This window comes from Oncorhynchus gorbuscha, linkage group LG08 (genome assembly GCF_021184085.1).
Source record: "Oncorhynchus gorbuscha isolate QuinsamMale2020 ecotype Even-year linkage group LG08, OgorEven_v1.0, whole genome shotgun sequence".
In the NCBI taxonomy this organism is placed as follows: domain Eukaryota; kingdom Metazoa; phylum Chordata; class Actinopteri; order Salmoniformes; family Salmonidae; genus Oncorhynchus; species Oncorhynchus gorbuscha.
Window position 1 is genome coordinate 38,017,688 of NC_060180.1, and position 71,892 is coordinate 38,089,579.

The window sequence follows — 71,892 nt, forward strand, 5'->3', positions numbered from 1 at the left end:
GACGGCAGTGTAAACAGCGTCTGAAGTCGCTGGGTCCATTCCTTGGTCGGTTCCTTCTGTCATGCAGGTGAAGGAGGACCCAAACGCGACTTAACAGAAACAGAGTTTATTAATGCTCAAAACCGAATAACTGAAATCCTCTAGATAGTAGAGGGGAAAACAACTGGAGAAGCGGCCACAGACTGCAGGTCGCTTCGGGTAGGCGCAGGCCGTAGTCAACTGAGACACCTGCTCACACGCAGCGTCTGAAGAAGGCACAAAACACGACAGGACAGGGTGATACACAATCACGGCAAAAAAACACGACAGGACAGGGCGAAACGCAATCACAGCATGGTGAATACAATGCAAGGAACCGACGGCACAGGAACGGATCACAAAGGAATAAATAGGGACTCTAATCAGGGGAAAGGATCGGGAACAGGTGTGGGAAGACTAAATGATGATTAGGGGAATAGGAACAGCTGGGAGCAGGAACGGAACGATAGAGAGAAGAGAGAGCGAGAGAGTGAGAGAGGGAGGGGGAGAGAGAGGGATAGGAGGGAAAGAACCAAATAAGACCAGCAGAGGGAAACGAATAGCATGGGGAGCACAGGGACAAGACATGATAATAAATGACAAACATGACAGTCTCCCTTTCTACCCCCTTCTTTCTCTGAATTCGCCACCGTGTTATAACCACTGTCCTGTTTTGTTAGTCTTCTAGAGACTGTTTACTGTATGTTGTTAGTGTGTATTCTGTAATTGTTTAATTAGTTAGTAAATACGTAATTGACCTAATTTGTGTATCGCTGATTCATCCATAAAGTAGGGTTCGTGCAGACTACAAGAAAGTACGACGTTCAGAATGTCCGATGAAGTAACAATACATTAATAAGTGACTGTCGATAAGATATGAAAATATCTGAAGAGAGTTCAATTCGGGAAATAGTAACTCTAAACATAATTTTTACGTGGTGCCCCGACTTCATAGTTAATTCATGTTTACATGATTAGTTTAATCATGTAATAATTACACAGAGAATTTATTTGATAATATAATGATAGTCAAGACACGACAATAACCACACCAAAGCACAAGCTAATAAAATAAAGTCCATTTTACATGATAGCCTGCTGAATTTGCAAGATAACTTTTCTTTCATTTCGATTTTGGCACAAATGAAAATGTGCTACCGACTTGCCCATGGATTGATGTTTCAGCTATAGAAATAAGAATAAATAGAAAGGACATCTCCACTCAAGTCAATGATGGCGTAATGGGTGGACTGGCTGCCATTTTGAGTGTACCCATGCCAGGAAGTTAAAGCAGGAAGTGTACCCTTCAATCTGTGCTGTGCTATCAGAGCATGCACAGACCAGCTGGATGGTGTGTTTACAGACATATTCAATCTCTCCCACCATTGTTCCTGTACCCAAGAAGGCAAAGGTAACTGAACTAAATGACTATCGCCCCGTAGCACTCACTTCTGTCATCATGAAGTGCTTTGAGAGGCTAGTTAAGGATCATATCACATCCACCTTACCTGCCACCCAAGACCCACTTCAGTTTGCGTACCGCTCCAATAGGTCCACAGGCAACACAATCGCCATCACACTGCCCTATCCCATCTGGACAAGATGAATACCCATGTAAGAATGCTGTTCATTGACTACAAGCTCATAATTAAGCTTGAGGCCCTGGGTCTCAACCCTGCCCTGTGCAATTGGGTCCTGGACTTCAGGACGGGTAGCCCCCCCAGGTGGTGAAGGACCCACAAGGGTCCGTGCTCAGCCCCCTCCTGTACTCCCTGTGTAACCGGTGTGAAATGGCTAGCTAGTAAGCGGGGTGCGCGCTAATAGCGTTTCAATCGGTGATGTCACTTGCTCTGAGACCTTGAAGTAGTTGTTTCCCTTGCTCTGCAAGGGCCACAGCTTTTGTGGAGCGATAGGTAACGATGCTTTGAGGGTGTCAGTTGTTGATGAGTGTAGAGGGCCCCTGATTCGAGCACAGGTAGGGGCGAGGAGAGGGACGGAAGCAAAACTGTTACCTGTTCACCCATGATTGCGTGCCATGCACGCCTCCAACTCAATCATCAAGTTTGCAGACGACACAACAGTAGTAGGCTTGATTACCAACAACAACGAAACACCCTGTAGGGAGGAGGTGAGGGCACTCTGAGTGTGGTGTCAGGAAAACAACCTCTCACTCAACGTCAAAAAAACAAAGGAGATAATCGTGGACTCGCAACAGCGCCTCTTCAACCCCAGGAAGCTGAAGAAATTGGCCTTGTCACCTAAAACCCTCAAACTTTTACAGATGCACAATTGAGAGTATCCTGTCGGGCTGCATCACCGCCTGGTACGGCAACTCCACACCCATAACCGCAACTACCTACCGTACCCTACAGCACCCGATGTCACAGGAAGGCCAAAAAGATCAACGACAACCACCCGAGCCACTGTCTGTTCACCCTACTACAATACAGAAGGTGAGGTCAGTACAAATGCATCAAAGCTGGAACCGAGAGACTGAAAAACAGCTTCTATCTCAAGGCCATCAGACTGTTAAACAGCCATCACTAACACAGTGAGGCTGCTGCCTACATACAGACTTGAAATCACTGGCCACTTTAATAAATGGATTACTAGTCACTTTAATAATGCCACTTTATTAATGTTTGCATATATTGCATTACTCATATGCATCTATTGCATCTTGCCTATGCTGGTCGGTCATTGTTCATCGATATATTTATATGCATATATTCTTATTTAATTCCTTTATGTAGGAATGAAATACTACTATTAGGTAGTTGCTGTGGAATTGTCAGATTACTTGTTAGACATTGCTGCATTGTTGGAACTAGAAACACGAGCATTTTGCTACACTCACAATAACATCTGCTAACCATGTGTATGTGACCAATAAAATTTGATTTGATTTGAGTCAACTCAACTGACATTACAAAAATACATTCCATTGCATGAGCCACATCAGTTCGCATCATTTGAATTAACATTCTACATTACCATGGCAATCCAGCATCAGTTGCTAAAACTGATGCTGGATCGCTACCAGCACCTGCCCTCACTACTCTGGACGGTTCGGACTTAGAATATGTGGACATCTACAAATACCTAGGTGTCTGGTTAGACTGGAAATTCTCCTTTCAGACTCATATTAAACATCTACAATCCAAAATTAAATCTAGAATTGGCTTCCTATTTCGCAACAAAGCATCCTTCACTCATGCTGCCAAACATACCCTCGTAAAACTGACTAACCTACCGATCCTTGACTTCGGCGATGTCATTTACAAAATAGCCTTCAACACTCTACTCAGCAAATTGGATACAGTCTATCACAGTGCCATCCGTTTTGTCACCAAAGCCCCATTATTACTACCCACCACTGCGGCTGATATGCTCTCGCTGGCTGGCCCTTGCTTCATATTCGTTGCCAAACCCACTGGCTCCACATCATCTATAAGTCTTTGCTAGGTAACGCCCCACCTTATCTCAGGTCACTGGTCACCATAGCAGCACTCACACGTAGCACACACTCCAGCAGGTATATTTCACTGGTCACCCCCGAAGCCAATTCCTCATTTGGCCGCCTTTCCTTCCAGTTCTCTGCTGCCAATAACTGGAACGAATTGCAAAAATAACTGAAGATAGATGGATAGATATGAGTCATATCTCCCTCACTAACTTTAAGCACCAGTTGTCAGAGCAGCTCACAGATCACTGCACCTGTACATAGCCCATCTTGTAAATAGCCCACCCCAATACTGTTATTATTTTTTTGTGCTTCTTTGCGACCCAGTATCTCAACTTGTACATTCATCTTCCGCACATCTATCACTCCAGTGTTTAATTGCTGAATTGTAATTATTTTGCACTATGGCTTATTTATTGCCTTACCTCCCTTAACTTACCTAATTTGCACACACTGTATATAGACTTTTTTCCCATTGTGTTATTGAGTATATGTTTGTTTATTCCATGTGTAACTCTGTGTTGTTGTTGTTTGTGTAGCACTGCTTTGCTTTATCTTGGCCAGGTTGCAGTTGTAAATGAGAACTTGTTCTCAACTAGCCTACCTGGTTAAATAATAAAAATATAAAAATAATTTCAAAATACCATGGACATTATTGTATCACAATTCCAGGCAGCCATTGCAAGTGTACCCATGAGTTTACCAGTCAATTGCCAGATTAGTTTAATCATGTAATAATTACACAGATAATTTATTTGATAATATAATGATAGTCAAGACACGACAATAACCACACCAGTCAATAGAAGCCCATTCTATTCATTCTTATTTATATGGTTTCAGCATAGAGCCCCACAGTGGCGGTGTAGTACTACCCATAAAACCTAGCGGTTAAACAGGGAAATGGTTCCAATAGTTTTTACACCATTCATTTTCCCCATAGGGGATTTTTTGAAACTTAAAATAAGGACTGTGTTATGTGTAGGCTAACCCTGGCGTAACGTTTTGATAACCATGTAAATATTTTTCGAACAAGACTACTTTTATCAGTATATTCGACTCTATTTACTCTTGGATTCAGAAATGCTAAATAGCATCTAAGTAGACATCATGCAAGATGACAAATTCATGCATGCACCTGCACGTCATCTCTAGATGACACATACTAACAGGTAGTGTCACTTAACTTGCCCAAGACAGTTTACAGAATTGTCAATTTAAAGAAATGTAGACAATTGATTAATTGCTACATTTACGCTAACATTAGATAGTTAATCCAGAGATTCATACATTTGCCTCGATTCAGCAGTCTCGTCCAGATCATCATGGCGCTTATACTTCACGATAGCCACATTAGCAGCTAATTAGCATTTCATTTGTGTGGGGGTTAATAGACTAATATATTTATAAGTCAACCTTGTAAATGTCTCTCGGACAAGTTATCAAAACGCCTCTCCTGAGTAAGCCTTCACGAAACACAGCCCTTTAAGTGTTTCTAAAATCCCCTATGGAAAAAACGATTGGAACCATTTCCCGTTTGACCGCTAGGTTTTCTGAGCATTATGTCCCATACTGTGTGACACTATTGTCTCAATGAAGAGTCGGACATTTCCGAGTTCCCAGTTGTTTTGAACGCGGTATACGGACGAGCAATATCCACGGTCAGAGCATGGTAGAAGGGGACTTTCTAAAAACACGCCACTTCGATACATCTACAACCAAAGTGACTTTATAGCAGGTTAGGAGAGCATTTTCGCCAACCCTTTTCCTAACCTACCGGTATGTGATATTCATCATTAGGGTGGATAATTGTTATTTCACATTCAGGCATAGACTGCTTTTTACATTTCTTGAAGGTCATTTTCCATTATCTCATGCCTCTTAGTGCTGAGCGATTCGTGCTTTTGAGGTCGGCTCGATTATTTAAAAAAATAATGTTTTTTGATTTCGGTTTTGATTATTTGCATTGAATTCTGTATTCAACACAGAATAAATCCATTAATAAAAGTCCCATGATGGTAGTGACTGCCCATTTACTGCTTATCACTTATTAACCATCATGTATTCACATTACTTTAATAAAATATTTCAGTTGTGTATATTAGGCTACATTTGTTTTATTTGATGACAATGATTTAATTCCAAGTAATCACCTCAGCTCTATAGAGCTGCCGCCTTTTGCTGTCTGACAAATTCACTATTTTGTAGTTCTTCAAAGTAAATAACGCATACTTTAATGATTTCTGAACTATGAATCACTTAGATCATGTATTTTTAAATCTCTCCGTACGTAGCAGGTATAAAAGAAAAACAGCGGATAACTAGATGTGCAATGGATTATGGTCATTGTATGCCATAGCAGGTGCTCCGAATGTTTTGTGTATAATTTGTCATCTCTGTCACCTCAAATAACATGACGTCTGAAAAGGTCCAGATGACACCAAAGAATGGACATATTCACTGATTTGGAAAATAACTGATATTCATTTAGGATTTACAGATTAACCTTAAATGGTATGAGCTCACTCTTAATACTAAACATTTACATTTGAATAAGATTAAACAGCTAAAATGATGGGATGTATACATAGGCTATTGGTAAACTTGTTTGCTGTTTTAAATGTATTGAACAATTCTACAAAGCTGCTATTGACATTCAATTTTTGACTATCTATGATTTGACATTCATCATTTTGGAACGAATGCGTTCACTTATTCGTCCCTCCCACTGCAAACCTAGCTGTGCCGCGTTCAGAACAAATAGGAACTGTGAACTCTGACAAAACAGTTTATACTCACGTCATTTTACTGCGTCTACGGCACAGTTGTTTGGATAGAGAAGATGGCTTCAGGGTCAGCCGGACAAGACACAGAACTGGATGAGTTATTGGACAGTATGATTTTACATTACTCCCTGAGTGAAGTGTGATTGTTATCAATCCTGCCAAAAGATACATTCATTCAAGTAATGTGTAAAACGTGGATCAACGCGCCTTGTTAGCTAGCTAACTTTAGCTAGCTTAGATGGTGGAATTTGGTTGGACCTGCATGCCAAGTCCAAAACGAAAGCAAGGCATTATCTCACAAAATCTCATGCCTTTTGCTGTTTACAACGGGGTCATCATTAGCATTACAACGCCACCGCAGTATATATGATATCATAATTTGTCGTTCGCTTTGACCCCGATTTGACATAAATAGAACGGCATCAAATATGGTTGCAAGTTAAACTCAAGCTGCCCTTGAATTATTATTATTTTATTTTTTATGGTTTACAGCTAGTGCGATCTGGATTGTCAGACAGCTCTGTCATTGTTTATGTCAACTGGATAACCTATTTGAATTCATAATATATTGCATACTAGTAACCAATACCACTTTGTATAGCCGGCTGCTAGACTAGAGACTACTGTTATCTTAATAGCAGGAATGCAATTACCATATCATAATCTCACGTTTTTAATAATTCCAGTAGGTTGGTGAAGTTGTACTCCTCTAACATCAGAGATGGTAATAGTGGTAATGTATAAAACAATTGGGTATCTGAAGTAGAAGTAGTGACCTCATCATACTGAGTTTGATAATCAACTAATACATGACTGTATTGCACATTGACCCCGACGTTGAAGAGTTGACCTTTATCCTCTAGCTACCTGCTCAATCTCTTCACCTTGCCTTGACCTGCTCCTGCAAAATGCTGATAACTGTGCCACAACATCTCCACTTCTACTGTCTTTCCTCTATTAAAGGTGCGCTCAATGACTTTGAAAAGACAAACTCGGCCACCTTGGGCACAGCCCCTGCTGCTGCCATGGCTCCCCCACCAGCCAAGGGCAGCGAGGAGAAAGTAAGTTCATATTTTCCCTGGTTTCTAGAATGCCCCCTAGCTTCACCAATTGCCTGGTGCTTGCTTATAAGAAACTCTGGTTGTTGGTGTTCTGATTGTGGTACAGAAGGTATCTTTCAGTGTCTCCTCAATGTCTGTCAACCCTTCCCTATACATTTCTATCTGTGAATGGGGGAAGATCAATTGACCAAGAGTTTGTTTACCTGTTGATGCAAATCTCTCTAGCTCCCTCTACTGGAGGACAGTCAGTTCTTCGAGGCACTGTTTGAAGGTGAGATGGCCTCTCAGGCAAAGGAAGAGTGGGAGAAAGCCATGACTGAACTCGCACAGGAAGAACCTGAGCTGCTGCAACACTTTCACAAATTGTCAGAGGCAGCAGGGAAAGTTGGTAAGCATATCCACATATTTTCAGTTCTGTTTTTACGTGCCCGTCTGTTTTTATCCATGTCAGTTTTCCCCCTGTGTTTTCAAATCAAATCTTATTTGTCACATACACATGGTTAGCAGATGTTAATGCGAGTGTAGCAAAATGCTTGTGCTTCTAGTTCCGACAATGCAGTAATAACCAACAAGTAATCGAACTAACAATTCCAAAACTGCTGTCTTATACACAGTGTAAGGGGATAAAGAATATGTACATAAAGATATATGAATGAGTGATGGTACAGAGCAGCATAGGCAAGATACAGTAGATGGTATCGAGTACAGTATATACATATGAGATGAGTATGTATGGCATAGTAAAAGTGGCTAGTGATACATGTATTACATAAGGATGCAGTAGATGATATAGAGTACAGTATATACGTATGCATATGAGAAGAATAATGTAGGGTATGTAAACATTATATTAGGTAGCATTGTTTAAAGTGGCTAGTGATATATTTTAAATTTCCCATCAATTTCCATTATTAAAGTGGCTGGAGTTGAGTCAGTGTCAGTGTCAGTGTGTTGGCAGCAGCCACTCAATGTTAGTGGTGTCTGTTTAACAGTCTGATGGCCTTGAGATAGAAGCTGTTTTTCAGTCTCTCGGTCCCAGCTTTGATGCACCTGTACTGACCTCGCCTTCTGGATGATAGCGGGGTGAACAGGCAGTGGCTCGGGTGGTTGTTGTCCTTAATGATCTTTATGGCCTTCCTGTAACATCGGGTGATGTAGGTGTCCTGGAGGGCAGGTAGTTTGCCCCCGGTGATGCGTTGTGCAAACCTCACTACCCTCTGGAGAGCCTTACGGTTGTGGGCGGAGCTGTTGCCGTACCAGGCGGTGATACAGCCCGCCAGGATGCTCTCGATTGTGCATCTGTAGAAGTTTCTGAGTGCTTTTGGTGACAAGCCGAATTTCTTCAGCCTCCTGAGGTTGAAGAGTCTGTCTGTGTGAGTGGACCAATTCAGTTTGTCTGTGATGTGTATGCCGAGGAGCTTAAAACTTACTACCCTCTCCACTACTGTTCCATCGATGTGGATAGGGGGGTGTTCTCTCTGCTGTTTCCTGAAGTCCACAATCATCTCCTTAGTTTTGTTGACGGTTGAGTGTGAGGTTATTTTCCTGACACCACACTCCGAGGGCCCTCACCTCCTCCCTGTAGGCAGTCTCGTCATTGTTGGTAATCAAGCCTACCACTGTTGTGTCGTCCGCAAACTTGATGATTGAGTTGGAGGCGTGCGTGGCCACGCAGTCGTGGGTGAACAGGGAGTACAGGGGAGGGCTCAGAACGCACCCTTGTGGGGCCACAGTGTTGAGGATCAGCGGGGTGGAGATGTTGTTGCCTACCCTCACCACCTGGGGGCGGCCCGTCAGGAAGTCCAGTACCCAGTTGCACCGGGCGGGGTCGAGACCCAGGGTCTCGAGCTTGATGACGAGCTTGGAGGGTACTATGGTGTTGAATGCCGAGCTGTAGTCGATGAACAGCATTCTCATATAGGTATTCCTCTTGTCCAGATGGGTTAGGGCAGTGTGCAGTGTGGTTGAGATTGCATCGTCTGTGGACCTATTTGGGCGGTAAGCAAATTGGAGTGGGTCTAGGGTGTCAGGTAGGGTGGAGGTGATATGGTCCTTGACTCGTCTCTCAAAGCACTTCATGATGACGGAAGTGAGTGCTATGGGGCGGTAGTCGTTTAGCTCAGTTACCTTAGCTTTCTTGGGAACAGGAACAATGGTGGCCCTCTTGAAGCATGTGGGAACAGCAGACTGGTATAGGGATTGATTGAATATGTCCGTAAACACACCGGCCAGCTGGTCTGCGCATGCTGAGGGCGCGGCTGGGGATGCCGTCTGGGCCTGCAGCCTTGCGAGGGTTAACACGTTTAAATGTTTTACTCACCTCGCCTGCAGTGAAGGAGAGTCCGCATGTTTTCGTTGCAGGCCGTGTCAGTGGCACTGTATTGTCCTCAAAGCGTGGCAAAAAGGTTGTTTAGTCTGCCTCGGAGCAAGACATCCTGGTCCGTGACTGGGCTGGTTTTTTTCTTGTAGTCCGTGATTGACTGTAGACCCTGCCACATACCTCTTTTGTCTGAGCCGTTGAATTGAGATTCTACTTTGTCTCTATACTGACGCTTAGCTTGTTTGATAGCCTTGCGGAGGGAATAGCTGCACTGTTTGTATTCGGTCATATTACCAGTCACCTTGCCCTGATTAAAAGCAGTGGTTTGCGCTTTCAGTTTAATATATATATATATATATATATATACTGCTCAAAAAACTAAAGGGAACACTTAAACAACACAATGTTACTCCAAGTCAATCACACTTCTGTGAAATCAAACTGTCCACTTAGGAAGCAACACTGATTGACTGATTTAAACTGATTTAAATTTCACATGCTGTTGTGCAAATGGAAGAGACAACAGGTGGAAATTATAGGCAATTAGCAAGACACCCCCAATAAAGGAGTGGTTCTGCAGGTGGTGACCACAGACCACTTCTCAGTTCCTATGCTTCCTGGCTGATGTTTTGGTCACTTTTGAATGCTGGCAGTGCTTTCACTCTAGTGGTAGCATGAGACGGACTCTACAACCCACACAAGTGGCTCAGGTAGTGCAGCTCATCCAGGATGGCACATCAATGCGAGCTGTGGCTAGAAGGTTTGCTGTGTCTGTCAGCGTAGTGTCCAGAGCATGGAGGCGCTACCAGGAGACAGGCCAGTACATCAGGAGACATGGAGGAGGCCGTAGGAGGGCATCAACCCAGCAGCAGGACCGCTACCTCCGCCTTTGTGCAAGGAGGAGCACTGCCAGAGACCTGCAAAATGACCTCCAGCAGGCCACAAATGTGCATGTGTCTGCACAAACTGTCAGAAACAGACTCCATGAGGGTGGTATGAGAGCCCGACGTCCACAGGTGGGGGTTGTGCTCTTCACAGATGAAAGCAGGTTCACACTAAGCACATGTGACAGAGTCTGGAGACGCCATGGAGAATGTTCTGCTGCCTGCAACATCCTCCAGCATGACCGGTTTGGCGGTGGGTCAGTCATGGTGTGGGGTGGCATTTCTTTGGGGGGCCGCACAGCCCTCCATGTGCTCGCCAGAGGTAGCCTGACTGCCATTAGGTACTCGAGATGAGATCCTCAGACCCCTTGTGAGACCATATGCTGGTGCGGTTGGCCCTGGGTTCCTCCTAATGCAAGACAATGCTAGACCTCATGTGGCTGGAGTGTGTCAGCAGTTCCTGCAAGAGGAAGGCATTGATGCTATGGACTGGCCCGCCCATTCCCCAGACCTGAATCCAATTGAGCACATCTGGGACATCATGTCTCGCTCCATCCACCAACGCCACGTTGCACCACAGACTGTCCAGGAGTTGGTGGATGCTTTAGTCCAGGTCTGGGAGGAGATCCCTCAGGAGACCATCCGCCACCTCATCAGGAGCATGCCCGGGCGTTGTAGGGAGGTCATACAGGCACGTGGAGGCCACACACACTACTGAGCCTCATTTTGACTTGATTTAAGGACATTACATCAAAGTTGGATCAGCCTGTAGTGTGGTTTTCCACTTTAATTTTGAGTGTGACTCCAAATCTAGACCTCCATGGGTTGATAAATTTGATTTCCATTGATAATTTTTGTGTGATTTTGTTGTCAGCACATTCAACTATGTAAAGAAAAAAGTATTTAATAAGAATATTTCATTCAATTCAGATCTAGGATGTGTTATTTTAGTGTTCCCTTTACTTTTTTGAGCAGTGTATATTTTGTTTTACAGGTAGTGATGTAGCCTCCCAACAAGAATTCACTTCCTGTCTCAAAGATACCCTCAGTGGATTGGCTAAAAATGCAGACAATTTACAGGTAGTTCAGATGATTATAATTTGAAAGTTTTTTAATAAGTAATGAAAGGTTTGGTTATTAACACGCTTGGACAATGTTCTGAAAATATTGACCATTGGTGGAATTTCCCTTTCTTTGTACTTCAATGCATTTCAGACTGTTCTCGTGTTTTTATTAATCAGAGTGCAGGATTGGCTGGAGAGGATCTGGCAAAGACTCTGGAAGGGCTGGATTTGAATGAGGATGGAGAGCGGGACGGGCAAGATGGAAACATCCTGCCGATCATGCAGTCCATCATGCAGAATCTTCTCTCCAAGGAAGTGCTCTACCCATCTCTCAAAGAAATCACTGAGAAGGTTAGTGTGTGTCTTTTCTTGGCTTATGTTTGGGTTTTCCCTCAAATTATACTTATTCATATTTTTTTATATACCTTGCCCTTTATCCAACTTTCTAACTGGATAACTGATTGTCATTCACTCCTCATGCAGTATCCTGAGTGGCTGAACAGCAATCGTCAGTCCCTCCCCCCAGATCAGTTCCAGCGCTACGAACAGCAGCACAGGGTCATGGGAGAGATCTGCAGCCTGTTTGAGAAGGAGGGAGATGGGGAGAATAGCTTTGAGAGCATTCTGGAAATCATGCAGCAGGTGAGACAAATGTGCATGAACTGTTGGTTGTTATCCATACTGATGGTTTCCTGTGTATGGATATTGATTGAATTATTATCTGAATTTTCAGCTACAAGACCTGGGCCAACCACCCAAAGAGCTGGCTGGTGAATCAGTATGTTTCTCCTCTCACTTGCTCTCTCTTTCTTTGTCTACCAACCTATCTTTATTAGTGCAGCTGTGGAGTAATGTTAAATTGATCGCCTTATCTGTTTTCCCCCATCAGCCACCTGGCCTAAACTTTGACCTGGAATCCTTGAATCTCTCAGGAGCCTCTGGGACTGGAGCTGCAGATCAGTGCTCGATCATGTGATCTCAGAGCAGCCAGTTCAATTGATACACAGGAGGGCCGTGTGCTACCGGGCTGACGAGGGAGGACCATCAATCACTATAGCAGAAGCAGGAGAACAAGACTGTTTGCACTGCTCTCCTCCTAACATATGTTTCTGTGTCAAAATAGAAGAGCACTGTGAAGGGTGGCAAAACAAACCAATGTGACCACACCCTTCGGTAACTCACTGATCATTACATAACTGATTTTTAAGTCAATTGCTTTGGTTTGTCATAATAGGCTCTTCCAGGTCATTTATAGTACAGGTAGTACCATTCCCACGCACAGCTCAACTGACTAGCACTTGACTTATCTGGCAGTTTTTACACTCACCACTGTTTAGCCTAATGAGCACTGAAACTGGTTGAACTGCCCTGTTGGTTAAAACACTGCCTTGCACATTTTTCTTCAGAATTTGAGAATGTTCATTACTGTTATGAGTCTTACAGCAGGGATATTAGGTTTCTCTGTTGTAAGAGTTGCTGGGTGAAGATTGAGTTGTATCATGGGGCTGCGTGCCTAACAAAGGTTGTTGAGTCAGTGTCACGGTTCCACTCATCAATAAAGTAACACTAACACCTCGGGTTGATTCAGGTTGTTTCTGAACACTGGTTTAGATTTACAAAATATGTCATTGAATTATTTAAGGAAAAGAAAATGGATGAGTTAAACTTGCCTCCTCATTTCATAACATAATCACAAGACGGCTCGCTGATTTTAGAGACTTTACCTGGGTTCTTGGTTAGTTATATCTTCCCAATAGCTGCCATGTTGTACTGCAACTTTCAAGGAGTGGCAGACTGATCCGAACGCTTATAAGAAATCCCACTATGCCCTCAGACGAACCATCAAATAAGCAAAGCGTCAATACAGGATTAAGATTGAATCCTACTACTACACCGGCTCTGACACTCGTCGGATGTGGCAGGGCTTGAAAACTATTACGGACTACAAAGGGAAATCCAGATGCGAGCTGCCCAGTGAAGCGAGCCTACCAAATGAGCTAAATGCCTTTTAATGCTCGCTTCTAGGCAAGCAACACTGAAGCATGCACGAGAGCACCAGCTGTTCTGGATGACTGTGTGATAACTCTCTCGGTAGCTGATGTGAACAAAACCTTTTAAACAGGTCAACATTCACAAAGCCGCTGGACCAGACGGATTACCAGGATGTTTACTCAAAGCATGTGTGGACCAACTGTCAAGTGTCTTCACTGACATTTTCAACCTCTCCCTGACCCACAACTGCGTGACCAGGATTTGCTGAGGACACAATCACCGACAACGAGCAGTTGCCATACTGCTCGTTGTGACCTCAGCAAACATAATGATGGTGTTGGAGTCATGTTTGGCCACATGGATGAACAGGGAATACAGGAGGGGACTAAGTACACACCCCAGAGGAGCCCCAGTGTTAAGGATCAGCGTGGCAGACGTGTTGTGGTAGACGTGTTGTTGCCTATTCTTATCACCTGGGGGCGGCCCGTCAGGAAGTCCAGGCCCGTCAGGAAGCCCAGGACCTCCTCCTATAGGGATGAGACAGCCTATAGGCAGGAGTTCGGAGAACTGGCAGTGTGGTGCCAGGACAACAACCTCTCCCTCAATGTGAGCAAGACAAAGGAGCTGATCGTGGACTACAGGAAAAGGCGTGCCAAACAGGCCCCCATTACCATCGACGGGGCTGTAGTGGAGCGGGTCGAGTGTTTTAAAGTTCCTTGGTGTCCACATCACCAACGAACTATCATGGTCGAAACATACCAAGACAGTTGTGAAGAGGACATAACAAAACCTTTCCCCCTCAGGAGACTGAAAAGATTTGGCAGAAGGTCCTCAAAAGGTTCTACAGCTGCACCAGTGTTTATCCTGACCGGTTGCATCATCACCTGGTTATGGCAATTGCTCGGCATCTGGCCGTAAGGCGCTACAGGGGGTAGTTCAAACGGCCCAGTGCCAAGCTTCCTGCCACCCAGGACCTATATAGTAGGCGGTGTCAGAGGAAAGCACAATATTGTCAGAGACTCCAGTCACCCAAGTTATAGACTGCTTTCTCTGCTACTGCACAGCAAGCGGTACCGGAGCGCCAAGTCTAGGACCAAAAGGCTCCTCAACAGCTTCTAACCCCAAGCCATTAGACTGCTGAACAATTAATAAAAATCGCCACTAGACAATTTACATTGACCCCCCCCTCCCTTTTGTACATAGCTGCTACTCACTTCACCCCCACCTACATGTACATATAATAATAATAATAATAATAATATTACCCTCCTGCACACTTACTTGGTACCAGTGCCCCCTGTATATAGCCTCCTTATTGTTGTTCTTAGTGTTACTTTTTATTTTAGCCTACCTGGTAAATATTTTCATCTTCTTGAACTGCACTGTTGGTTAAGGGCTTGTAAGTAAGCATTTCACGGTAAATCCTTGTAATGCCACATGTTCAATGGCTCAAATTGATTAATTCACATGATTGAGGTTTTATGTGAGCTATATAAACGATAATTGTGAGGAAAGGTTGATGCCACAGAATTAATACAGTACAACTCATTGGGATACAAGCCCCACCCGTAGACTGTAGTAGTGACTCCTTCACTGCGCCGTGGCGTGGAGCTTTTTGCATCAGCTGCAAAGACCTATGTGTATGAACTTTATTGTTCCCAAGCAAAAAAACATTGCACCAACAGGTCGACGTGTCAGGAAATAGTCGGCGCAAGTAAATGGGCTAAATAAGGGTTGGGTAACAGTCTACGAGAAACAACAGTTTTAAATACTTTAAAAAATACATTTTCAGTGTGAAATAAATATAGCTAGCTAACGTTGGTTGTCACCGCTTTCTTACGATGTTGACCAAATTCGAGACGAAGTCGGCCCGTGTGAAAGGTAAGTTAATGTCGTTAAGTTAGCAACCTGTGTTAGCTATTCAACGACGTTGCCCATGTTAATGTAAAATGTTGCTATCTTTAGTCGTTGTACATTTACAATACATATTTATTGATTATATTAGCAATGCCATTGTCACGATCTCTAGATTCTTCATGACTTCGCTAGCTAGCTTCTTCCCTCTGATTGCAAGGAAACGTATGCTATCTTTGCTAATGCTAACGACACTACATGACCAAAACACATCTCGATTTGTTCAAACTTATGGGCGATTCACGATAAAACGGTACCAGTCAAATGTTTGGACACCTACTCATTCAAGGGTTTTTCTTATTTGTTTCCTAGTTTCTACATAGTTGATGTCTTCACTATTATTCAACAATGAAACAACATATGTAATCATGTAGTAACCAAAAAAAGTGTAAAATCAAAATATATTTTGAGATTCTTCAAAGTAGCCACCCTTTCCCCTGATGACAGCTTTGCACACTCTTGGCATTCTCTCAACCAGCTTCACCTGGAATGCTTTTCCAACAGTCTTGAAGGAGTTCTCACATATGCTTTTCCTTTACTCTGTGGTCCAACTCCCATCTCAACTGGGATGAGGTCAGGTGATCTGATGCAGCACTCAATCACTCTCTTTCTTGGTCAAATAGCCCATAAACAGCCTGGAGGTGTGTTGGGTCATTGTCCTGTTGAAAACAAATGATAGTCCCACTAAGCGCAAACCAGATGGGATGGCATATTGCTGCAGAATGCTGTGGTAACCATGCTGGTTAAGCGTGCCTAGAATTCTAAATAAATCGCTCACAGTGTCACCAGCAAGGCACCATCACACCAACTCCTCCATGCTTCACGGTGGGAACCAGACATGCGGAGATCAACCGTTCACCTACTCTGCAGCTCACAAAGACTTGGCAGTTGTGTCCAAATTTTAGATTTTTGGTTCCATCAGACCAAAGGACAGATTTCCACCAGTCTAATGTCCATTGCTGGTGTTTCTTGGCCCAAGCAAGTCTCTTGTTCTTATTGGAGATTTTTAGTAGTGGTTTATTTGCAGCAATTTGACTATTTAAGGACTGATTCACGCAGTCTCCTGTGAACGGTTCATTTTGAGACGTCTGTAAAGCATTTATTTGGGCTGGAATCTGAGGTGCAGTTAACTCTAATTAACTTATCCTCTGCAACAGAGGATACTCTGGGTCTTCCATTCCTGTGGCGGTCCTCATGAGAGCCAGTTTTATCATAGGGCTTGATGGTTTTTGCGACTGCACTTGAAGAAACTTTCGGTTATTCAAATTTTCAGGATTGACTTACCTTCATTTCTTAAAGTAATGATGGACTGTAATTTCTCTTTGCTTATTAGAGCTGTTCTTGCCATAATATGTACTTGTTCTTTTACCAAATAGGGCTATCTTCTATATGCCACCTTAACCTTGTCACAACACAACTGATTGATTGGCTTAAATGCATGAAGAAGGAAATAAATTCCACAACACCTATTAATTGAAATGCATTATGAAACTGGTTGGGAGAATGCCAAGAGTGCAAAGCTGCCATCAAAGCAAAGGGTGGTTACTTTGAAGAATTTCAAATATAAAATAGAAACGGGACCCTGTCTTTCAAAGATAATTTGTAAAAATCCAAATATCTTAAGATCTTCATTGTAAAGGGTTTAAACACTGTTTCCCAACAATTAATGAACATGCACCTGTGGAACGGTCATTAAGACACTAACAGCTTACAGACGGTAGGCAATTAAGGCCACAGTTATGAAAACGTAGGACACTAAAGAGGCCTTTCTACTGACTCTGAAAAACACCAAAAGAAAGATGCCCAGGGTCCCTGCTCATCTGTGTGAACGTGCCTTAGGCATGCTGCAAGGAGGCATGAGGACTGCAGATGTGGCCAGGGCAATAAATTGCAATGTCCGTACTGTGAGACGCCCAAGACAGTGCTACAGGGAGACAAGGCGGACAGCTGATCGTCCTCTCAGTGGCAGACCACGTTTAACAACACCTGTACAGGATCGGTACACCTGTGGGACAGGTACAGGCTGGCAACAATAACTGCCCAAGTTACACCAGGAACGCACAATCCCTCCATCAGTTCTCAGACTGTCTGCAATAGGCTGAGAGAGGCAGGACTGAGGGCTTGTAAGCCTGTTGTAAGGCAGGTCCTCACCAGACATTACCAGCAGCAATGGTGGGTTTGTGCCCATGGGCGACGTTGTTGCTGGTGATGTCTGGACCAGTTCTCTAAATATGCTTTGTTATATAATTTTTAAAGGTCAAATACACTGCATTTAAAACAGCCAGCAATAATCTAATACATTCAGAGCTTGTGTAATTATACCTAGGCTGAATATATGCCTTCCAAACCATAAGACCCACTAATAATTTTGATTTATTTTTGCAATCACTGATCTGGCTTTTAGTTCTGTATATAAAAATCCCCTTTTACAAATGTAACTAGAACAATCCATAATGCACATACAGTTTTAGTGACTCAGGCATTATAGAAAATCCAACTCAGAATTTAAAATCTGAAACTAGGGTATCTTTCTAGAATTCCGACGTTAAGATCACTGACATCGTTCATCGAGTTCCCAGTTTCTTGAAAGCACCAATAATCATTGATGGTGTACTTGATGACCATGTTGCCATTCATTTGTATCATAGCTAGTAGACACAGGTTGTATAACTAGCTAGTCTCCCTTGGCAAACTTGTTACCGCCTACAATGTGTCAAGGTTTGCCACGGGGCGGGTTTACAAGACTAGTAAGTCAACTTTCTAAAACCATTTCTTTTCCATAGGGCTGAGTTTCCACCCTAAGCGGCCCTGGATCCTTGCTAGTCTTCACAATGGAGTCATCCAGCTGTGGGACTATCGAATGTGCACACTGATTGACAAGTTCGATGAACATGATGGTAAAATGAGTTTTGTAACAAATTTCAACAACAAAAAAATGTAAGAATTTGATCCAGTTTGATTGGTTATTGATTATGATGTTTGTGTTTTTGTTGTAAAGGCCCTGTCAGAGGAATTGATTTCCACAAGCAGCAGCCTCTTTTTGTGTCTGGAGGTGATGACTACAAAATCAAGGTTAGACATTTATATTAGGGATGTGAAAAATGTACAATTTTGCTAAAAAAAAATAGTTTTTCCGTTAAAATTATAAGGGAAAAAAATCATACAATTCCATATCAATTCACAATGCAGAATAATGGTCCTATTACATATGTGTATATACCCTTGAAAGCGCTACGACATGTTTGTTTGTCTGTAAGAGCATACAATGGCTTTTTAACATTAGAACCGCCTGACCTTTCAGCCTATTAGTACCCGCTAGAGAACATTGCTAACGTTGCCGGGCGTCCCCATTAGCATACGCATCAGATGCATATCAACCCGCAAAGTTGCGAGGATATTCTTGGAGAAAGTGATATTTGGAAAAAGAGCTGCACCTCTTGAATTGAGTTATTTGACAGAAGTTAGTGTCACAAAGTGCAGAACATGTTATTTTTGATACTATATATAAATCAAAAAGTTTCACATGCATGTGTCTGAAGGAGGAGGATTTGATAAAGTGATGCAGGTAGACTGGCTTCGTTTGCTTCCACTCGCTCATCAACTCAGTCAAAGATATGTTTTGCATTATTCCAAAGGCCTCTACTGCAACATAGGGCATTTTTGTTTTCCTTACAGTAAATTTAATTTGTAATAATAGAATTATGATAAATAAAACAGTCCCGTAAAGCTTATTTTAACAAAGTCAAATGTAAAATAAGATGATATCGACCTGCCATGCACTTGGTCAAATTATTTGCCATAAACATGAGTGCCAATGCTGTTTAAATAGGCATAACGCAAACTCATCGTTACACTATTGTTCTAAATTAAATCAACCTCTTGACCCTCCTTGTCTGTAGATGGTTTCAAAGCGCCACTGAATGGGCATTTTACTTGTCTGTAAAGGAATGCCGCTTCTGAAGCAGGATTAACGTCCATTACTAGGCGACCAGAACTGTCAAACAAATAATCTCAATCTGCCTGCACACAGCCTTTCTACTTCTTACGGGCAGACCACTCTTTCCTAAATTAAATTCAATGTTATTGGTCGTATACACACGGTTAGCAGATGTTAATGCGAGTGTAACAAAATGCTTTAAAGTTACTTAAATACTGTGACTTACCAAGACGTATAGTAGAAAGAGAACACTCCTTCTGCTAGGAATCGACTCCTAAGATTCAGTGTTTTTGAAACTGAGGAGACTGATTAGCTTCCGTAATTTAGAGAACACAAACACTTGCATCTTGGCTCATCTCCAAGATGGCATAGCAGTCAGACGTCTTTTGTCTTCGTCTTGTCGTGTACCGTATATATATATTTACAACTTTCTTCGCATACCTTTTTATATATATTTTTTTATTTTCCATAAACTCATCTTCAAAATCCTCTCCTGCAACCCGCCTCACAAATTTATATTGAAAAAAATATTTTTTTAAAGTATTATTTACCTCGAATCTGTAATCCTCCATAGAAGCTAGCCAGAAGCTAACCAGAAGCTAATCCAGAAACTAGCCAGAAGCTAGCTTGAAGCTAACCAGAAGCTAATCAGAAGCTAGTTAGCTTCTTTACTGGCTAATCGTTAGTATTCAGCTAACCACGGTTTGTGATCATCAGCTATTCTTTAGCTTGAAAATCTATCGGCAGTTTTGTACGGCGCGGCCTGGACCGGAACATAACGGACCTATTTTTTTTCTTTTTTTTTCTCTCCATGTCCCCGGATTTCAACCGCTAACTCTGGACATTTATACCTGGATCTTGCAGCTAGCTAGCTGCTATATCCGTGTGACTATCGGCTTACGTCGATTCCGGAGCAAACATAAATTATTCCGGAGCTAGCCAGCTGAAGAGTTCCATCAGTCACTCCTGGGCTACAATCACTTATCCGGACCCGTTTTACTGCCAACGCGGAGCCCCACCGGGCCTTCACAACTGGACTACCGACGTTATCTGCCCGAGGGAGTTATCCGGTTGGCTCCTCCGTCGCGATGTTACCTGAACGCCCATCTGCGGTCCGCTAATCGTTAGCTGCCTTATCGGCTGCTATCTGAATAGACCTATCGGACAATTTTCTTATTTTTTTTATTTTCTATAACTATATCTATTGGGGTTTTTTCAAATTGGATTGATCCCGTCTACCACTCGGAACCCCACTAATCCTATCGACGGAAACGCAACGAGGTGGCTAAAAACAGACCTCCATCCTATGCTAGCTTGCTACCGATGGCCCTACTAGCTGTCTGAATCGCCGTGACCCCAACCAACCTCACTACTCACTGGACCCTTTTGATCACTCGACTAAGCATGCCTCTCCTTAATGTCAATATGCCTTGTCCATTGCTGTTCTGGTTAGTGTTTATTGGCTTATTCCACTGTAGAGCCTCTAGTCCTGCTCACTATACCTTATCCAACCTATTAGTTCCACCACCCACACATGCGATGACATCTCCAGGTTTCAATGCTGTTTCTAGAGACAATATCTCTCATCATCACTCAATACCTAGGTTTACCTCCACTGTATTCAATTTCTACCATACCTTTGTCTGTACATTATACCTTGAAGCTATTTTATCGCCCCCATAAACCTCCTTTTACTCTGTTCCAGATGTTCTAGACGACCAATTCTTACTGCTTTTAGCCGTACCCTTATCCTACTCCTCCTCTGTTCCTCTGGTGATGTAGAGGTGAATCCAGGCCCTGCAGTGCCTAGCTCCACTCCTATTCCCCAGGCGCTCTCTTTTGATGACTTCTGTAACCGTAATAGCCTTGGTTTCATGAATGTTAACATTAGAAGCCTCCTCCCTAAGTTTGTTCTATTCACTGCTTTAGCACACTCTGCCAACCCGGATGTTCTAGCTGTGTCTGAATCCTGGCTTAGGAAGACCACCAAAAATTCTGACATTTTCATCCCAAACTACAATATTTTCAGACAAGATAGAACTGCCAAAGGGGGCGGTGTTGCAATCTACTGCAAAGATAGCCTGCAGAGTTCTGACCTACTATCCAGGTCTGTACCCAAACAATTTCAACTTCTACTTTTAAAAATCCACCTCTCTAAAAACAAGTCTCTCACCGTTGCCGCCTGCTATAGACCACCCTCTGCCCCCAGCTGTGCTCTGGACACCATATGTGAACTGATTGCCCCCCATCTATTTTCAGAGGTCGTGCTGCTAGGCGACCTAAACTGGAACATTCTTAACACCCCAGCCATCCTACAATCTAAGCATTATGTCCTCAATCTCACACAAATTATCAATGAACCTATCAGGTACCTCCCCAAAGCCTTAAACACGGGCACCCTCATAGATATCATCCTAACCAACTTGCCCTCTAAATACACCTCTGCTGTCTTCAACTAAGATCTCAGCGATCACTGCCTCATTGCCTGCATCTGTAATGGGTCAGCGGTCAAACGACCTCCACTCATCACTGTCAAACGTTCCCTGAAACACTTCAGCGAGCAGGCCTTTCTAATCGACCTGGCCGGGGTATCCTGGAAGGATATTGATCTCATCCCGTCAGTAGGGGATGCCTGTTTTTTTTTTACCATCTTAAATAAGCATGCCCCATTCAAGAAATTTAGAACCCGGAACAGATATAGCCATTGGTTCTCCCCAGACCTGACTGCCCTTAACCAACACAAAAACATCCTATGGCATTCTGCATTAGCATCGAACAGCCCCCGTGATATGCAGCTGTTCAGGGAAGCTAGAAACCATTATACACAGGCAGTTAGAAAAGCCAAGGCTAGCTTTTTCAAGCAGAAATTTGCTTCCTGCAACACTAACTCAAAAAAGTTCTGGGACACTGTAAAGTCCATGGAGAATAAGAACACCTCCTCCCAGCTGCCCACTGCACTGAAGATAGGAAACACTGTCACCACTGATAAATCTACTATAATTGAGAATTTCAATAAGCATTTTTCTACGGCTGGCCATGCTTTCCACCTGGCTACCCCTACCCCGGTCAACAGCACTGCACCCCCCACAGCAACTCACCCAAGCCTTCCCCATTTCTCCTTCTCCCAAATCCAGTCAGCTGATGTTCTGAAAGAGCTGCAAAATCTGGACCCCTACAAATCAGCCGGGCTAGACAATCTGGACCCTTTCTAAAAATTATCTGCCGAAATTGTTGCCACCCCTATTACTAGCCTGTTCAACCTCTCTTTCGTGTCGTCTCAGATTCCCAAAGATTGGAAAGCAGCTGCGGTCATCCCCCTCTTCAAAGGGGGGCACACTCTTGACCCAAACTGCTACAGACCTATATCTATCCTACCATGCCTTTCGAAGGTTTTCAAAAAGCCAAGTCAACAGATTACCGACCATTTCGAATCTCACCATACCTTCTCTGCTATGCAATCTGGTTTCAGAGCTGGTCATGGGTGCACCCAGCGCCACGCTCAAGGTCCTAAACAACGATATCTTAACCGCCATCGATAAGAAACATTACAGTGCAGCCGTATTCATTGTCAATCACCACATCCTCATCGGCAGACTCGACAGCCTTGGTTTCTCAAATGATTGCCTCGCCTGGTTCACCAACTACTTCTCTGATAGAGTTCAGTGTGTCAAATCGGACGGTCTGCTGTCCGGACCTATGTCTCTATGGGGGTGTCTCTATGGGGGTGCCACAGGGTTCAATTCTTGAACCGACTCTCTTCTCTGTATACATCAATGATGTCGCTCTTGCTGCTGGTGAGTCTTTTATCCACTTCTACGCAGACGACACCATTCTGTATACTTCTGGCCCTTCTTTGGACACTGTGTTAACAACCCTCCAGGCAAGCTTCAATGCCATACAACTCTCCTTCCGTGGCCTCCAATTGCTCTTAAATACAAGTAAAACTAAATGCATGCTCTTCAACCGATCGCTGCGTGCATGTGCCCGCCTGTCCAACATCACTACTCTGGACGGCTCTGACTTAGAATACGTGGACAACTACAAATACCTAGGTGTCTGGTTAGACTGTAAACTCTCCTTCCAGACCCACATCAAACATCTCCAATCCAAAGTTAAATCTAGAATTGGCTTCCTATTTCGCAACAAAGCATCCTTCACTCATGCTGCCAAACATACCCTTGTAAAACTGACATTTTACATTTACATTTAAGTCATTTAGCAGACGCTCTTATCCAGAGCGACTTACAAATGGGTGCATTCACCTTATGACATCCAGTGGAACAACCACTTTACAATAGTGCATCTAAATATTTTAAGGGGGGGTGAGAAGGATTACTTTATCCTATCCTAGGTATGCCTTAAAGAGGTGGGGTTTCAGGTGTCTCCGGAAGGTGGTGATTGACTCCGCTGTCCTGGCGTCGTGAGGGAGTTTGTTCCACCATTGGGGAGCCAGAGCAGCGAACAGTTTTGACTGAGCTGAGCGGGAACTGTACTTCCTCGGTGGTAGGGAGGCGAGCAGGCCAGAGGTGGATGAACGCAGTGCCCTTATTTGGGTGTAGGGCCTGATCAGAGCCTGGAGGTACTGAGGTGCCGTTCCCCTCACAGCTCCGTAGGCAAGCACCATGGTCTTGTAGCGGATGCGAGCTTCAACTGGAAGCCAGTGGGGAGAGCGGAGGAGCGGGGTGACGTGAGAGAACTTGGGAAGGTTGAACACTAGACGGGCTGCGGCGTTCTGGATGAGTTGTAGGGGTTTAATGGCACAGGCAGGGAGCCCAGCCAACAGCGAGTTGCAGTAATCCAGACGGGAGATGACAAGTGCCTGGATTAGGACCTGCGCCGCTTCCTGTGTGAGGCAGGGTCGTACTCTGCGGATGTTGTAGAGCATGAACCTACAGGAACGGGCCACCACCACTGACCATCCTACCAATCCTCTACTTCGGCGATGTCATTTACAAAATAGCCTCCAATACCCTACTCAACAAATTGGATGCAGTCTATCACAGTGCAATCCGTTTTGTCACCAAAGCCCCATATACTACCCACCATTGCGACCTGTACGCTCTCGTTGGTTGGCCCTCGCTTCATACTCGTCGCCAAACCCACTGGCTCCATGTCATCTACAAGACCCTGCTAGGTAAAGTGCCCCCTTATCTCAGCTCGCTGGTCACCATAGCATCACCCACCTGTAGCACGCACTCCAGCAGGTATATCTCTCTGGTCACCCCCCAAAACCAATTCTTTCTTTGGCCGCCTCTCCTTCAAGTTCTCTGCTGCCAATGACTGGAACGAACTACAAAAATCTCTGAAACTGGAAACTCTTATCTCCCTCACTAGCTTTAAGCACCAACTGTCGATATAGGCAGATCGGCCACCAGGCAGATGGAGTCAGAACCATAAACTAGGCCTATCTATCAGAAATCAAAAGTTGTATCTCGCATTAAAATACTGTATTTAGCAATTTCTTGGCCTCCAATATCTCGTAACTTCAGTAAAGTAGGGCCTATCATCAATGAACAGGCTAGGATATTCTACACACAACAGACTGAAGACGGAACACACACTCTCATCATTAGCGAAGAGAAAGAGCAAGCGAGCCAGCTGCACTGTGATTTACATTTTGTGAGGGGGAAAAAACATCGTTTTCCATTAGGGATTTTTCTTAACGTTAAGGATCCCAATTTCTGTTGAACGTTTAAACATTTACACTCCTAATTCATACACCCTCACCTTCTCCCTCATTTGTTTTAGCAGAGAATACATCCTAAAACATATTGGGAAACTGTGATGTCACTGCTCTATTAACTCTTTATCTCCCTTTACCAGGTGTGGAACTACAAGCTGCGGCGTTGCCTCTTCACTCTTCTTGGACACCTGGACTACATCCGCACCACCTTCTTCCATCATGTGAGTCCTTTCTCATTTTTACATACAAAGTGGCTAGTCTACATCCATTTTGTTGTCACTTACGTTACGGCCCAACCTTTTGAATGTCATTTTTATCCCTTAGTTTCATGTTCTGGTATAGAATGACATGTAGCCCTAATGCGTTCTGAAACCCTTTCCTTTCTCCAGGACTATCCCTGGATTCTGAGTGCCTCAGATGACCAGACCATCCGCATCTGGAACTGGCAGTCCAGGACATGCGTGTGGTAAGTCTGTGCCTGAGCTAAGAGTTGGCACCTCACTCAAACGCTTGCATGTGTCTGTTTTTCTAATTGTAAATGATGATATCATTTTTTTGTGTTTCTCCCCTGCAGTGTCCTGACAGGGCATAATCACTATGTGATGTGTGCTCAGTTCCACCCATCTGAGGACCTGGTGGTGTCGGCTAGCCTGGACCAGACTGTGCGCGTGTGGGATATCTCTGGTGAGATCGTGGGGATGGGACTCAGGGTAGCGGGTGGGGGTGAGGTTTGGGGAGGGGACTGGGTGGTATGGAAAGGAAGCCAGGGACAGGACATGTCCTGAACCCCTTCCTCTCCTCTTTGTAGAGAATGAATCTCTATGGGCTCTTTGCAGAAACACCTCTCTCCTTAGTTGAGATGGACAGGTGAATAGAGAGATTGAAAAGGATATCGTTTTTAGAATAGGGGAAGAGGATAATGAGAGCTTAGCTATGAACGGAACTAAATATCTTTCAGTGAAGAATTGTAGAGCAAGGTAGTAAAATGAGCTAAGGTAACACTTTGTTAGATGGTGAGAGAGATAGAATATGGGAGAGGTGTTTCTGTGCTTCTGCATGTTTAAATATCTATTTGTCGTCTGATCGTGTTTGACTGTCCTTCCATCATTCTTTTACTCTTCTCATATACTAACCCATTTTAGGTATCTAAGTTTCCTACCCCATTCTCAACTCACACACACCACATAATTCTGTTCCTCCTTTGGTAGATCAGTGTTGGCATGCATGGCTTCAGTGACTTCTCATAACCAAATATAATTGTATTTGTCACATGCTTTGTGAACAAAAAGTATAGACTAACAGTGAAATGCTTAGTTACGGGTGCCTCCCAACAATAAAGAAAAATATAGAATAAATAATAACACAAGGAATAAATACACAATGATTAACAATAACTTGGCTATATACACAGGGTACCAGTACCGAGTAAATGTGCAAGGTTATTGAGGTAGATATGTACTGTAGCTCACAATCCTGTGCAGCTGGGAGGTGTGGATTTCCCTTACATATTCTCACTATTCTGTGTGCATGAATGTCCCAGATTACATGATAGCCAACCGCTGTCTCCAGGCTCAGTTGGCCGTTACCATTTCACCTCTCAAATACCCTAAGTGAACTAGGCATCAGTGCCGTGCTACTACTCACTATTAACTGCTCCCATTGATGATAACGCATCACCTCGCAAACTTACCAATTGTTATTACCCTTTACTAATAAGTCATATATGTGCATGATATAATGCTCTACCTGTGCAGTGCGCAATGTCTCCACGGCACAGTCAGTAATACTGTAAGTAGCCATAACATCCTCTTTCAGACTTTCTCAATATCATCTTTGCATTTCCTGCTCAATGCTGTAGATTACATTAACTTGTAATTGATAGGTTTGTTGGTCAGTAAGCATGAACTCTTGGCATGACTCAAACCTCAAAGCAGCAGAAAGATGTTTAGTTTGTAGTAGTGTCTAACCCAAGCATGGACTCTCCAAAATACTACTCACCCCTCCTGACATTCAACGCCCAATCAGAGCACCTCTTTACAACCCCAACCACCAGCCCATCAGCCAAGTCCATCCCTTCCCATTTACACCTGTGTCACCTGTCCCCATGCTCTCGCTGGAAACATCAACACCTGCACATGGGTTCCTAGTGCAGTTCTCCTTCATGAATCCTCTTCCTGATCCTGGTGGCTTATTTGTTCACCACATGATTTCCCTGGGCTAGCGACACTGACATTACTGTTCCCTCCATATTAAGTGTGTGTTCTGACTCGAGTCCTGGACATCATCTTTTTTTGATTGTTTAATTGTGATCCAATGACGGGGAACTGGGATGCTCTTTGTGTGTTGGTGATTAATTAACCCCATCATGGCTGTTTTGAAGTGCCGTTAAAAATAGATGGTAGTTCCTGGACTCGAATTAGGACCACACTGAGAAAACAGGTTGTGTTGTTGCTTTTCAGTGCCTGTGTGTGTGTTCCAACAGCTACGTTTTTGTGTTAGAGCTCACAAATCATGCACTGCCTTTCCTCTCACTGATGGTATCTCTGAGTGTATTAACGTGTGTCAATCCGTCTCTTTCTCCCTCCCCTGTATGTGGGTTCCCCTGTGTAACGTGTCTATGGATTCCCCTTGTGCGTGGTGCTATGTTTGTTGGTTCCAGGTCTGAGGAAGAAGAACCTCTCTCCCAGTGCCGTGGAGACTGAGGTGCGAGGCATCTCTGGCGTCGATTTGTTCGGCGCTTCCGATGCCGTCGTCAAACACGTGCTCGAGGTGAGTCATTGATGTATGGTGAAAGTAAAGTCAGTGTTTCCCCTAGGATATTTTTCAACAGTGGTTACAAAGTTAGCGTGGGGGCTGTGGTAGTAGTGGTTGTGGTTTTAGAGGCCCTCTTGGCCACAGAGACATGTTGCCGTTTTAGAGCATATCTCTTGCAATTCTACACATTTGCCATGTTTTATGCTTTGTTCTTATGCAATCTAAGTGACTCAAACATAATAAAATCAATGGGAGCTCCATGCCATGACTTAAAAAAAAATCCCTATCTGTAGTTTTTATTTTGATTGTTAGGTCTCAAAGATGGTCTTATTTATATAAAAAAAAATATATATATATATATATATATATATAGCTCCATTATCTTTTCTACATCATTTGTGTCTGGTTTTACATTTACACTGAAAACGTTTTACCATCCTTAAAATTAAAGTATTCACACCCCTTTACTTTTTCCACATGTTCAGCCTGAATTTAAAATTGATTCCATTTATATATTTTTTTCACTGGCCTACACACAATGCCACCTAATGTCAAAGTAGAATGTTTGTAGATTTAAAAAAGAAATTTTTTTAATGAAAAGCTAAGTTGTCTTGAGTCAATAAGATTTCAACCCCCCCTATTCAGGAGTGAAACAAGTCACGTAATACGTTGCTTGGACTCACTAGCCCTCTTTCCGTTGGTTCGAATGTAATGATCAAATTCAAGCTGGGCCAGCGCAGCCCATTTTCACAATTGCTGCCAGCTCGATTAGAATTCGGGCTGGTGATGCCGTTACTATGTAACCACCAGCTGATCACTGCTGGATGCTGACACCAAGTTTAGCTAGCTCATCTGGGCTTGTTGCTGTTAGCTAGCACATAGACAAGCAGTACTGCACTAGTCAGACAGGACATGAATTACCACCATAACTGGATCCTTCATTCATTTTTGCATTACACAAACTTTTATGAGAACAGTCAGCCCTCATGCTAGCTACCTAACGTTAGCTAGCAAATCGTAATTGTTAAGGACTGGGGAGTTTTTCAGGATAAAAAAAGAAACAGAATAGAGCTAAGCACAGGCTAAATCCTAGAGGGAAAACCTGGTTGTCTGCTTTCTACCAGACACAGAGAGATGAATTCACCTTTCATCAGGCCAATAACCTTAAACACAAGGCCAAAGCTACACACACACTGAATAAACATATAAATCCACGTGAAGTGTTGGTCCCAGATTTCATGAACTGAAATAAAAGATCCCAGAAAATATGCACATGAAGGTTTTTATTTAATTTAAATGGCACATGTTTTTTTTTAGGTCCTTGTTAACCACTTGGGAGCCAGGCCCACCCACTGGGGAGCCAACTCAGCCAATCAGAATCAGACTTTCCCCACAAAAGGGCGACATTACAGACAGAAATACTCCTCAGTCTGCGGTTGTGAGGCCGTATATATATATATATATACTGCTCCAAAAAATAAAGGGAACACTAAAATAACACATCCTAGATCTGAATGAAATATTCTTATTAAATACTTTTTTTGTTACATAGTTGAATGTGCTGACAACAAAATCACACACAAATTATCAATGGAAATCAAATTTAGCAACCCATGAAGGTCTGGATTTGGAGTCACACTCAAAATTAAAGTGGAAAACCACACTACAGGCTGATCCAACTTTGATGTGTAATGTCCTTAAAACAAGTCAAAATGAGGCTCAGTAGTGTGTGTGGCCTCCACGTGCCTGTATGACCTCCCTGCAACGCCTGGGCATGCTCCTGATGATGTGGCGGATGGTCTCCTGAGGGATCTCCTCCCAAACCTGGACTAAAGCATCCGCCAACTCCTGGACAGTCTGTGGTGCAACGTGCAACGTTGGTGGATGGAGCGAGACATGATGTCCCAGATGTGCTCAATTGGATTCAGGTCTGGGGAACGGGCGGGCCAGTCCATAGCATCAATGCCTGCCTCTTGCAGGAACTGCTGACACACTCCAGCCACATGAGGTCTAGCATTGTCTTGCATTAGGAGGAACCCAGGGCCAACCGCACCAGCATATGGTCTCACAAGGGGTCTGAGGATCTCATCTCGGTACCTAATGGCAGTCAGGCTACCTCTGGCGAGCACATGGAGGGCTGTGCGGCCCCCCAAAGAAATGCCACCCCACACCATGACTGACCCACCGCAAAACCGGTCATGCTGGAGGATGTTGCAGGCAGCAAAACGTTCTCCACGGCGTCTCCAGACTCTGTCACATGTGCTCAGTGTGAACCTGCTTTCATCTGTGAAGAGCACAGGGCACCAGTGGCGAATTTGCCAATCTTGGTGTTCTCTGGCAAATGCCAAACGTCCTGCATGGTGTTGGGCTGTAGGCACAACCCCCACTTCTGACCGTCTGAGCAGACACATGCACATTTGTGGCCTGCTGGAGGTCATTTTGCAGGGCTCTGGCAGTGCTCCTCCTGCTCCTCCTTGCACAAAGGCGAAGGTAGCGGTCCTGCTGCTGGGTTGTTGTCCTCCTACGGCCTCCTTCACGTCTCCTGATGTACTGGCCTATCTCCTGGTAGTGCCTCTATGCTCTGGACACTACGCTGACAGACACAGCAAACCTTCTTGCCACAGCTCGCATTGATGTGCCATCCTGGATGAGCGGCACTACCTGAGCCACTTGTGTGGGTTGTAGACTCCGTCTCATGCTACCACTAGAGTGAAAGCACAGCCAGCATTCAAAAGTGACCAAAACATCAGCCAGGAAGCATAGGAACTGAGAAGTGGTCTGTGGTCACCACCTGCAGAACCACTCCTTTATTGGGGGTGTCTTGCTAATTGCCTATAATTTCCATCTGTTGTCTATTCCATTTGCACAACAGCATGTGAAATTTATTGTCAATCAGTGTTGCTTCCTAAGTGGACAGTTTGATTTCACAGAAGTTTGATTTGACTTGGAGTTACATTGTGTTGTTTAAGTGCTCCCTTTATTTATTTTTTTGAGCAGTGTATACATGGCATCCCAGGTCTATGCCCTATATATTTTAATATATATCCGAATGTTCTATATAGTATCCTATATGCCCGTCTTTGGAGAAGCAGAGCGGTGTGAGCTGAGCAGATCACTGAAATGAATACATATTTAGTTTGTACTGCCCAAGATTAGCTCTGAGCTGTCTGAGGGCCAGCTATGAGCCATGTGAGTTTTCCTCTCTCTAAAGGGTCACGACCGTGGGGTCAACTGGGCCGCCTTCCATCCCAGCATGCCTCTCATCGTCTCAGGGGCTGACGACCGGCAGGTCAAGATCTGGAGGATGAACGGTGAGTGTGTTTAACTGGATGATGTATTGTCTTACTATGTACAGTGCTTTCAGAAAGTATTCACACCCCTTGACTTTTTTCACATTTAGTTGTTACAGCCTGAATTTAAAATGTATTCAATTTAGTTTGTGTCGCTGGCCTACACACATTACCCCACTCTGTGTGCAATAATAGTATTTTACATGATTTTTGAATGCTTACCTCATCTCTGTACCCCACACATACAATTATTTATAACTTGATTGTCTTACTTTCTCCTACCTCTCCAGAGTCCAAGGCATGGGAGCTGGACACCTGCAGGGGCCACTACAACAACGTGTCCTGTGCTGTCTTCCACCCCCGCCAGGAGCTCATCCTTTCCAACTCCGAGGACAAGAGCATCCGTGTGTGGGACATGTCCAAGAGGACTGGCGTCCAGACCTTCCGCAGGGACCACGACCGCTTCTGGGTGCTGGGTGCTCACCCCAACCTCAACCTATTTGCTGCCGGTAAGTGACTAACGTATAATGATAACAATGAATCAAATTGATATGGAGCTTTTTATTGTGCTCAAAGTAGATTATATTGTAAGGCAGATGGTGGTGTTCTTGACTCACCTCCTATGCAGATGGGCACACATACTGAATATTGTTACACTTAATTTCACTGTTTGTCAGTGACAGTGTGTTGTTGAAGACATTTGTTAATTAGAGGTGGAGTGCGTAACCAGGCTGTTTGTCCTCCAGGTCATGACAGTGGTATGCTGGTTTTTAAGCTGGAGCGTGAGCGTCCGGCCTACGCTGTGTACGGAAACATGCTCTACTACGTCAAGGACCGCTTCCTGCGACAGCTCGACTTCAGCAGCAGCAAGGACACTGCCGTCATGCAGCTCCGCAGGTGTGTGTGTGTGTGTGTGTGTGTGTGTGTGCGTGTGCATGCTCATATAACACTGCGAATGGATGAGACTGACTGCTTGCGATTTTCTAAAAGAATGTGAGAGGTCAGCTGGTTTTCTCATGATGTGATTTCTAACCACTGTTCTGTTTTTCTACTAGTGGGTCAAAGTTCCCAGTGTTCAGCATGTCTTACAACCCTGCAGAGAATGCTGTCCTGCTCTGCACTGTGAGTCTCGCTCTTAAAACAAACTTGCGTGCACATAATCGGTTATACAGTCATGTCCAAAATTATTGGCACCCTGAGCAGACTATACAATAAATAATACAAATACTGAGCTATATTGTGTACTTATAAAATTGGGAAATTATATATATTTTATACTAAGACCATTGAGAGATTTTGTCTTTATTATTTTTATTATTTGTAACCCAGTTTTCATTACCTCACCTTTGCGAGGATAACGGCACTGAGCCTTTTTCGAAAATGTTTTATGGGATTGGAGACAACATTGGGAGGGATCTTAGACCTTTCCTCCATACAGAACATTTCCAGATCCTTGATATCCTTCGTCTGTGCTTACGGCAGTGTTGTATGTAGTGCCTGAGACCGGTCTCGAGACCACGACTTAACAATTATGTAGTACAATAGAGAAATCATGCACAAAGTAGCCTACACAATCTTCAAGCACGTGAAACCTAGTTTCAGTGGAATATCATCTGCAGGCAGCAATAGTGTGGAGCATGGAGCAGCTCACAGAAGAATGACATCGGTAGCCGGTAGAGTTGGAAAGACGTTTCAACTTAAATCTACCAGTACACGCTAACTAAGCCAGCAATTGGTATGCAAACCAGGTAGTGGAAAAGCTGAGTCTGAAGTGTTGGTTAGTAGGCTATTTGTGATGCACAATTGTCATTATGCCTGTTTGCATCAGGGGCGTAGACATGGATGGGCCTTGATGTGGTGGTTTAAGCGGTGGACTTAGACATCACCTTTTTATTTCTAGAAACAGTGTTATTTTAGGGAGTGGAAATCTGATCAATCTATAAAAAATAAATAATAAAAAATTTCACACCGGGTGCCTTTCCGTATGGGAACTTTTTGGCAAAATTAGAGTATACCCACTTCTACAGACGCCACTGCATAGAGCCGATGGAAAGACAGCAGTCACACATATGATATTAAAGGATAAGCAGTCCATAAACTCAGACATAATAAGCCAGTAGGTCCCAGTCATAAGAATACAAAAACACAACCATTAAGGATTTCCCAATCAAAATGTACAACTATTACTTCCCATTGAAAAAAACATTTCACGCAAAGTAACCGGTGACCTTAAGTTTACAGTGGAACTGACAGCGTTTGAACTACGTTGTCTGTTTCATATCTGCAATCATAATATCAGTCAATATGTGAATATATAAATATCAAATTCTGTTTCTGCTACAAAACCAACTTTATAAGATGTTAAAAATAGGTTATATTTGACTCCGTGTTCCATGACGTACGCTAAGGCATTGTTGGCAGGATAGATGGATGCAGTTCAATGCATGATTAATGTAATGCACCACTACATGTCTATTAATTGTCAAAACGCACGGCCGCTTTCCTACTCTGCATTAGTATACGTAATTCCCAAACATTGTAAGAATTCATAACTTGAAAATGACATCTATGATATCTAAGTTTAATTCTTCCTGGGGGTGTATATGAACAGATGTGGCTTAAAATGCTGTCAGTTCCACTTTAAATGCAACAATGTTTCACACACAAGCTATTTTCAAAGAGATGACTAACATCAAAGTGAGCTGCAATAAACCCAGTTCCACTCACCAGATGATCATTTGAAACTTAACTTCTTGTTTAAAGTTATTCTTGAAAAGGGAGAAGCTACCAAATTAGCAACAACATCCTCTTTGATCACCTACTGCAGCCGCTACAAACTAGCAGAAAACAAAAGCTAACTAGCTAGACCATGGGAAAACTACTCGCTATTGTGCAGTGACCTGTTGGCCTTCAATTTTAAATATGTTTTTATAAAAAATGGTCCCACTCAGGGCCTCCTGAGTGGCGCAGCGGTCTAAGGTACTGCATTGCAGCGCTTGAGGTGTCACTAGTGTACCTCATTTGCACATGCTGTTTATAGATTTCTACTGTATTATTGATTGTATGTTTGTTTATTCATGTGTAACTGTATGTGTAACTGTATGTGTAGGAACTGCTTTGCTTTATCTTGGCCAGGTCGCAGTTGCAAATTAGAACAACTAGCCCTACCTGGTTAAATAAAATAAAACTATAGACCCGGGTTCGATCCCGGGCTGTATCACAACCGGCCATGATTGGGATTCCCATAGGCGGAGCATAATTGGCCCAGCGTCGTCCGGGTTAGGGGAGGGTTTGGAAGGGGGGGGCTTTACTTGGCTCATCGCGCTCTAGCGACTCCTTGTTGCGGGCTGAGTGTCTGCAGGCAGACCTCTGTCGTCAGTTGAACGGTGTTTCCTCCGACACATTGGTGCGGTTGGCTTCCAGATTAAGCGGGCTGGTGTTAAGAAGCGCTGTTTGGCGGGTCTTGTTTCGGGTGAATCATGACTCGACCTTCACCTCCCAAGCCCGTTGGGGAGTTGCAGCGATGAGACAAGATCGAAATTGGAGAGGGGAAAAGGGGGTAAAATACAACAACAAAAATATATAAATATATATATAATAAATAACTGTCCCACTCATTTAAGTCAAAATGTTATTGGTTGAGATCACTGTCACTCTAAAATGTTGCCCTAATAGAGTTGAATGGCAGATGCCTTTATCTAGCTCCTGGTGGCCTAGCCAATGGCTGACTTAGCTAGCTAGATTTATCTCCCCAGAGACGGCAAAGAAAAATCCTGATTGGATCTTTTTCTCTCTTCAGTGTTAACCTTTCCAACACTAACTGAAGCGATTAAATCAGAACATAATTTAAAATAATATAATTAGCATTATTATTATATTCTAATTATTATTTTATAAATCCTAAACTCTTCTCTGAAGGCGTAGAAGGCCAATTGTTCCCCACTGTGTTTGGGTTAGTAATCATTTTTAGTGGCTCTATTTTCTCTGTGCATGCATTTTTTTCACTTCTGAATGTCTAAAGAATCCATTTCTTAAATATGAACTCAAAAATACTGGACATTTTGAACTCCGTTCTTGACTCGGACTCGATTTGCTCCGGTCTTGGTCTTGAATCGGTCACGCTTTAGGTGGTCTCGATCACAACACTGGCATATGGACTGGTCTTTTCAGTTCAAACCACACGTTTTCAATGGGGTTAAAGTCTGGAGACTGAGATGTCCACTACAGAATTTAGATTTTGTGGTCAATTGAACAATTTCTTTGTTTATTTTGATGTGTTCTTGGGATTCTATTTCTAATACTCGTTTTGATGAGCTCAATGTATCCAATCACACTGCGTCTGCTGAGACAGACAGGTCGAGTAGCTATTCAGGTGAGCCCCTCTCCAAGGGAGCCACTTCCCGCCAGCTGGTCATTCTCGCCTCTTCCTTGCGGAAGTGACTGCATTCACAAGAACCTCTCCTCAGCACAACTAGATTCCTGTCTTCTTACTGAACTGGTTTCATACGAACCAAGATGTTAATTCCTAGGCCTGCAATCCCGTTAACGGGATCGATATGACAACAGCCAGGTGAAAGTGCAGGGTGCCAAATTCACAACAACAGAAATCTCATAATTAAAATTCCTCAAACATACATGTATCTTATACTGTTTTAAAGGTAATCTTGTTGTTAATCCCACCACAGTGTCCGATTTCAAATAGGCTTTACAGCGAAAGCACCACAAACGATTTTAGGTCACCACCAACTCACAGAAAATTCAGCCATTTTTCCAGCCAATGAGAGGATTCACAAAAAGCACAAATAGAGATAAAATGAATCACTAACCTTTTAATGATCTTCATCAGATGACACTCATAGGACTTCATGTTACACAATACATGTATGTTTTGTTACGTTCACTAGTTCCAAAAACATCTGGTGATATTGTAGAGAGCCATGTCATTTTACAGAAATACTCATTATAAATGTCATTGAAGTCAATTGTTAGACATGGAAATATAGATATACCTCTCCTTAATCTAACCGCTGTCAGATTTAAAAAAAAACTTTACGGAAAAAGCAAACCATGCAATCTGAGACGGCGCTCAGAAAATAAATAAATTGATCCGCCATGTTGGCGTCATCAGAAATCATATTATAAATATTCCCTTACCTTTGAAGATCTTCATCAGAATGCACTCCCAGGAATCCTAGTTCCACAATAAATGCTTGATTTGTTCGATAATGTCCATTATTTATGTCCACGTAGCTACTTTTGTTAGCTCGTTTAGTACACAAATCCAAACGCTCGTGCAGGTCCAGCCGAACATCGGACAAAAAAGTTATATTACTGGTTGAAGAAACTTATCAAACTAAGTATAGTATCAATCTTTAGGATGTTAGCATAAATCTTCAATCAAGTTCCAACCTGAGAATTCCTATGTCTGTAGAGAAGCCATGGAATGCAGGTCACTATCATATGAAATGTGCATGACCAGGACCTGGCTCTCTGCCAGACCACTGACTCAAACAGCTCCCATCCAGCTCCACCACACAGTAGAAGCCTCATTCAAGTTTCTAAAGACGGCTGACATCTAGTGGAAGCCATGGGAAGTGCAACTTTATCCATATCCCACTGTGTATTCAATAGGGGCAGGGTTGAAAATCGACCAACCTCCGATTTCCAACTTCCTGTTTGGATTTCTTCTCAGCTTTTTGCCTGCCATATGAGTTATGTTATACTCACAGACATCATTCAAACAGTTTTAGAAACTTCAGAGTGTTTTCTATCCAATACTAATAATAATATGCATATATTAGCATCTGGGAGGAGTAGGAGGCAGTTCACTCTGGGCACTTCTGGGCTCCTTTCATCCAAGCTACTCAATACTGCCCCTGCAGCCAAAATAAGTTAATGCTGCCGAACATAGGACCTCAGCTCCTGACGATAGTGTTGAGTACTGACCGACAGGAAAGTTTTGCTTCGAGTAGAGTTAATTTTCTACTTGTCATTCTCCATTGTAGCTAGCATCACACAGCTAGCTATCTAGACTTGGTTAGCCCTTGCTTTGGCTAACCTGGCTAGCTAACAAAGGACTAGCTTTCACCACTAGGCTTAAAGCTAACCTGGCTTACTTGCTGTAAGGCAAGCTTACCATACCAGCACTACTAACTGCAACAACGTAATAGCTAGCTAACGACACTACAAAGGGATAGCTCTTGCCTTAAGACTTAGCTATCCCGGGTAACTCACTACAAGGCTAGCTTCACCGCTCAACAGTCGAGAGACATGGGAAGCACACACTTTTCTCCAGCTAGCGGAGCTAACTAGCTAGACTCTTAGCCACAAGGTCGATCACTTACTAGCTCACACCTTGCTTCAGAAATACTATTTTAGGGCCCAATGCATCTGTTTTTATATCAAATCATTTCTGGGTAACAATTAAGTACCTTACTGTAATAGACTGGTTAGCTGACAACGTCACGAAAACGATGGGCGCGCATCAAAGGGGCATAAGGCCATGTGTTATGGTTCTGGAGGCCAGATAGCTAGCAACTATTGAAAACTGCCATGTGGCGAATCGTAAATGGCTCGTTTGATCTTGTTCTTGATACCATGGGTTGTTTTGGAGTGTTTTGACTGTCACGTCTATGATAATATGGCTAAAATTTGCTAGCTAGCTAACCAACAACTGTAAAGATGCATTTGAGAGAATTGCTCGTTGTGCAACTTTGTTTTCAATAAACATTGGTGACTTAATATAGTCTACATGTTATCAACCATCTAAGCCAACCCTGTCTGTTTTGCCCCATAGTTGCCCACAAGTCCGTTTTGCTGCTAAACAACCAACCCGTCTATAGATTTCCAAGCTTCCGGGTCAGTAGCTTCAGCCCAACATCACATAAACACACATTCTCCAACGGACACTCACAAGCTCCTGATTAACCGACTATTAGCTAAACAATGTTTTTAATGTACTTATTATTAATTTTATCCTTATTATGTCTACTGTATCTCCCAATAAGCTACTCAGGAAATGGCTAAGAATAGCCCATATTAATATATGTAGGCTTAGAAGAAATAATTTATTAAATATCTATAGCGATTTTCTGAACTATCAAGGTGCTTCAAAAGCAAACAAACAAGCAATACATCATGAGTAGCCTAACTATAGTTAGGTGAACCAATAGAGAGGCCAAGTTTTTGACTGTATGCATCCTCCAAGGATGGAGAGGCACAGTTCATGGCTTGATCACGGGAAGGTGGTCAGAGAGATGTTTGATGAAGAGTCTGGTGATGAACATGTAGAGGGCTACTCTGGGAATCAAACAGTGCCATTTTTTAGCATGTAAATCTTGGTGAGATAAAAAAAAATCTATATGCATGCTACAACACAACAGTAAACAATACATTAATTGCACTATAACGGTAACAAACGGTGCCCACAAACTGTTGGGGCCTACTTAAAGCTGTCTCAACAGCAGAGCCCCAACACCTTTACACTGCTATACCTGGCTGTCAGCGGAGCCTTGTCTGGCAGCCTTTAAAAATAAAAAATGCTGGTATGGCTGACTTGCTTAAACAAATGTGGGTTCTACTGACAATTGAGATGTACAAACTTTGGCATAAGGGGACGACGAGCAGATAAGAGGCAATCCGTAATTTGAGTGAGCCAGGACGGACGTAGTCAGCAACTATTTGTTCAGCACTTTTGAAATGTACATTATTATAAATGTACATGATTCTCCCTGTACACCCAAGTCAGAACCACGTGATAAATAAAGGGGGCATATAAGCAGACAATGAAATCTCTTACAATATTCAATGATGACATTTCTCTAAAACAGGCTATGGGCTACATGTGCACCACCAACAGTTAACAGCTTACTACACAACATACATTTACATTTACATTTAAGTCATTTAGCAGACGCTCTTATCCAGAGCGACTTACAAATTGGTGCATTCACCTTATGACATCCAGTGGAACAGCCACTTTACAATAGTGCATCTACATATTTTAAGGGGGGTGAGAAGGATTACTTTATCCTATCCTAGGTATTCCTTAAAGAGGTGGGGTTTCAGGTGTCTCCGGAAGGTGGTGATTGACTCCGCTGTCCTGGCGTCGTGAGGGAGTTTGTTCCACCATTGGGGAGCCAGAGCAGCGAACAGTTTTGACTGGGCTGAGCGGGAACTGTACTTCCTCAGTGGTAGGGAGGCGAGCAGGCCAGAGGTGGATGAACGCAGTGCCCTTATTTGGGTGTAGGGCCTGATCAGAGCCTGGAGGTACTGAGGTGCCGTTCCCCTCACAGCTCCGTAGGCAAGCACCATGGTCTTGTAGCGGATGCGAGCTTCAACTGGAAGCCAGTGGAGAGAGCGGAGGAGCGGGGTGACGTGAGAGAACTTGGGAAGGTTGAACACTAGACGGGCTGCGGCGTTCTGGATGAGTTGTAGGGGTTTAATGGCACAGGCAGGGAGCCCAGCCAACAGCGAGTTGCAGTAATCCAGACGGGAGATGACAAGTGCCTGGATTAGGACCTGTGCCGCTTCCTGTGTGAGGCAGGGTCGTACTCTGCGGATGTTGTAGAGCATGAACCTACAGGAACGGGCCACCGCCTTGATGTTAGTTGAGAACGACAGGGTGTTGTCCAGGATTACGCCAAGGTTCTTAGCGCTCTGGGAGGAGGACACAATGGAGTTGTCAACCGTGATGGCGAGATCATGGAACGGGCAGTCCTTCCCCGGGAGGAAGAGCAGCTCCGTCTTGCCAAAGTTCAGCTTGAGGTGGTGATCCGTCATCCACACTGATATGTCTGCCAGACATGCAGAGATGCGATTCGCCACCTGGTCATCAGAAGGGGGAAAGGAGAAGATTAATTGTGTGTCGTCTGCATAGCAATGATAGGAGAGACCATGTGAGGTTATGACAGAGCCAAGTGACTTGGTGTATAGCGAGAATAGGAGAGGGCCTAGAACAGAGCCCTGGGGGACACCAGTGGTGAGAGCGCATGGTGAGGAGACAGATTCTCGCCACGCCACCTGGTAGGAGCGACCTGTCAGGTAGGACGCAATCCAAGCGTGGGCCACGCCGGAGATGCCCAACTCGGAGAGGGTGGAGAGGAGGATCTGATGGTTCACAGTATCGAAGGCAGCCGATAGGTCTAGAAGGATGAGAGCAGAGGAGAGAGAGTTAGCTTTAGCGGTGCGGAGCGCCTCCGTGATACAGAGAAGAGCAGTCTCAGTTGAATGACTAGTCTTGAAACCTGACTGATTTGGATCAAGAAGGTCATTCTGAGAGAGATAGCGGGAGAGCTGACCAAGGACGGCACGTTCAAGAGTTTTGGAGAGAAAAGAAAGAAGGGATACTGGTCTGTAGTTGTTGACATCGGAGGGATCGAGTGTAGGTTTTTTCAGAAGGGGTGCAACTCTCGCTCTCTTGAAGACGGAAGGGACGTAGCCAGCGGTCAGGGATAAGTTGATGAGCGAGGTGAGGTAAGGGAGAAGGTCTCCGGAAATGGTCTGGAGAAGAGAGGAGGGGATAGGGTCAAGCGGGCAGGTTGTTGGGCGGCCGGCCGTCACAAGACGCGAGATTTCATCTGGAGAGAGAGGGGAGAAAGAGGTCAGAGCACAGGGTAGGGCACTGTGAGCAGAACCAGCGGTGTCGTTTGACTTAGCAAACGAGGATCGGATGTCGTCGACCTTCTTTTCAAAATGGTTGACGAAGTCATCTGCAGAGAGGGAGGAGGGGGGGGAGGGGAGGAGGATTCAGGAGGGAGGAGAAGGTGGCAAAGAGCTTCCTAGGGTTAGAGGCAGATGCTTGGAATTTAGAGTGGTAGAAAGTGGCTTTAGCAGCAGAGACAGAGGAGGAAAATGTAGAGAGGAGGGAGTGAAAGGATGCCAGGTCCGCAGGGAGGCGAGTTTTCCTCCATTTCCGCTCGGCTGCCCGGAGCCCTGTTCTGTGAGCTCGCAATGAGTCGTCAAGCCACGGAGCGGGAGGGGAGGACCGAGCCGGCCTGGAAGATAGGGGACATAGAGAGTCAAAGGATGCAGAAAGGGAGGAGAGGAGGGTTGAGGAGGCAGAATCAGGAGATAGGTTGGAGAAGGTTTGAGCAGAGGGAAGAGATGATAGGATGGAAGAGGAGAGAGTAGCGGGGGAGAGAGAGCGAAGGTTGGGACGGCGCGATACCATCCGAGTAGGGGCAGTGTGGGAAGTGTTGGATGAGAGCGAGAGGGAAAAGGATACAAGGTAGTGGTCGGAGACTTGGAGGGGAGTTGCAATGAGGTTAGTGGAAAAACAGCATCTAGTAAAGATGAGGTCGAGCGTATTGCCTGCCTTGTGAGTAGGGGGGGAAGGTGAGAGGGTGAGGTCAAAAGAGGAGAGGAGTGGAAAGAAGGAGGCAGAGAGGAATGAGTCAAAGGTAGACGTGGGGAGGTTAAAGTCGCCCAGAACTGTGAGAGGTGAGCCGTCCTCAGGAAAGGAGCTTATCAAGGCATCAAGCTCATTGATGAACTCTCCGAGGGGACCTGGAGGGCGATAAATGATAAGGATGTTAAGCTTGAAAGGGCTGGTAACTGTGACAGCATGAAATTCAAAGGAGGCGATAGACAGATGGGTAAGGGGAGAAAGAGAGAATGACCACTTGGGAGAGATAAGGATCCCGATGCCACCACCCCGCTGACCAGAAGCTCTCGGGGTGTGCATACATTTAGTATTTCTTTCTTAGCTACCGTATACATATCTCCCTGGCATATTACATAATTTATGCAGCAGCATACAAGACATTTTTGCACTCCCCTTGTTGTGCTGTATTCACTTTAACAGGAAGGTGGCGTGGCGGTCCTTGTGTGGGCAAATTTTGTCATCAAAGTCTGGCATTCTCTGGATTTATGGTGCTTTCAAGAGAACTGGGAACTCTGAAAAAAAAAATGTTGAGTCATGATGACTTCAGTGATCTTCGGGTCGGAGCTCTAGAAAGCTCCGACTTGCAATTCCGAGTTGGAGGACCGTTCAAAACTTATTTTCCCAGTCTGAGTTCCCAGTGGTCTTGAACGCACTGTAGTCAGATTTCTCAGTTACGAGTTTCCAGTTGTTTTGAGTACGGCAGAAGTCATGCTGGATTGACAGCATGGCCAATGTTGAATGTTTATCCTTTTAAGCTTGAGAAAAGAGACATTTAAACCCAGACTTGGCACCACACACCCTCTCCACTGAACAGCAGGCTAGTGATTGCTTTACAGTGCTTTGTTAGCCACTGATTCCTTCCAAACCACTCATTGTTGATTTTGCGATTTCTAACTTGTTGTGTAACGTTTATGTCCTATGGCCGATGTGCACCGATGCGTTTTATCTTCATTTATTTCTCTTGATATGACAAGGATTGAAAATGATTTACCAGTAGATTGTCGACTTGATTCATGATAATGACTGCTAGTTAAGATTTTGAAAGTATGGAGTGATCATATCAACATCCTATCAACATCAATCAAAGCTACTGTAGATATGATTTCATGTCATTTTGTCTGTGGCCAATGACCTTGAGCCTTCTTGGATGGGCACTTCTAATGTAATTATGGCAGCACACAAGGGCCTTGAGTTTTTGAGCTCTACTCTTAGATTTTGCAGTGACGTAGTGTCCCTATGGGTGACAGAACACTGAGCCAATCACGGCGCAACTAGAGAACATTACCAACCCCTACGCTCCGTATTTTCTGCTGGCTGCCCCACCATAGAAAGCACAGAGCTAGGCTGAAACACCTGCATTCAAATCAACTATACTAGATGTTCCAACGGTCTGCACCAATGACTTGTCGGCTATGCGTGGAAGCCAGGAGATGCTTCATGTCTTTGTTAGTTAATGGTCCATTTCCGTGAGACTGGCAGTTATTTGCTTGACAATCACTGGCTGACAAAATGTCATGACTTCCACAGCCCTAGGCTTTACTATCATATAGCACAATGTTTTATGGGTACATAATCATGATAGGACAAAAGTTGACCTCACCCAACCCTACATTCAACAAATGTAAACTCCACTTGGCTTGAAACCGGTGCTATGGTCAGATGAGCCCTTTGGCCACGCACACGCTATTGTATTATTTATTTGATAGTCTTTTTTGCTCATCTTTATCGAGGTTGCCAATCATTTTGCACCTGACTACTTACACATACAGTGCCTTCAAGTATTCACACCCCTTGACCTTTTACACAATTTGTGTTACAGCCTGAATTTAGGGTGGATTAAATGTAGTTTAGTCACTGGCCTACACACAATGCCCCATAATGTCAATGAAATTATTATTCTTTTATTTTAAAAAAATTACAAATGAAAAGCTGCGTTCCATCAGACACTGAGAGATGAATTCACCTTTCAGCAGGACAATAACCTAAAATACAAGGCCAAATCTACACTGGAGATGCTTACCAGTTGCCGAGTTACAGTTTTGACTTAAATCTGCATAAAAATCTATGGGAAGACCTGTAAATGTTTGTCTAGCGATGATCAACAACCAATTTGACAGAGCTTGAAGAATTTTGTAAAGAATAAATGGCAAATGTTGCACAATCCAGGTATGGAAAGCTCTTAGAGACCTACCCAGAAAGACTCACAGCTGTAATCGCTGTATTGACTCAAGGGGTTGAATACTTAATCACAATATTTGTTTTTCATAAATTATAACATTTGTAACAAATATTTCTTCAATTTTGCCATTATTTTGTGTAAATTGTTGTCCAAAAAAATGACAATTAAATCCATTTAATCCCACTTTGTGACACAACAAAATGTGGAAAAAGTCAAGGGATGTGAATACTTTCTGAAGGTACCGTACATACTCATCATTTAGACACTTTCTTTAGTTGTTGAAAATGTATTGACGTGTCTCTTCTATTGCAGAGGGCAACTAACCTGGAGAACAGCACCTATGACTTGTACTCCATCCCCAAGGAGAGCGACTCTCAGAATCCAGATGGTAAAACTACACTCTTATTCTCTCTTATAACGAGATGACATCTGTGAAATGTGAATGCATTTCCAATTTCATATCTTGCTTTTTAGATGATTTAATAACCCCACTAAACCCATGTTAATTCTTTCTCCCCCTCCTGCAGCTCCTGAGGGGAAAAGATCCTCTGGTCTGACTGCAGTCTGGGTCGCCAGGAACCGGTTCGCTGTTCTGGACCGCATGCACTCGGTAAGTGTGTGTGTGCACATGATTAAATAGCATGTATTGTCTGGACCAGTGGCTGTAGTTATTCTAAATATGGTTACAGTACAGTTAAGAGGTCAGAGGATGACTAGTAATGATGGTGAACCCTGCTCTCCCTCCAGCTGCTGATCAAGAACCTGAAGAATGAGATTGTGAAGAAGGTACAGGTACCTAGCTGCGAGGAGATCTTCTATGCCGGGACGGGCTCCCTGCTGCTGCGCGACGCTGACGGAGTCACCCTCTTTGACGTGCAGCAGAAACGCTCGCTGGCCACTGTGAAGATCGCCAAGGTCAAGTATGTGGTCTGGAGCGCCGACACCAGCCATGTTGCCCTGCTGGCTAAACACGGTATGTACTGAACACACCCTAAACACACATCTTATCAGTCTTTTCATCTCGGGTTTTGCTGCCAAGATTTTCTCCCTACTAGTTGTTTTTCCAACCTTTCACAGATTCTCTCTCTCTCTCTCTACCTGTTGTCAACAACCTATCCTAAATGTACACCCTATCTAGCTGTTCACTCGCTTTCTAGTACCCCCAGATGTTAGCCTTCCTTTACCTGTTAATAAACCTGATTGTCTGCTTGCCCCGGCAGCCATTATGATCTGCAACAGGAAGCTGGAGAGTCTGTGCAGCATCCATGAGAACATCCGTGTGAAGAGTGGAGCCTGGGATGAGAGTGGAGTCTTCATCTACACCACCTCCAACCACATCAAATACGCCCTCACCTCAGGGTAAAGACACACCACTACTGCACAAGACAACGCACTAGTGACTAGTTTGAGAGAGGAGAGCAGTATCAAACTTTTCTAATCACACTCCACTCCTCTTTCTGTAGTGATCATGGTATCATCCGGACTCTGGATCTGCCCATCTACGTGACCCGGGTCAGAGGCAACAGTGTCTATTGTCTTGACCGTGAGTGCAGGCCCCGCGTGCTGAACATTGACCCCACGGAGTACCGCTTCAAACTGGCCCTGGTCAACCGCAAATATGAGGAGGTGAGGAGGAGGTCATTTGATGCTCCTTCTCTCTTTTCCCTTTCTGGAGTTACTTTTTGACTGACTCTGTTTGACCCCTGACCTCCTACAGGTGCTGCACATGGTGCGTAATGCCAAGCTGGTTGGCCAGTCCATCATCGCCTACCTGCAGAAGAAGGGCTATCCGGAGGTGGCCCTGCACTTCGTCAAGGATGAAAAGACCCGCTTCAGTCTGGCTTTGGAGTGTGGAAACATTGAAGTGAGTTTGAGACCCCAGGTTTCATTCAACATCTCTGAGAGACCGTCTGTGTGAAACACTGTGTGGTGTAATTTGCCCTCCGATCCTGTAGGTGGCGTTGGAGGCTGCCAAGGCTCTGGATGAGAGGGGCTGCTGGGAGCGGCTGGGCGAGGCGGCGCTGCTGCAGGGTCACCACCAGGTCGTGGAGATGTGCTACCAGAGGACCAAGAACTTCGACAAGCTCACCTTCCTCTACCTCATCACCGGCAACCTGGCCAAGCTACGCAAGATGATGAAGATAGGTTAGACCGATAGAGGAGTGTGTTTTGTTTCAGACCAATAGTGCTTGTTTTTGTCAGAGTTATTTGACTGACAAGTGTTTGATCACTGTGTTGCAGCTGAGATCAGAAAGGACATGAGTGGACACTACCAGGGTGCTCTATATCTGGGGGACGTCAGCGAGAGAGTCCGCATACTGAAGAACTGTGGCCAGAGTGAGTCTTCTTAAATGAACACACACCTCTTACTCTCTCTTTCCAACTTCCTCAATGTTTCTGACATGGGACTGTTGTTTGTGGTGCTTTTGGTCTAAACTGCTTGTTGTCTTCCATTTGTAGAGTCACTGGCATATCTGACTGCTGCCACCCACGGGATGGACGAAGAAGCGGAAGCCCTGAAAGAGACCTTTGACCCAGAAAAGGACACTGTCCCTGAGGTGGACCCCAATGCCCAGCTGCTGCAGCCGCCACCTCCCATCAACCCCCTGGATACCAACTGGCCCCTGCTCACTGTGTCCAAGGGCTTCTTCGAGGGAGCCATTGCAGCCAAGGGTGAGTCCCCTGCACGGACAGCACATTTTGTGTTAGCCATTTGGGACTAGCCTGGGGTAGTGTATTGTGTCGTGTCAGCATATTTGTTGTGCGGAGTTGTTTCATTTGTTTTTTATTGTGGGTGTTGCAGGGAAGGCTGGTCAGATGGCTGCAGACATGGATGTTGATGCCCCAGGAGGAGAGGGCTGGGGAGAGGACGCAGAGCTTCAGCTGGATGAGGGTGAGTCCCTCTCAAAAAATCCTTAAATGAGGTGACAAGACTTTAGATTGCCACTATCTTACCCCATCTCTTTCTATGTTTCTCTCATTTATCTCCTCTCTCTCTTTATTTGTATATTTTTCTTAGGGGATAGATCAGCTTTATAATTTCAGATAGATTGTAGCTTCCGTCAATGTAATTTTCTGCATCACTTCCAATCCCCCACATATTTCTTTTGCAAATATACAGTACCAGTCAAAAGTTTGGACACACCTACTAATTCAAGGGTTTTTCTTTATTTTGACTATTTTCTACATTGTAGAATAATAAAAAGTGTTAAACAAATCAAAATATTTTAGTTATATTTTAGATTCTTCAAAGAAGCCGCCCTTGCCTTGACACTTTTTTGGTTACTACATGATTCCATATGTGTTATTTCATAGTTTTGATGTCTTCACTATTAAGCTCCATTCAACCCCTCCCATCTATTAACACCATCCATATTGGATTTCTATTTGACATCTTTCTTTCCATCAGATGGTTTCATGGATGCCCAGGATGGATTAGGGGAGGAAGGAGGTGCCACGAAGGAGGAGGGAGGAGGCTGGGAGGTAGAGGAGGATCTGGACCTGCCTCCAGAGCTGGTGAGATGATTCTCTTCCTTAACATGAAATCTCCACTCTTTGGTTTAGCAGGACTCATAGCATGACTGATGACTAGTCAGTCTGAGAATGTTGCCTCTTCTCTCTCCCACTAGGAGTTGCCAGCTGGTGCCGGAGTAGGGGCTGAAGATGGTTTCTTTGTCCCTCCTACCAAGGGCATGAGCCCCACCCAGCTGTGGTGCAACAACTCCCAGCTCCCTGTGGACCACGTCCTGGCTGGTTCCTTTGAGACCGCCATGAGGGTAAGCTCTCTCTCTCTCTCTCACACACACACACTGGCCTTTTATACAGGTTTATACTTTATACTAGTCTCTCTTTCTTTCTCTTTTTAGTTGCTCCATGACCAGGTTGGGGTGGTGCAGTTCGGGCCCTATAAGCAGCTGTTCATGCAGACTCTATCCCGCGGGAGGACATGCTACCTGGGCCTGCCGTCTCTGCCCTGCCTGCGTGGTAACCCGCAGAGGAACTGGAAAGACTGTGGGGCCAAGCAGGGGCTGCCCGCTGTGGGTCTTCGTCTCTCAGATCTCATTGCCCGCCTGCAGCAGTGCTACCAGCTCACCACTGCCGGACGCTTCGAGGAGGCCGTTGAACGCTTCCGCACCATCCTGCTGTCTGTGCCACTGCTGGTGGTCGACAACAAGCAGGAGATCGCAGAGGTACGTAGACTTGTTTTAGACTAAGGTTAATCAAGTGTGGGCCTGATGGTAGTGGTGATAACCTGATTGAGGTCACTGTCTCTCTTAGGCTCAGCAGCTGATCACAATCTGCAGAGAATACATTGTTGGCCTCACCATGGAAACGGAAAGGAAAAAGTTGCCTAAAGACACATTGGACCAGCAGAAGAGGCTGTGTGAGGTATTGTCATTGTGTTTCTTATCTACTTCCCAACTGAACAATTAGTCCGCAATCTCCCTATTCATTGAGGAGCTCACTACCCACTACCCATTGATTTTTTTAAAAAGATTGTATGTGTTGTTTTTCCCAGATGGCAGCTTACTTCACCCACTGCAGTCTCCAGCCAGTCCACATGGTCCTTGTCTTACGTACAGCACTAAATCTATTCTTTAAACTGAAGAACTTCAAGACAGCTGCCAGTTTTGCCCGTCGTCTGCTTGAACTAGGACCCAAACCAGAGGTGGCACAGCAGGTAACAAAGTGTGTGTGTGTGTGTGTGCTATTTCCCTTTATACACATTAAATTATTTCTATATATTCACTGTCTCTTACCTTCTCCATCTCTGTATTAAAGACACGCAAGATCTTGGCAGCATGCGAGAAGACGCTGACCGATGCCCACCAGCTGAACTACGACCCCCACAATCCATTTGACCTGTGCGCTGCCTCGTACACGCCCCTGTACCGTGGACGCCCAGTGGAGAAGTGCCCCCTCTCTGGGGCCTGCTATTGCCCCCCCTACAAGGGCCAGGTCTGCAGGGTCACACAGGTCAGTCAAGAGAACTGCCCTACTGTGTTGTCATGTACAGAATGCCCCTCTATTTAGAAGTGTCCCGCTTTGATATGAAGTTGTATTGCTTTGTAACTGAGTGTTAAAACATATTTTAGATGTCCTCTCCCGTCAGTGGTATCGCTGACCGTTAACCTTCTTGTTTTCAAGGTGACTGAGATCGGAAAGGATGTGATTGGTCTGCGTGTCAGCCCTCTGCAGTTTCGTTAGAGGACGTGAAAAGGACCAGGAATGGGGAAGAACGACATTGATCCATTCAGCGAAACACATCCACACTTTATTCTATATACACACCGTTTCTTTCTTGGATTAGATAGAAGAAAACATCATTAATGAGAGAAAAGGGTTGGTAGGGTGACATACGATTTATTGGTGAGCAAATGTTATTTTGATGTTAAGCCTTTTTATGTTTCTGACTGTGACTGCCTGCTTTACCTTTCCTGTGATGCTGTACTTGTGAGTGTTATATCATCTCTGCTCCAACGTTTGAGAATTGTTGTTTTATTAGAACCCTACTAGACAAATCTGTCCGTCTCTTTCTGACCTGTAAGCCCCATAAAATGAATAATACAAAATGAGCATCACTGCTTTGTGTAACTTGTTAAAATAAAAGCTCTACTACTAATTTACTAATATGTGGCGTACACAATTCTGTAATTTCACAAGTGTCATTCCAGCTCGTGTCAAGTCCTGGTTTTCAAACATGGACTCCCCAAACAATGCTTTGACAGCTCTGGATCAAAGTCATGTTCTGCTAATGTTGCAAGTACAACATGAAAGGGACAAAGAGGTGCAAATAAAAGTTGTCTTTAAGACCAAATGGCCCAACATTTAAATATAATTTCTTCCTTTTCCCCAGAGGAACAGGTTGAATCATTCATATGTAGAAATCATTGCCATTGTATGATTTTGAGGAACCATCTTGGGAGTTTTCAATGTGTATCTCTGGTAATAGGAGAATGCATACCAGAGATTGGATATGCCTTTTAAACAATGGAGGACGGCTCATAATAATGGCTGGAACAGAGCGAATGGAATGCCATTGCCGTGTCTTTGGCTATGCCGGATTAAGTGATATGACATGCTATTCTATAAAATCATTTCTCCGTAATTAATATTACCTGATTAAGCTAATCAAGTAAATGTAATTAACTAGAAAGTCGGGGCACCACAATGTTTATAGAGCTGTTATCTTCCGAATAAACTCTTAAAGACGTAGTCATCTTTTACATCAGTAGCAGTCAATATTTAATCGTCACTTTAATTTAGTCTCATCTGAAAGTTGTAAATTCTTAGTTATCTTCACGAACCCTGGCTAACAAGTTGAATCAGCAATGCAAAATTGGTTTTATTTATTTACTAAATACCTAACTAATCACGCAGAATTACACATAATTAATCATAACTTTATTACAAATTACGTCAAAGGAAAACGTCCCTAGCGGGCGGAACAGATATGACCGCTTGTTACACAAGGGAAAAGGGCCTGGGTTGAGTGAATGAGGACCAAATGAAGAAGCTGTGCTATCGTAAATACAGTATCTTATGCATTCTAAATTACCGCCCTTTTGGAAAAGGAAAATGCAATAAATATCTACTCTGAGCTGCGCTTCAGTAGGTTGGTGGTAGATGGAAAGCCGTGTTGTCTCTGGTGGTCAATTGGGTACGTTGTAGTAACGTCGTTGTGTGATAGACGGGATACTCTGTCTGTTTCTTCCTAACCCTCATTTGCAGCTGCTGTTGCTATAACGGCTAGGAGGTATCACTTCTGTAGTGAGTAAGAGTTCAAAGTTCATACCATTCGCAACCAAGGATCACGCTGATGTTGGCTTCGTTCTGTAGTTATTATCTGAACCATTCTGACATTGGACAGTCGTCCTCACATCCTCGGAACAGGAGATTACATTGTCGTCAAAGCTTTATATATGAAGGGAGAGGAGGGCGTGTTTGAAAAGTGTTATAGCCCATGTCCCTTCACAGGCATGGGCCACTGATTGAGCATAGCCCTGACCTTATGAAAATCCAAATCTCACATTTTAGAAGCTAAAATCCGATTTCATCCCATCACGAATAATTTCATATTCAAACATTTAAATTGAACAACAATTCCATGTGAATCCGATAACTCTGATGTGTAGACTTTCCACAGTAGACTTTGTCATCTTATCATTGATGAGAATGTCTCAGATGACAACCGAACTGACATCATATTCATGAAGTACCACCGCATATGTTCAATTGGTCGGATTACCAGAATATAGTTCACCCCCCCCCACCTTCTGATGTTCCCAGAATCTCTATGTTATCCAAAAGGGTTTGCAAATGTAGCATCAGTAGGGTAGAGAGAGGAAAGAGGGGGGAAGATGTATTTATGACTGTCATAAACCTACCCCCAGGCCAACGTCATGACAACGCCACAGGATGTTTTTGTGCTGGTCAAGGGCAGTCAGGTCTGGAGTGAACCAAGGGCTATATCTGTTCCTGGTTCTACATTTTTTGAACGGGGCATGCTTATTTAAGATTGTGAGGAAGGCACTTTTAAAGATTAACCAGGCATCTTCTACGCAAGCAATGAGGCAGTGACCGCTGAGATCCTGGTTGAAGACAGCAGAGGTGTATTTGGAGGGCAGGTTGGTTAGGATGATGTCTATAAGGGTTTCTGTGTTTCCGGGTTTGGGGTTGTACCTGGTGGGTTAACTGATCATTTGTGTGAGATTGAGGGCCTCAAGCTTCGATTGTAGGATGGCTGTGGTGTTAAGCATGTCCCAGTTTAGGTCACCTAACAGTACGAGCTCTGAAGATAGATGGGGGCAATCAATTCACATATGGTGTCCAGGGCACAGCTGGGGGCAGAAGGTGGTCTATAGCAAGTGGCAACGGTGACTGACTTGTTTCTGGAAAGGTGGATTTTTTAAAAGTAGAAACTCAAATTGTTTCGGCACAGACCTGGATAGTAAGACAGAACTCTGCAGGTTATCTTTGCAGTAAATTGCAACTCCGCCCCCTTTGGCAGTTCTATCTTGTCGGAAAATGTTATAGTTAGGAATGGAAATTTCAAGGTTTTTGGTGGTCTTCCTAAGCCAGGATTCAGACACGGCTAGGACATCCGGATTGGTGGAGTGTGCTAGGGCAGTGAATAAAACAAACTTAGGGAGGAGGCTTCTAATGTTAACATGCATGAAACCAAGGCTTTTACGGTTACAGAAGTCAACAAATGAGAGAGCCTGGGGGATGGGAGTGGAGGTAGACACTGCAGGGCCTGGATTAATCTCCAAATCACCAGAGGAACAGAGGAGTAGGATAAGGGTACGGCTAAAGGCTAACAGAACTGGATGCCTAGTACGTTCAGAACAGAGAGTAAAAGGAGCAGATTTCTGGGCACGGTAGAATATATTCAAGGCATAATGTACAGACAAAGGTATAGTAGGATGTGAATACAGTGGGGGTAAACCTGTGCATATAGTGATAATGAAAGAGATATTGTCTCTAGAAATAGCATTTAAACCAGTTGATGTCACTGCGTGTGTGGGAGGTGGAACTAAATTGTTAGCCGAGGCGTGTTGAGCAGTGCTAGAGGCTCTACAGTGAAATAAAACAATAGTTACAAACCAGAACAGCAATCGACACGGCATAGTGACGTTAGTCCAGTGCGTATATATCACATATATATTTGAAAATCTTTTAAGAATTATTTGTATGATTACTTGTATAAAATATATAGATATTTGTGATCATTTTCGCTCTATTTATTCATTTACAAAGTGTAAAGGGCAGAACTCGTATTCTGAAGCGTTCCAAAAATCAGTGACCAGAGGGAACTTAGTTATTCTTGCCTGTTTCACACAGGTCCCCATTGTCTTGGAGCTTGAAGTCACGAGCTATACATGTCCGCTACTGCGAAGCAACCTGGCAGTGACAAAAGCCCTGGTGTGCAGTAGAAAGCTTAGGTTAATTACGATAATTTGACGGCCGTTTGGGATCTAAAATGAGTTTTTATGATCAAGTTCGATCACAACAGTGAATTATTTTAAAGTTCGATACAAATCCATTGAATAGTGATCCATTCTGTCTATATAAAATACAGTTCAGAAACGTCTTCCCCAACAGACATCCCCAATCACACTTCTAGGCCACGTTGGCTAACAAAGCACAGACGTAGAAACTGTCTCTTCCGCCAAACTGCGCATGTCAAGTCGTCAAATAAAAGGCACTCCTTCAATATAAAGCTGTTTTTGACGGAAATGGAAACATGTCAGTTTGTCATTTTCTCGAGATTGGAGTAATAACATGTTTAACTACCTAAGACATTGGCTCGAATCTAGGTCGTGGCATTAGATTTCGAGAAAATTAACAACTAAGGAATCATTTTTTTACTTCTCTCCTTTACTTCCGAAACCCCCAAATTCCGGTGTGGTCGGCTTGGTCTGTTTCAGAAGCGTTCCCGGAAGTCTCGCGATGCTGCACCTCTGTTTAGAAATTCTGTGGCATGACATTTACAACAACCATGTGATCAAAGGTCATAAACGTTTGACTGTTGTGACTGGAAAATTCTATCATTGGTTAATATCAATGCATGTTTACTGTTTTGGGTGAATGACTATTGAGAGCTTATATACATCTTTATCCTTACAATGTATTTACATAGGCCTACATGTGATCCAAATGTCTAACATAAATAAATGAAATATCCTACTTGTGAAAATATTGCTAAATGTATTTATCTAGATGTTACTTTAATGTTGTGTCCCATGTTATAGCCTAAAGTTTGTCTTGCCAGTAATATTGTTGTTACAAAACAAATTCAAATGTGTTGATTGTCTATTAAGTGTGAATACATGTTATAGGCTACACAAGGGTTATTGTGGCGGGTTTCTACACTGTTAATTTTAGAGGCTTAATCTGTGTCCGGGAAACCGTCCCTTAATGAGCAAGTACCGAAGACACCAGTCGTGAGGTCAATACCAAGTGCATTTGACTGCTTGGCATATTGTTGACCTTATAATATAATAATAATATATGCCATTTAGCAGACGCTTTTATCCAAAGCGACTTACAGTCATGTGTGCAAACATTCTACGTATGGGAGGTCCCGGGAATTGAACCCACTACCCTGGCGTTACAAGCGCCATGCTCTACCAACTGAGCTACAGACTGATGTCCGTGTATTGTCGAATCCTTTTCTGTACTGAGTGTTTTGTCCTTCATGTGATTGAATCAAATTCTGTTCTTTACATTCTTACTGACAAAAGCAATTTAAATGTTGAGAATTAAATAAATAAACTGCAGGCTGTAGTAATGCTGACATGCAATCAATTACCATACATGCAATCACATCTGTAACAATTCCATGTTGCACAATCACAACTAATAATTAGGAAGGTACAAGGGCATGGCATCAAATAACATTTTATTGGTCGAGTACGCATATTTTACAGATGTTATCGCAAGTTCAGCGAAATGCTTATGTTTCTAGCTCCAACAACTCCAACAGTACAGGATTTCAGTCCTTCACAGCGTAGTGTTTTACCAATTGTTTTCTTGGTGACTATGGTCCCAGCTGCCTTGAGATCATTGACAAGATCCTCCCGTGTAGTTCTGGGCTGATTCCTCACCGTTCTCATGATCATTGCAACTTCACGAGGTGAGATCTGTCATGGAGCCTCAGGCCGAGGGAGATTGACAGTTCTTTTGTGTTTCTTCCATTTTCGAATAGTCGCACCAACTGTTGTCATCTTCTCACCAAGCTGCTTGGCGAATGTCTTGTAGCCCATTCCAGCCTTGTGTAGGTCTACAATCTTGTCCCTGACATCCTTGGAGAGCTCTTTGGTCTTGGCCATGGTGGAGAGTTTGGAATCTGATTGATTGCTTCTGTGGACAGGTGTCTTGTAAACAGGTAACAAACTGAGATAAGGAGCACTCCCTTTTAGAGTGTGCTCCTGATCTCAGCTCGTTACCTGTATAAAAGACACCTGGGAGCCAGAAATTCTGATTGAAAGGGGGTCAAATACTTATTTCCCTCCTTAAAATGCAAATCAATTTATAACATTTTTGACATGCATTTTTCTGGATTTTTGTTGTTGTTATTCTGTCTCTCACTGTTCAGATAAACCTACCATTAAAATTATAGACTGATCATTTCTTTGTCAGTGGGCAGACGTACAAAATTAGCAGGGGATCAAATACTTTTCTCCCTCACTGTATAGACAGGTGTGTGCCTTTCCAAATCATGTCCAATCAATTAAATTTACAACAGATGGACTCCAATCAGGTTGTAGAATCTTCTCAACGATGATCAATGGAAAAAGGATGCACCTGAGCTCAATTTCGAGTCTCATAGCAAAGGGTCTGAATAAATATGTAAATAAGGTATTTCTGTTTTTTATTTTTTTTAAATACATTTGCAAAAAAAAACTATAAACCTGTTGTCGCTTGGGGCATTGTGTGTAGATTGATGAGGAAAACAATTTATTTAATCAATTTTAGAATACGGCTGTAACGTAACAAAATGTGTAAAAAGTGAAGCGGTGCCGAATGCACTGTATGTACATGATGCTGTGTGTATAGACAGTACGGACAGTACAGTGGTTGAAGCGACATCTCAAGACATCAGTCAGGAAGTTAAAGCTTGGTCACAAATGGCTCTTCCAAATGGACAATGACCCCAAGCATACTTCGAAAGTTGTGGCAAAATGGCTTAAGGACAACAAAGTCAAGGTATTGGAGTGGCAATCACAAAGCCCTGACCTCAATCCTATAGAAGATTTGTGGGCAGAACTGAAAAAGCTTGTGCAAGCAAGGAGGCCCGACAAATCTAACTCAGTTACACTAGCTCTGTCAGGAGGAATGGGCCAAGATTCACCCAACTTATTGTGGGAAACTTGTGGAAGGCTACCTGAAAAGTTCAAGGCAAAGCTACCAAATACTAGTTGAGTGTATGTAAACTTCTGACCCACTTGGAATGTGATAAAAGAAATAAAAGCTGAAATAAATCATTCTTTCTACTATTATTCTGACATTTCTTATTCTTAAAATAAGGTGGTGATCCTAACTGACCTAAGACAGGACATTTTTACTAGGATTAAATGTCAGGAATTGTGAAAAACTGAGTTTAAATGTATTTGGCTAAGGTGTATGTAAACTTTCAACTTCAATTGTATGAAATGGGTGATACAATATGTAAAAACAATTTAAAAGTGACTAAGATACCGTAGAATAGTGTGGAGTGTGGTTTATACATATGAGATGATTAATGCTAGATACGGAACATTATTAAAGTGGCTAGGGATCCATTTCTAAAAGTGGCAGGGGATTCCTAGTCTATGTCTGTAGGCAGCCGCTGCAGATGTGCTAGTGATGGCTGTTAAGCAGTCTGATGGACTTGAGATAGAAGCCGTTTTTCAGTCTCTCGGGTCCCAGCTTTGATGCACCTGTACTGACGTCGCCTTCTGGATGATAGCAGGGTGAACAGGCAGTGGCTCGGGTGGTTGATGTCCTTGATGATCATTGCCATATCAGGTGGTGATACAGCCCAACAGGATGCTCTCAATTGTGCATCTGTAAAAGTTTGTGAGGGTTTTAGATGTTGAGCAAAATTAATTTAGCCTCCTGAGGTTGAAGAGGCCCTGTGGCGCCTTCTTCACCACACCGTCTGTGTGGGTGGACCATTTCAGTTTGTCAGTGATGTATACGCCAAGGAACTTGATACTTTCCACCTTCTCCACTGCGGTCCCATCGATGTGGATGGGGGGGGGGGGGGGGGGTGCTCCCTCTGCTGTTTCTTGAAGTCCACAATCATCTCCTTAGATTTGTTGACTTTGAGTGAGAGGTAATATTCCTGGCACCACACTCCCAGAGCCCTCACCTCCTCCCTGTAGGCTGTCTCATCGTTGTTGGTAATCAAGCATACTACTGTTGTGTCGTCTGCAAACTTGATGATTGAGTTGCCAGAGGCATGCTTGGCCACGCAGTCATGGGTGAACAGGGAGTACAGGAGGGGGCTGAGCACGTACTCTTGTGGATCAGTGAAGGGGAGGTGCTGTTTCCTACCTTTACCACCTGGGGCTGACCCGTCGGGAAGTCCAGGACCCAGTTGATGATGAGCTTAGAGGGTACTATGGTGTTGAATGCTGAGCTATACTCAATATTAAGCATTCTTACATAGGTTTTCCTCTTGTTCAGATGGTACAGGGCAGTGTACAGTGCGGTGACGATTGCATCGTTGGTGGATCTATTGGGGCGGAAAGCAAATTGAGGTCTAGGGTGGCAGGTAAATAAACAAACAAAATACTGCAGAGTTGCTTAAGAGATAGTCGCAATGCTGCCATCTCCATTGGCGCCATTATGTCTCCATTTGTAGTCTCCAATTGTTGTGGGTCTAGTGCAGACCTGGGCAATTCCAGTCCTCGGGGGCCTGATTGGTGACAAACTTTTCCCCCATCCATAGCAAACACACCTGATTTAATCTAATTGCATTTTTAACTGAAGATCATGATTAGTTGATTATTGGAGTGTTAGCTGGGGCTGTGTGGCAAAAGTGTGACACCAATCAGGCCCCCGAGGACTGGAGTTGCCCAGGCCTGGTCTAGGGTGTTGGGTAGGGTGGAGGTGATATGATCCTTAACTAGACTCTCAAAGCACTTCATTATGACAGAAGTGAGTGCTACGGGGCAATAGAAATTTAGTGCAGTTACCTTCGCTTTCTTGGGTACAGGAACAATGTTGGATATCTTGAAGAAAGTACGGACAATAGACTAGGGAGAGATTGAATATGTCCGTAAACACTCCAGCCAGATGGTTTGCACATGTACGGAGAATGAGAGCTTTACAGTCCTCGTGAGCGGCGGTGGCCTGCGTCGGCGGCACTGTGTTTTTCTTGAAGGAGGCGAAGAAGGTGTTTAGCTTGTCTGTGAGCAAGGCATCGGTGTCAGCAACGTGGCTTGCTTTCCCTTTATAATCTGTGATTGTCTGTTGTCTCTGCCACATACGTCTCGTGTCTGAGTTGTTGAATTTCAACACTTTATTCCTGTATTGTCGTTTTGCCTGTTGAATTGCCTTACTATATATTTTTTTATTTCACCTTTATTTAACCAGGTAGGCTAGTTGAGAACAAGTTCTCATTTGCAACTGCGACCTGGCCAAGATAAAGCATAGCAGTGTGAACAGACAACACAGAGTTACACATGGAGTAAACAATTAACAAGTCAATAACACAGTAGAAAAAAAGAGAGTCTATATACATTGTGTGCAAAAGGCATGAGGAGGTAGGCGAATAATTACAATTTTGCAGATTAACACTGGAGTGATAAATGATCAGATGGTCATGTACAGGTAGAGAAATTGGTGTGCAAAAGAGCAGAGAAGTAAATAAATAAAAACAGTATGGGGATGAGGTAGGTAAAAATGGGTGGGCTATTTACTGATAGACTATGTACAGCTGCAGCGATCGGTTAGCTGCTCAGATAGCAGATGTTTGAAGTTGGTGAGGGAGATAAAAGTCTCCAACTTCAGCGATTTTTGCAATTCGTTCCAGTCACAGGCAGCAGAGAACTGGAACGAAAGGCGGCCAAATGAGGTGTTGGCTTTAGGGATGATCAGTGAGATACACCTGCTGGAGCGTGTGCTACGGGTGGGTGTTGCCATCGTGACCAGTGAACTGAGATAAGGCGGAGCCTTATTGCCGTGGTTAACTGTGGTGGTTCACACTTTCAGTTTTGTGTGAATGCTGCCATCTATCCATGTTTTTTGGTTTGGATAAGTTATAATCGTCACAGTGGGAACAACATCCTCTACCCACTTCCTGATGAACTCAGTCACAGAGTCAGTGTATACGTCAATACTACTCTCAGAGGCAACCGGGAACGTATCCCAGTCTGCCTGATCAAAACAAACTTTAGGTATAGATTCTGATTGGCCAGACCAACGTTGAACAGTCCTTAACACGGTTACTTCCTATATAAGTTTATGCTTATAGGCAGGGAGGGACAGAATGGAGGCGTGATCTGATTTTCTGAAGGGAAGGAAGGGCCTTATAGCCGTCCCGGGAAGGGGGAGTAGCAATGGTCAAAAGTGCCCTATGAACAAGTAGCACAGGAGAAGTGTTGATAAAACTTTGGTAGAGTTTTCCTCAGATTTCCTTTATTAATGACCCCAAGTACAATAAATGCGGCCTCAGGGTATGCGGTTTCCAGTTTGCACAAAGTCCAGTGTAGTTCTTGGAGAGCCATTGCGGTGTCGGCTTGGGGGTGAATATCCATGGCAGTGGCTATGACCGAAGATAATTCTCTCGGGTGGCGGGATTTGAGGATGAGTTATTCCACATCAGGAGAACAAAAGGACTTCCGTTGTCTGTACATTACCACAACATGAGCAGTTAATCAGGAAACATACATCTCCGCATTTATTTCTCCTAGAGAGTCCTTCCTTCCTTTCCGCTCAATGGCAAACAACCGAGCATATCCCATATGCTGCAAAAACACCTCTGTCATTCTAGTAGCCAATGCACTCGCTACCTGGTTATATTTTGAGAAAACCATCACAAAAATGCAAAACAAGTTTTGTGAATATTAAAAAGAGCTTGGGCTGGTATCTACGTTTATTATCATCAAGATATTAATTCCTTGGACCATGTTGATCATGTTCTGATTTGTGTAGAGGTGAAATTTCAATAGCATCCACTTCATGGGTAATACAAAAGGTGAATGCCATGCCTGCAATTGTTGCGTTTCCTAGAAAAAGCAGAAATAGTTGTTGGTGCATATGTACCTCCTCTGACTTTACTTGTCGACTTCCGCCGGCTACTTTCGGCTGACCACTCAAACGCGCCCATAGACATTAAGGTTAACTCTCTCAGGCAGGATGAGAATTACGACATCCTTTGCTAGTTCCAACTATTTCACTATGATCCTTCGAAAAAAAATGTGTGATAGAGAGCAATAATAATGGCGTCATTTGGAAGGCACCAACTCCACCATGAACAAAGCCTATGTGAAAATGCATGGAGTTTTTGTAGGGTTTTTTGATAAACGCTGAAAATAAGGTGTGTGGTAAACACAGGCTTAAGAGATCTTATACGTTTTGACCTATCAGATCATCTTAATCAGCTAACGTCACTTTCTCAGATTTTTTTTAACCATTTATGGTATTTAGAAAGCACAAAAAGGCTTCATAATTCATAAAGGTCATGTTAACTGAACGACAATATCTCATGGAACAAAACTTATAAGATCTCATATGTCTGTGTTAACCTCAGACCTTATTTTCGGTGTTTATTCCAAAACTCTATTCTTTCCCCTTACATTTTTCCCATAGGAATGGCTGAACAAACCAGATAATATAACCAAATTTCCTATTTTTAGGACTACAAGCTGGAGAGCTCTATAGAAATAAATAGTAATGGCGTTTTTTTGTAGGTGTAACAGTATAGTTTCCGTCCCTCTCCTCACCCCAACCTGGGCTCGAACCAGGGACCCTCTGCACACATCAACAGTCACCCTCAAAGCATCGTTACCCATCGCTCCACAAAAGCAGCAGCCCTTGCAGAGCAAGGGGAACCACTACTTCAAGGTCTCAGAGCAAGTGACGTCACCGATTGAAACGCTGTTAGCGTGCACCACCGCTGTCTAGCTAGCCATTACACATCGGTTACACTCACACCCTTTTGACCTCCTTTTTCCGCAGCAACCAGTGATCTGGGTCACAGCACTGTTATGTTTGTTCCTTATATATTGACAAACCGGGGGCGTAGGTTTAACTACTTTTAATTAACATATACTTCAGCTAGAAAACTCCATGTTTAGCCATGCAAGGCATTCTTTAACCAACTCCCGCGCCCGCATAGCCTGCTGGGTAACGTAGTCTAAATGTTATTAACACATAACAACACATCTTCTTTCCTTTAAAAGAAAACTACTTTTCTATGTAAACTACACATGTCACAACACATTTGTTTACATTGTTTACTCAACCTGCATAACATGCAATTTTCAATAACACACATTTCTTTCCCCCAATTTTTTTCCCCTTAAAAATAAAATAGTTTTTCAACTAAATATAGTCTGTCCAACAATACTCTATTGTGGCTCTATTTCTATTCACATTAACAAAACATTCAGTCCTGGTGCCCTTTTACATTTTTATTTTAGTTTTAGCAATTCTCAATAAGCCTTTCAGGGGCTTTGACAGTCCTTTTTGGTCGTTCTGCTGAAGTGCTTCCTGAAACAGTTGGACAGCGTTCATTGTCAGTCAGGGTGTTCTGACTGAATTGTCCATTTCTAAAGGCATTTGACGCTTCAGCAGTATCCTCCTGATGATCCTCAGTCCCTTGAGTTAAGGCTGCAGCCTTAGATTCCCTCTGTTTCGTCTCCGTTGTGATCCATGCTCCGTTTGGATCTCATAGGATCGCGGTGCAACTTCTCTCTGCACACACCCTTGCTGCATCCAGGTTCCTGTAGCGATGTCTCGGAGTCGTACACTACCTTCAGGTTTCAGTTCAGGTAAGTGTCTTGCACTTTTGTCGTGTCGCTGTTTTTGTTTTTGTTTCTGTTTTTCCTTTGCGAGTTTGACTTTGTGAGCACCTCTGGGTGTAAGCAAGTCCTCATGGATGGGTAGGTTGGTTCTGATGCGACGTCCCATCAACATTTGTGCAGGTGAAAGTCCGTTCTGCCGCGGTGCGCTGCGGTAGATCATCAGATTTTTTAGGAAATCTTCCTTTCCATCGTGAGCCTTTTTCATCAGACCTTTGACAATTTTGACTGAACTCTCTGCTAAGCCGTTGGACCTTGGGTAGTTGGGGCTGGATGTGTTGTGTCGGAATCCCCCAGTCGTCAGCAAACGATCGGAATTCAGAACTTGAAAACTGTACAGTTCAGACGCAACCCCATGTCTTGCAAAGACTGATTTCAGGTAGGTGATTACAGATTTGCTGGAAGTAGTTGGCAGTGTTGCTACTTCAGGGTAGTTTGAGTAGTAGTCGGTAACAACAATGTGACTTTTGCCATTGCAGTCAAAAAGGTCAACTCCAACTTTGTAGTAGGGTCTGTTGGGTACTGAATGAGGCATTGGTGGCTCTGCTTGTTGCTTTGGCCTATAGGTCAAACACAGTTCACATGAAGCAGTGGTCTGGCTGATTTCCTGGTTCATTCTTGGCCAGTACATTACTTCTCGTGCTCGTTGTTTGCATTTTTCCTCACCCAAGTGGCCCTCGTGTATTTTCTGTAGCATTTCTTTGCGTAGTGTCATGGGAATGCCAATCTTGTTGCCTTTGAACACTATGTCATCCACAACGGTGAGCTCTGCTCTGCATATCCAGTAATCCTGTATTCTCCTTGGACAGTTGTTTTTCTGTGCAGGCCATCCTATCAGTGTTGTTTCTTTCAACTCTGTCATTGTTTGGTCAGCTGCGGTCTCTCTTTTGATCTGCTCCATTCTCTCAGAAGACACAGGAAGTGATGCTACGATCATGTCGATGTAGGCCTGAATCTCAGTGTTTTTCTGTGTCGAAGCTCTCCTTCTTGTCAACTGCTTGAGAAAGAGTGTCGGCGGCGAACATGAACTTTCCCGGGTTATAGATCATCTTCACATCATACTTTTGCAGTCTGATCAACATTATCTGGATTCTCATTGGACAATCATTCAGTGGCTCTATTTGTGCATACCTTGTCTCTGCGCCTGTCAAGGCTCTGGACGCATAAGCGACGGGTTGCCATGTGTCGTCATGCTGTTGCAGAAGAACTGCTAAGAAGGCCAAACTGTGACGCGTCTGCAGAAATCCTTGTGCTTTTCTCTGGATCATAGAACCTGAGCACTGGCTCTTCTGTGATTGTCTTCTTTAGGTTTTTGAAGCAGTTTTCCTGTTCATGCGACCATTCCCATTAATTTTTCTGTTCCAGAAGACATCTGAGTGGAGCGGACTGTGCTGACAGTTGAGGTATGAACTTTGCAAGGTAGGTGATCATGTCCATGAAGCGTCTCACATCGTCCTTGTTCTTTGGGCGCTCCATGTTGTTGATGGCTGATGTTTTCCTCGGGTCTGGTTTGACTCCGTCCTCTGAACGTACATCTCCCACGAAGGTAAGTGTTTTCACACCAAACTCGCATTTGTCCTTGTTTAGTTTTTTAAAAACTTTCCATGTCAGGTCCAGCACTTGTCTCCCTCTCGCATCGTGTTCTTCTTTTGTAGACCCCCAGACAATGATGTCATCCATCACTGTCTCCACTCCTGGAATGTGCTCGAAGATCATGTGGATTGTCTTGTGGTAGACGTCTGGCGCTGAGAGAATCCCATGTGGTAGACGAAGAAATCTGTACCTGCCCACAGGTGTGTTGAATGTGCATAGCCTTGAGCTTGCATCTTCTAGCTTCATTTGTCAGAATCCTGATGAGGCATCAAGCTTACTGAACTACTTTACTCCAGCAAACTGCAACATTATCTCTTCTCTGGTTGGCTACTTGAAATGCTCTCTCTTGATTGCTTTGTTGAGATCTCTCAGGTCTAGACATATCCCGTTCTTTTTCACCACAATAACCAGTGAGCTTACCCATTCTGTAGGTTCATCCATTTTTGTGATGACATCCACCTTTACCATGCGTCCGAGTTCCTCTTTGAGCTTTTTCCTTCGTGCAAATGGAACTTTTCTGCATGCATGCACAACTGGAGTAATTTTGTCATCAGTACATATTTTGTGTTCTCCTGGTAAACATCCAAGACCCTCAAACACATCCTCATACTCAGCCAGTATTGATTCTTGGTCATTTTCAGTCTGTGATGTCACTACATACACTCTTTTCAACAAATTGAGCTTTTCACATGCAATGATTCCTAGAATAGTCTGTACACTCTTTTCCACAATCAGCAGCTGTGCTCTGAACTGTTTTTCTTTATACTGTAAAGTTACTATGCAGCTACCTTTGACTGGTATGTTCACCCCAGTATAACCAGTAACCTTAATTTTCACAGGGTGTATTTTGCTCTTCACCTTCAGTGTTTTGTCGTCATCCAGCGACAACAGGTTTAACTGTGCTCCAGTATCACGCTTCAATGGTATTACAGTTTCATTCACAGTCAATGGCACACTCCATTCAGCATTTACTGCATTGCATATTTCCACAGAATCAACAAAGAATTCTTCCATCTCCTCGACTGTGTGAACCTTTTTCTTTGTAGCATTTTGATAAATGATTATTTTCCCCACAGTTGTTACATGATTTGCCATATGCAGGGCATTTTTTTTGGCTTGAGGATATATCCACATTTTCCACATGTAGTGTTTTGATTTCGCTCTTTTGCTTGTTTTTGTTTTGTAAGGCGTTGTGTGTATTGCTCCTCTCTTTTTATTGCATACACTGACTTCTCATCTCTGCAAAGTTCTTTAGATTGTGCTCTGGTGGTTTCAGCTGCTCGACACATATTCACTGCTTTATCCAAAGTTCAATCTTGCTCACGCAGCAATCTCTCCTTGAGTCCATTATCAAGTATGCCACAGACTATCCTGTCTTTTACTAGTGAGTCTTTCAGATTTTCAAATTCACACGTTTTGCTCAGTGTGTTCAGCTCAGTCAAATACTGGTCAAAACTGACTCCTTGTTTCTGATTATGAGAGAAAAACTTGTATCTCTCAAATGTGACGTTCCGGCTTGGTACAAAGTACTCCTCAAACTTTGCCATTAGCACAGTCAATGTCAAGTTTGCCTCGTCTTTGCTGAAAGCTATTGTAAATGTCCAATGCATCCTCTCCAATAACATGCAGAAAAGTGGAAGCTTTCAATTTGTCATCATCTCCCCCTGCACCACTGGCTGCTAGGTAGATATTGAATCTCTGCTTGAAACGTTTCCAATTGTCAGCTAAATTGCCCTACAAAATTCGAGGGGAACCACTACTTTAAGGTCTCAGAGCAAGTGACGTCACCGATTGAAACACTATGAGAGCGCACCACCGCTAACTAGCTAGCCATTTCACATCGTTTACATAGGCACTAACTCCAACCGACATGGTGGAGTTAGTTCATTACGTTTTGGGATAAAAGCCGAAAATAAGGTGTGTGGTTAACACAATTTTAGCATATGTTATTCGTTTTCTTCTATGAGATAATCTTGTGTTAACCTCAGACCTTATTTTCGGAGTTTATTCTAAAAAACATATTCTTTCGCCATTCATTTTTCCCATATGGCTGAGCGAACCAGGTCACAGATTTCTGGGTTTAGGACTACACGCGAAGACAGAAACTCTCTGCTCACCCTTGCAATTCTCATTCATGCCACAAGGTGGTAGACTATACGGAGCGCTTCAAATTAAAATACTTCCGGATTCATGCGCCATTGGGAGTTTCCCCATAGCGCTGACGTCATCCATGTATCCCATCTCTTGTTTTTAATATCTATGGCTTCACAGCGTTGTTTCTGAAATCAGGAAGATGGGTTTGGAATCGTCGAAATGGGCTATACTATTCTTAGTTTGTTGGCTTTACAAAAGTAAGTTTACCCTTTGTTTATAATACTAGCTACATGCGTTCAGTTACCTATAATTACCGTTTTAGTTTGGCTTAGCAAGTTTCCTCTTTGTTGGGGTATTGCATTGGCTATTTCCATTGTAACTCGCAGCTAACGTTACTGTAAACGGTATAGTAGTTAGCTTATAGCCAAAGGCTATATCTAGATTCTAGCCAGTTCCAACGAGTATAATTACCGTTTTAGTTTGGCTTAGCAAGTTATCCTCTGTTAGGTTATTGTATTGACTATTTCCATTGTAACTCGCAGCTAACGTTACTGTAAACGGTATAGTAGTTAGCTTATAGACCAAGGCTATATCTAGATTCTAGCCAGTTACAACGATGTTGCTGACAGTGAGGTCATATTTTTACCCCATTGCACTCTTCGGCAAACACAATTATGTAGCTAGTTTGTTTAAGTCCCGTATGAGGTGCACTTAGCTAGCTTAGCCAACTGGCTAGTTAACACGATTGTGAAACTGATATCTACTGATAGCTCGTGATCTTAAGTCAAGCAGTGAGTGGGCGGCTATACAGGCTTCAGGATGAAATCTCATTGGATGTGTAGCAATATGGTTAGGTGTCTTGGGGATGGGAAACCATCACTACAGAAACTGGCCACTTCAATTGTATTTTTCTTTTGTCTTTCAGATGTGAGCTGTAACTCTGTTGAGCAGAAGATTTATGTGGAGCTGAATAACACTGTACCATGCGTTCGACTGCTCAATGCTACACATCAGATTGGCTGCCAGTGTGAGTGACATAGCATGACACACACCTGATTTCTTTGTAGAAGGAATGTGGGTGTCATTTCCAGTTACTTTTTAAATAGACATTCTAATCCAAAATGAATTCAAATCTAATGGTTGCCAAAACCATCTCTCTAACCCCCTCCCCTCCCCTCCCAGAAATGAACCCAAGTACATATTGGTAAAAACATTTTTTTTTTTACGGTTGACTCTTTTACGATAGCATTTAAAAATAAAATAAAAACATTAAATATGCCTAATACTCCTACCGTGGGGCACTTTCAAGATGCTAGAGAGCTCAACCTGTGAGACTGTGTGTGTGTGTAAGATGGCGCTGCAGTGCATAGCAGCTGTTTTACGGGCTCATGACCAATTCTGATAAGTTTATATACAGTCAAGTCAAGTTTGTACACACCTACTCATTCCAGTTTTTTAAAATAAAAAATAAAACTATTCTATGTTGTAGAATAATAGTGTAGACATCAACACTATGAAATAACACACATGGAATCATGTAGTAACCAGAAAAGTGTTAAACAAATCAAAATATATTTTATATGTGAGATTCTTCAAAGTAGCCACCCTTTGCCTTGATGACAGATTTGCCCCTGTAAACATAAGCAAGGCCTTTAACGTATCCAAAAGGGGCTACTTTCCTGTAATTCCATTTTTTCTCTCGTTTTTATTTATTTTTTATTTAACATTTTATTTAACCAGGTAAGCCAGTTGAGAACAAGTTCTCATTTACAACTGCGACCTGGCCAAGATAAAGCAAAGCAGTGCAACACAAACAACAACAGAGTTACACATGGAGTAAACAAACGTACAGTCAATAACACAATAGAAACATCTATATACAGTGTGTGAAAATTAATTCAAATTAGCGAGGTAAGGCAATAAATTGGCCGTAGTGGCGAAAAAAATTACAATTTAGCAAATTAACACTGGAGTGATAGTTGTGCAGAAGATGAATGTGCAAGTAGAGATACTGGGGTGCAAAGAGCAACAAAAAAATATATATATATATATATATTTAACAATATGGGGATGAGGTAGTTGGATTGGCAATTTAAAGATGGGCTATGTACAGGTGCATTGATCTGTAAGCTGCTCTGATAGCTGATACTTAAAGTTAGTGAGGGATATGAGTCTACCAGCTTAAGTGATTTTTGAAATTCGTTCCAGTCATTGGCAGCAAAGAACTGTAAGGAAAGGAGGAATTGGCTTTGGGGGTGACCAGTGAAATATACCTGCTGGAGCGCGTGCTACAGGTGGGTGCTGCTATGGTGACCAGTGAGCTGAGATAAGGCGGGTCTTTACCTAGCAAAGACTTATAGATTACCTGGAGCCAGTGGGTTTGGCGACAAATATGAAGCGAGGTCCAGCCAACAAGATCATACAGGTTGCAGTGGTGGGTATTATACAGTGGGGCAAAAAAGTATTGTGCAAGTTCTCCCACTTAAAAATGATGAGAGGCCTGTCATTTTCATCATAGGTACACTTACACTAAGACAAAATGAGAAAAAAAATCCAGAAAATCACATTGTAGGATTTTTAATGAATTTATTTGCAAATTATGGTGGAAAATAAGTATTTGGTCAATAACAAAAGTTTTTCACAGGTTTTCACACACTGTTGCTGGTATTTTGGCCCATTCCTCCATGCAGATCTCATCTAGAGCAGTGATGTTTTGGGGCTGTTGCTGGGCAACACAGACTTTCAACTCCCTCCAAATATTTTCTATGGGGTTGAGATCTGGATACTGGCTAGGCCACTCCAGGACCTTGAAATGCTTCTTACGAAGCCACTCCTTTGTTGCCCGGGTGGTGTGTTTGGGATCATTGTCATGCTGAAAGACCCAGCCTCGTTTCATCTTCAATGCCCTTGCTGATGGAAGGAGATTTTCCCTCAAAATCTCACGATACATGGCCCTATTCATTCTTTCCTTTACACGGATCAGTCGTCCTGGTCCCTTTGCAGAAAAACAGCCAGAAAGCATGATGTTTCCACCCCCATGCTTCACAGTAGGTATGGTGTTCTTTGTACGCAACTCAGCATTCTTTGTCCTCCAAACACAACGAGTTGAGTTTTTACAAAGTTATATTTTGGTTTCATCTGACCATATGACATTCTCCCAATCTTCTTCTGGATCATCCAAATGCTCTCTAGCAAACTTCAGACGGGCCTGGACATGTACTGGCTTAAGCAGGGGGACACGTCTGGCACTGCAGGATTTGTGTTACTGATGGTAGGCTTTGTTACTTTGGTCACAGCTCTCTGCAGGTCATTCACTAGGTCCCCCTGTGTGGTTCTGGGATTTTTGCTCACTGTTATTGTGATCATTTTGACCCCACGAGGTGAGATCTTGTGTGGAGCCCCAGATCGAGGGAGATTATCAGTGGTCTTGTATTTCTTCCATTTCCTAATAATTGCTCCCACAGTTGATTTCTTCAAACCAAGCTGCTTACCTATTGCAGATTCAGTCTTCCCAGCCTGATGCAGGTCTACAATTTTGTTTCTGGTGTCCTTTGACATTTCTTTGGTCTTGGCCATGGTGGAGTTTGGAGTGTGACTGTTTGAGGTTGTGGACAGGTGTCTTTTATACTGATAACAAGTTCAAACAGGTGCCATTAATACAGGTAACGAGTGGAGGACAGAGGGGCCTCTTAAAGAAGTAGTTACAGGTCTGTGAGAGCCAGAAATCTTGCTTGTTTGTAGGTGACCAAATACTTATTTTCCACCATAATTTGCAAATAAATTCATTAAAAATCCTACAATGTGATTTTCTGGATTTTTTTCCCTCATTTTGTCTGTCATAGTTGAAGTGTACCTATGATGAAAATTATAGGCCTTTCATCTTTTTAAGTGGGAGAACTTGCACAATTGGTGGCTGACTAAATACTTTTTTGCCCCACTGTATGGGGCTTTGGTGACGAAACGGATTGCACTGTGATAGACTGCATCCGATCTGCTGAGCAGAGTGTTGGAGGCTATTTTGTAAATGACATCGCCGAAGTCAAGGATCAGTAGGTTAGTCAGTTTTACGAGGGTATGTTTGGCAGCATGAGTGAAGGGTGCTTTCTTGCGAAATAGGAAGCTGGTTCTAGATTTAATTTTTGGATTGGAGATGCTTAATAGGAGTCTGGAAGGAGAGTTTACAGTCTAACCAGACACCTAGGTATTTGTAGTTGTCCACATATTCTAAGTCAGAGTCATCCAGAGTAGTGATGCTAGGCAGGCGGGCAGGTGCAGGCAGCGATCGGTTGAAGATCATGCATTTAATTGAAGTTGGAGGCCGCGGAAGGAGAGTTGTATGGCATTGAAACTCGTCTGGAGGATAATTAAGTGTCCCAAGAAGGGCCATGGTGTCGTCTGTGTAGAGGTGGATCAGAGAATCGCCAGCCGCAAGAGCGACATCATTGATGTGTACAGAGAAAAGAGTCGGCCCAAGACTTGAACCCTGTGGCACCCCCATAGAGACTGCCAGAGTTCCCGGACAACAGGCCCTCCGATTTGACACACTGAACACTGTCTGAGAAGTATTTGGTGAACCAGGCAGTCATTTGAGAAACCGAGGCTATTGAGTGTGCCGATAAGAATGTGGTGATTGACAGAGTCGAAAGCCTTGGCCAGGTCGATGAATATGGCTGCACAGTATTGTCTTTTGTCGATAGGACATTGAGAGCGGCTGAGGTGCACCCTTGACCAGCTCGGAAACCAGATTGCATAGCGGCGAAGGTACGGTGGCATTTGAAATGGTCCTTGATCTGTTTGTTAACTTGGCTTTCGAAGACCTTAGAAAGAGAGAGGTTGAACAGGCTTGTAATAGGGGTTGCAACAATTGCCGCGGATAATTTTAGAAAGAGAGGGTCCAGATTGTCTTGCTCAGCTGATTTGTAGGGGTCTAGATTTTGCAGCTGTTTCAGAACATCAGCTATCTGGATTTGGGTGAAGGAGAAATGGGGGAGGCATGGACAAGTTACTGTGGGGGGTGCAGAGCTGTTGACCGGGGTAGGGGTAGCCAGGTGGAAAGCATGGCCAGCTGTTGAAAAAAGCTTACTGAAATTATCGATTATCATAGATTTATCGGTGGTGACAGTGTTTCCTAGCCTCAGTGTAGTGGGCAGCTGGAAGGATTATTGGTTCCTAACTTCGCTGAAAGGTTGCATATCGCAGGGGCTATTCGATGCTAATGCAGTATGCCACAGAATGTTTTTGTGCTGGTCAAGGGCAGTCAGGTCTGGAGTGAATCAAGGGCTATATCTGTTCCTGGTTCTAAAAATGTTTGAATGGGGCATGCTTATTTAAGATGGTGAGGAAAGCACTTTTAAAGAATAACCAGGCATCCTCTACTGACGGAATGAGGTCAATATCTTTCCAGGATACCCAGGCCAGGTCTATTAGAAAGGCCTGTTCGCTGAAGTGTTTTAGGGCGCTTTTGACTGTAATGAGGGGTGGTTGTTTGACCGTGGACCCATTACGGACGCAGGCAATGAGGCGGTGATCGCTGAGATCCTGGTTGAAGACAGCTGAGAGAAAATGTTGCAGTTTTTCAATAACTTTTTTTCTGCAATTCTACACATTTTGCCATGACTAATTTTGTGTTTTTATGTTCAAACAACAAAATCAACAAGGATTTTGGCCTGCGTGCCCGGTTGGTTATCAGTCCATGCCAATAGTACAACTAAATTCATAGTCTATTTTATTGGTTTCATTGTTTTAGCTTTTATTTTTGTGATTTCTAGCTCTTAAAAGTTTAGATTATTAAAAATACATAAAGGTCAATGATCTTTTCTACAAGTTTTCTGACAGGTTTTAGTCTTAAGTTTGTACTGGACGCATTTTTCCCTCCTGAAAATGTATTTTTTTAAATGAGTGTGGCGACAACAATTTAGCAGCAGCGGTGTGCCACTTCTAAATTAATACAGGGGAAACACTGACTGTGATTTCTATCCAAGCTGTACTTGTTGTAATGCTGGAATACAGATTAAAGATTTGCATACTAAGACAAGCGTTTTTTCTATCCTGTGTGTCAGCCTCGATATCAGGTGATACAGGTGTGATTCATGTCTTGGATTCTGAGGCAGATCTGGAATGGCCTTTGAGCAAAGGACCCAATCCTCCTTATATGGTTCTGTTGGAATCATCCCTCTTCACCAGGTAGGTTATACACACAGCCAAAAACATTTAACACAGTCAGTGAGTGAGTATCGTTCATCACAGCCTCACAATGATAGGATCCATGTCCTAGCAGCCGCGGCACGCTCAAGGATTGTCTTCTCTCGACAGGTCCATCATGATGAAGATGAAGAATGAATCCAACAGGGTAGCTGGGGTTGCAGTGGTGGTCCCAAATACTAGCCCACCAGAGTTCTCGCCACACACGACATGTCCCAATGAGAACACAGGTAGGTGGATCAGACGATAGGACTCCAGTCTGTCAAAATGACTACAGTACCAGTCAAAAGTTTAGACACACCTACTCATTCAAGGGTTTAAAAAATATATATATATATATTATTAATATTTTCAACATTGTAGAATAATAGTGAAGACATCAAAACTATGAAATAACACATGGAATCATGTAGTAACCAAAAAAGTGTTATATTTGTGTTTCCTCAAAGTAGCCACTCTGTCTTGATGACAGCTTTGCACACTCTTGGCATTCTCTCAACCAGCTTAATGATGTAGTCACTTGGAATTAATTTAATTTAACAGGTGTGCCTTGTTAACATGTAATTTGTGGAATTTCTTTCCTTAATGAGTTTGAGCCAATCAGTTGTTGTGACAAGGTAGGGGTGATATACAGAAGATAACCCTATTTGGTAAAATACCAAGTCCATATCATGGCAAGAACAGCTCAAATATGCAAAGAGAAACAACAGTCCGTTACTTTAAGAGGTGAAGGTCAGTCAATCTGAAACATTTGAA

At 43.4% G+C, this 71,892-nt stretch overlaps 3 protein-coding genes across 4 annotated transcripts in view; all 3 read left to right on the forward strand.

Annotated features, from left to right (window-relative positions):
* The first annotated feature begins 5,064 nt into the window (after positions 1-5,064).
* LOC124040859 (peroxisomal biogenesis factor 19-like) lies at positions 5,065-13,173 on the forward strand. Of its 2 annotated transcripts, none has more exons than XM_046357962.1 (8): positions 5,065-5,219; positions 7,231-7,328; positions 7,554-7,716; positions 11,527-11,612; positions 11,774-11,947; positions 12,080-12,238; positions 12,330-12,374; positions 12,486-13,173. In XM_046357962.1, the coding sequence occupies exons 2-8, from the start codon at positions 7,293-7,295 to the stop codon at positions 12,570-12,572; spliced, it is 750 nt and encodes a 249-aa protein (XP_046213918.1). In that variant the 5' UTR covers positions 5,065-5,219; positions 7,231-7,292; the 3' UTR covers positions 12,573-13,173. The 2 variants fall into 2 exon arrangements, with proteins under 2 accessions (XP_046213918.1, XP_046213917.1); XM_046357961.1 differs by lacking the exon at positions 5,065-5,219 and adding an exon at positions 6,221-6,375.
* Positions 13,174-15,242: 2,069 nt separating this feature from the next.
* LOC124041608 (coatomer subunit alpha-like) lies at positions 15,243-49,356 on the forward strand. Its single transcript, XM_046359376.1, has 28 exons — positions 15,243-15,469; positions 18,286-18,399; positions 18,501-18,574; positions 25,263-25,343; positions 25,512-25,588; positions 25,697-25,806; positions 27,782-27,891; positions 31,088-31,187; positions 31,457-31,675; positions 31,913-32,063; positions 32,222-32,288; positions 44,042-44,117; positions 44,257-44,339; positions 44,477-44,702; positions 44,950-45,088; positions 45,193-45,355; positions 45,447-45,593; positions 45,685-45,874; positions 45,971-46,066; positions 46,190-46,402; positions 46,533-46,622; positions 47,139-47,245; positions 47,359-47,505; positions 47,596-47,919; positions 48,008-48,118; positions 48,249-48,410; positions 48,512-48,706; positions 48,878-49,356. Exons 1-28 carry the CDS (start codon positions 15,430-15,432, stop codon positions 48,935-48,937), a joined length of 3,672 nt encoding a protein of 1,223 aa, XP_046215332.1. The 5' UTR covers positions 15,243-15,429; the 3' UTR covers positions 48,938-49,356.
* Positions 49,357-65,033: 15,677 nt separating this feature from the next.
* The window catches only part of ncstn (nicastrin), an 18,586-nt gene continuing 11,727 nt past the window's right edge, over positions 65,034-71,892 (forward strand). The window contains exons 1-4 of the mRNA XM_046359377.1: positions 65,034-65,192; positions 65,861-65,962; positions 70,995-71,118; positions 71,248-71,366. Of these exons, the coding sequence (XP_046215333.1) occupies positions 65,135-65,192; positions 65,861-65,962; positions 70,995-71,118; positions 71,248-71,366 (403 nt within the window). The 5' untranslated portion in view covers positions 65,034-65,134. The remainder of the gene's footprint in view (positions 65,193-65,860; positions 65,963-70,994; positions 71,119-71,247; positions 71,367-71,892) is intronic.

What these genes read in the sequence shown, in the direction of transcription:
- LOC124040859 (XM_046357961.1), top strand. Translation starts at nt 6,324, where the DNA reads ATGGCTTCAGGGTCAGCCGGACAAGACACAGAACTGGATGAGTTATTG. An exon ending in ACTGGATGAGTTATTGGACA is followed by an intron (nt 6,376 to 7,230) that starts GTATGATTTTAC and finishes CCTCTATTAAAG; the next exon opens with GTGCGCTCAATGACTTTGAA. An exon ending in TCAAAGAAATCACTGAGAAG is followed by an intron (nt 11,948 to 12,079) that starts GTTAGTGTGTGT and finishes CTCCTCATGCAG; the next exon opens with TATCCTGAGTGGCTGAACAG.
- LOC124041608 (XM_046359376.1), top strand. Translation starts at nt 15,430, where the DNA reads ATGTTGACCAAATTCGAGACGAAGTCGGCCCGTGTGAAAG. An exon ending in TGCCCTGCTGGCTAAACACG is followed by an intron (nt 44,703 to 44,949) that starts GTATGTACTGAA and finishes TTGCCCCGGCAG; the next exon opens with CCATTATGATCTGCAACAGG. An exon ending in GGGAGCCATTGCAGCCAAGG is followed by an intron (nt 46,403 to 46,532) that starts GTGAGTCCCCTG and finishes TGGGTGTTGCAG; the next exon opens with GGAAGGCTGGTCAGATGGCT.